Source organism: Jaculus jaculus, chromosome 3, assembly GCF_020740685.1.
Source record: "Jaculus jaculus isolate mJacJac1 chromosome 3, mJacJac1.mat.Y.cur, whole genome shotgun sequence".
NCBI lineage: Eukaryota > Metazoa > Chordata > Mammalia > Rodentia > Dipodidae > Jaculus > Jaculus jaculus.
This window is the reverse complement of record NC_059104.1, coordinates 17,415,224-17,487,312: the sequence shown is the minus strand read 5'-3', so window position 1 is coordinate 17,487,312 and position 72,089 is coordinate 17,415,224. Positions and strand designations below refer to the sequence as shown.

Below are 72,089 nucleotides of genomic sequence, written 5' to 3'. Positions count from 1 at the left end.
GAGAGAAAGAGGCAGAGAGAGAGAATGGGTGAGCCAGGGCCTCTAGCCACTGCAAACAAACTCCAGATGCATGTGCCCCCTTGTGCATCTGGCTTACCTGGGACCTGGGGAATCAAACCGGGCTCCTTTGGCACTGCAGGCAAATGCCTTAACTGCTGAGCCATCTCTCCAGCTCCATTTTGGCTCATTGTTAACGCAGCATCTTTAACTAGAGTATTGCAGATGCTGCCAACCACGCCCACCTGAAGCCGCTCTCTCTGACAAGCAGGCTCACGAGTTGCAGGTTCCACTGCAGCCTTGGAGCTGAGCAGACGACACGCGCACTTGGCGCTCCACATCATCACACCACCCAACACCACTTGCTGCCTGGAACACCTGAGCTCACACTTGGGCCGCTTGTGTGCTATGAAGTGGGATGTTTTCAGTGTACACATGAAGTTTTCTGCTCTCATCGACGCGATGGCCCAACGAGAGAAAACAGGGACTCAGAGTGTTTTCCTACCGTCCTCACTCAGCACGTAGGTGTCAAATTAGCATGTCTTTGGATGGGATTGGGTTAGAATGTTTGATTTTAAAAACTGCTCTCTGAGGGCTGGAGAGATGGCTTAGCGGTTAAACGCTTGCCTGTGAAGCCTAAGGAGCCCGGTTCGAGGCTTGCTTCCCCAGGTCCCACGTTAGCCAGATGCACAAGGGGGCGCACACGTCTGGAGTTCGTTTGCAGAGGCTGGAAGCCCTGGCGCGCCCATTCTCTCTCTCTCCCTCTATCTGTCTTTCTCTCTGTGTCTGTCGCTCTCAAATAAATAAATAAAAAAAAAATTTAAAAAAAAAAACTGCTCTCTGAGGAGCTGGGAAGATGGCTCAGTGGTTAAAGGTGCTTGATTGCAAACCTGTCAAGGTGGATTCAATTCCCCAGCACCCGCATTAGACAGACGCAAAAATGTGGACATGACCCTGAGACTGCATGGTGAATTCCAGGTCAGCCTGGGCTACAGTGAGACCCTACCTCGAAAAACCAAAAAGAAAAACCAAAAACAAAAAAGAAAATGTGAACAATGCATCTAGTGTGTGTTTGTGGTAGCAAGAGGTCCTGACTCACCCTTACCCCCACATACACAAATAAATGAAAGAAAATTTTAATTTCTGTATGAGTTGATTTGACTTTCATTAAAAAAGTATCATCAAATGAATGTTGACTTATGATTAGGAGGAAATTCACAACAACGTCTGCAATGTCCCAAACATACTTCTATCACTTTGTACTGTGTTTATACGAATTGGGGTTCTCAGCACTGATGAAGCATGAATTATAATAAATTCAAAGTATCCATGAGCTCTGAAAAATGTTGAAGATGCGCTACATCTTTAAGGACCAAATATTCAATCAAGATTTAGTGATTTATGTAAAAAAAAAATAAATAAACATTCCTGTCTATACCAGTTACTTTCTCATTGTCGGAACAAAATGCCTGACCGGCCAGTCGTGATGGCAGATGCCTTTAATCCCAGCACTCGGGAGGCAGAGGTAGGAGGATCACTGTGAGTTCAAGGCCACCCTGAGAACACAAAGTGAATTCCAAGTCAGCCTGAGCTACAGTGAGACCCTACCTCAAAAAAAAAAAAAAAAAAAAAAAAAAAGCAAGAAAAAGCCTGACTGGAAGAAATTTGTAGAAGGAAAGAGTTTGTTTTGGCTTAAAGTTCCAGAAGATAGAGACCACCATAGCAGGGAAAATATGGCCAGAGCAGAAGCGGGGAGGAAAGGAGAGAGACAGACAGAGAGAGAGAAAGACAGCAAGTGGAGGGGTACTATAAAACTCACTTCAAGGCCAGCCTCCAGTGACACACTTCCTCCAGCAAAACCCCACTGGCTAAAGGTTCCACAGTCTTCCAGAACAGCACCACCTACTGGGGATTCAAGCACATGGGCCTATGGGTTGGGGGAGGGTGGATATTGCATTCCAAACAGCACACTATCTATCTCACCCGTAGGCAAATTTACTTTTACTTTTGATGAATGGTAAAATTGTACGTATACAAAGAATTTGTTTTGAAATAAAATTCCTTATAACTTATTATGAGTAAACGTTTGGTGAACCTACGTGTTGTAGCAGTCAGCTCCGTGACGCTGGAATAAACTTCCAAACCAGACACAGTTGATGGGAGGAAGGGATTTATTTCAGCCTTACAGTTCCAGGGCAAGTTCCATCAGTGGCAGAAAAAGCTGCTCCCCTGTCACGGATCCAAGCCGACAGACACCACCAAGCAGCCAGCCCCACGACCAAGCACAAAACCCGCAGCAGGGCAGCAGAGACCCAGGCCCAGCTCAGACTTCTCTGAATACCTTTGAGCTAGAAATCGGATCGGCCCCCAAACACACCTCTTCCCGTTAGGCAGCTGGAAATCCAAGTCTTAGTAAAACAACTGAGTCTACGGGGTGAGGGTGGGGGAGCATACATTAAACTTACCACACCTATGTACCCAGGGTCACGTAAAAATTTCTGAGGCAAAAAAAGAGGTCATGAGGGGCTGGAGAGGTGGCTTGGTGCCTTAACTGCCTTAAGCCTGCAAAGCTTAAGGACCCAGTGCCTCCATAAAGCCAAATGCACAGAGTGATTCATACATCGGGAGTTTATTTGCAGTGGCTAAAGGAAGACAGTGGGTGAGCCTTCTCTCTTGCCCTACTCTCACTGTCTCTCTTTCTCTGCTTGCAAGTGAATCAATAAATAATTTTAGTAAGTATTTAAAAAAAAAAAACAGAGGTCATGAGTGGAAAATACTTTATGAAAGCTTTGCTCTAGAGAGCCCTGCCTAATATAGTTACTAATGAAAATAATCATAGCTAATACTATTCATTTAGCAAATTATTCAACCAGTATTTACTAAGTGACTTCTCTGTTCCAGACATTGTCCTGAGCACTGAAAACAAATAAATGCGTGTGTTCATAAGGTATATGCTATTGTTCTTCATTTCCCATCTTAGAGTGCCACCGGAGACAAGTATGCATGAACACTCCAGATCAGACTGGATCAGGGTGGCCTGTTGAACGATTTGCAATCATGTTTCAAAGCCCACATTGTAACAATAAGAATGTACTAATAGATTGCAAGTGCTTTAAAAGAAAAAAAAAAAACTTAGGGGTGGAAATCAGGCCAAGGAGCACCTATACTCAGGCAGTTTTGAATAGTGCAAGAAAGGCTAGGAAGAAATTCTAGCTATCTTATAGCAAGTAATTCACATACCAGTTAACAGAAGCAAAGAGAAACAAAAAGATGTGATCATATCTGGACCCCACAATTGTCATCACATGGTTGCCTGCTACTTTGGGGAAAAGGCATCTTAATTAGGGTCAGGAAAGCAACATCCATGTATTGGATTAGTAGCAGGGCTGAGGCTAAGTCTGCCCATACTCTATTCCCTTCTTTGTCTGAATGTATTAAATTCACAAAAATTATTCCTAGCATCCATCCCTTCATGCTTGTTTGCTTCAGGTGTTGAAGACCTGGTCCCTATATGGAAATGTTCAGAGGCAGGATTTGAGGGAAGTGATTGGCTCATGAGGGCTTTGTCCTCATCAATAGATTAATTCATTGGTGGTTTCATTATTTCATGGGACATTGGCAGGTAGTAAGCAGGAGAGTAAAAAGTCAGGAGGGAGTGGGTTGTTGGAGGGAATACTTTTGGGAGCCATTCATGTCTGTCTGTTGTCTGTCTCCTCTCTTCTCCTTCCCTCAACTTCTCTCCCCTCTCCTTTCCTCTTTTCTCCCTTCCTCTTCTCTCCTCCCTTCTTCTCGCCTTTCTTTCTGACAGCTGCCATGAATTGAGCAACGTGGGCCCACCATGCACTTTCCTATCTGATGCATGTCCTAAGTCAGGCCTGGAAACCATGGGGCCAATTGACCGTGGACTGAAAGCTCAGAAACCATGAGCCAAAATAAATTATTTTCTTCTTTTTTAGGTTTCTTTTTTTTTTTTTTTTTCCAATCTCAGAAACTTTGTCACATGACAGAAAGCTGACAGACAGGAAAGGTTGCTCCACTAGATGGCTCTGTTCTGTCCAGGCAATCAGTGTATTGGATGGTGCCACCCATGGAGAGGGCTTGGCCTTCTTGCTCAGTGTGCTATCCTATGTGCCAGTCAACTTGGAAAAACACCTAGACAAGTCTCTTACTAACTTCCTAGGAAGCTCTCAGTCCAATGAAGCTGACAATGAAGATTAACTACGCAGCAGGCGTGGTGGCGTATGCCTTTAATCCCAGCACTCAGGAGGCAGAGGTAGGAGGATCGCTGTGAGTTCAAGGCCACCCTGAGACTCCATAGTGAATTCCAGGACACCACTGAGCTACAGTGAGACCCTACCTCGGAAAACAAAGATTAATCATGCAAGGGATAAATACTGAGGTATGTGCACCACCTGTAGGAATGGCGAGCCAGCAGCTCTGTGGAAACACACTGTTGTCTGTCAGGGAGGCCTCACACCTTACCATGTGGCCCACAACTGTCATTGGTTTCAAGGATATAAATACATCCACTGTGAGATCTTTTTCAAGGCAACATTAGACTTCCAATGCACGATTTCTGAAAGAATATGTTCTACCACAAAAGTAAAATGTGTGAAAGACAACTGACAAAACACACAACAACCAAATTAGAAATGAAAGCCTCACATGCGCATGTGGAAAATCCTCATTTCCTGTGAGGAAGTCTAGTCAGCCCTCTTCCTCTGTAACTAACCCATGTCTGTGGTGGTTTGACTCCCATGGCCCTTATAAACTCATGGATGCTGAATTTGTGGTCCCCAGCTAGTGGCCGTTTTGGAGGTGGAGCCTTGCTGGGGGAGGTGAGTTACTGGGGACTGGCTTTGGGGTATTACAGTCAGCTCCCTCTTGCCAGGGATTAACTGAGTCTCTTCCTGCTATTTTCTGCCTACTGTGGCAGAGGTGACACAAGGTAAGTCTGATAATTCCATCCTGCCCCAAGGTAAGTCTGATAACTCCGTCCTGAAGAAAGGACAAGTATCTTCCATCTCCCACCCCATTTGCTTCAAACACACTCTCTTTCCTTCCCCCTCCCTCCCTCCCTCCCTCCCTCCCTCCCTCCCTCCCTCCCTCTCTCTCTCTCTCAAACAGGTAAAATGGGTGTCAGGATTCCAAACCTTACATCATAAACTTCAGAGCTAAGTCCAGGTATGGTGATTTGATTCAGGTGTCCTCCATAAACTTAGTATCCTGAATGCTAGGATCTCAGCTAATGGAGATTTGGGAAGTAATGCCTCCTGGAAGCAGTGTATTGTTGGATGTAGGTTTATGGGTCTTATAGCCAGTCTCCCCTTGCCAGTGTTTGGCACACTCTCCAGTTGCTATTGTCCACCTTATGTTGGCCAGAGGGTGATGTCCACCCTCTGCTCATGCTATCATTTTCCCCTGCCATCATGGAGCTTCCCCTCAAATCTGCAAGCCAAAATAACCCTCTCCTTTTTTTGTTTACCAAAAGCTGCTCTTGGTCAGATGATTTCTGCCAGCAATGGGAACCTGACTGCAACATCAGGGTTTCTGGATTTATGTATTTCCCAGAAGTTTCAGCAAAGATCCCTTCAGGTTGCTTAGCTTTCTGGTTGATATTCATGACCACAGAACACTGTGGCCAAGAATATAGAAGAGAGTCATGGGTTTAAGATAACTCCAGTCTCCAAGCTGAGGGTCTCAGGATGGAAGTGGGTAAAACTGCCTCAAGCCTTGTTAGAGGTTGCCTGTTGTAGTAGTTTGAATATGTTGCCCCCAATATATTTAATATTTTATTATCTTAGACTTTGGATCTGAAGCCACCTGGTTGGAGGTGGTGTCACTAGGTGGATCTTAGGGTCCAGCCCTAAGGTGTGGTGGCAGGTTTGTGATTCCAATCTGAAGATATGCAAAGTGTGCCTAGCTGGTGTTCCTGGAATGTGCTCTGCTCTGTGGCTTTTAGCTTTTAGCTTTTAGGCTTGTAGTTTTGATTGCTATATTTGGTCCTGTGAAAGCAGGCCAGCTTCTTTTGCCATTATGGAACTTCTCCTGGATCTGTAAGCATCAATAAATCTCTCCCTTCCCTAACTGTGCCTAGTCTGGAAGTTCATCTCAGTGACTCTGAAGCTGTCTGCTACAAAAATTGGTAGCAGAAGTGGGATGAGATAAACTTGACAATGTGGATTTTGGTCTTTTGGAATCTGTTTTGGAGGAATGGGGTGCTCGCAACCGAAAATGCCTTCTGGTGTGGTAAGACAAGTTTTATGGACTATTTTGATGAGAGTATGAGAATGCTAAGTGTAGACAGTACTGAACTTTGAGGCTTGTCTTATGAGATTTATAATGGAAAGGAAAGACTGCAGAGGACTTTGTTGGAACTGGGCTACTAACACAAGGGCTGGCTGCGTCCTTCTGCCCAGGCCCAGAGGGCTTGATCAAGGTTAAGTTTGTATTGGACTGATGTGCTTGGCTAAAGATATTGGACTAAAAGATTTAAGATTTTAAGTTGGAAAACCTCAAGCAAGTTAAAATTATAGAAACTGAAACTGGTTTTAGGTTGCTGGAGCTGCTATTTTGAGATACACTAACAATCTTAAGGAAGATGACAAAGCTGCTTTACATTAAAACAATGGAGAGGATGCCTGAGGAAAGACTATGATAGAAATACCAACTCTTTTGGGAAAGAGTTGATTGGAAAAAACAAACAAACCTGCTTTTCAATGTTATGATTTATTTCATCTCTGAATTAAGAATATGGCTGTGTCCTGAACACCTGGTATTGGTTTTGGAAGCATGAAAAATGCATGGAGTCATCATGCAGTGCGCACATGGTTCCAGGAGATTCTGCTGCGATGCAAAATGAGGCAAGGCATGATGACCCTGATAGGCTGAAAGAGCCTTTGAAAGATTGACCATGGTTTGCATGGAGACCTGAAGATGTTTTGGATATATCAAGACTATTCAGGGGCTACCATGGAGTGCACTGTTGGCCTGGGATGGAAATGTTCCCTGACTACTCTGCCCAGCTGGAGGGATGGAATCAGGAAATCTGGAGACTGCCAGTCTCTGGTTATATTGGACCTGACCTGCAGAGTTTTGGTTTTTGCTTGATGGTGGTTGAGTTTTCAATGTTCTAGTCTCTCCTTGCTGTGCCTTATACCAGTTGAAAGTGTTTACTCTGTGCCTTTTTATGTTAAAAATATTTAACTTGTTTGATTTCACAGGATTCATTATCTTATCCTGTGGGGACCTTTGAAATTAGACTGAATACAATTTAAAGTGTGTGATGGTTTTAAATGTATTGGGGTTCAGGGGCAGAATGTGTAGTTCAAATAGATGGCTCCCAATATATTGAGTGTTTTATTAGCTTGTAGTATGGGTCTGCAGCCACCTGGCTATAGGAGGTGTCACTGGGCAGATCTTAGGGTTCAGCCCAAAGGTGGGGTGGTGGGCTTGAGATTCCAATGTAAAGATATGCAAAGTGTGCCTGGAGCTCCTGCTGTGTGGCTTTTGGCTTGTGATTTTTCTCTCTGGGCCTGTGAAGGCAGGCCAGCTTCTTCGGCCATTATGGAACTTCCCCTGAATCTGTAAGCTTCAATAAATCCCTTCCTCCATAACTGCCTGGTCTGGAAGTTCATCTCAGCGAACTTGAAGCTGTCTGCTATACCTGTGGATGGGGGAACATGAATAAATGAGATTTGGAATATAATGAGGTACAGAGTTTCTTTCTAGAGGCTGTGGACATGACTCAAAATGGCAGAGCACTTGTCTAGCTTGCCCACGAGCCTGACTTCCATGCCTAGCACAAGAAGAAAACGGGATTCCCATTACGATGAGGAGAAAGTTCTAGAAATATGCACTGGTGGAGTTTGGTGTCCACCAAAATTATATGCTTCAAAACAGTTCAAATGTCAGATTTCATATCATCATCACTTCACCACACAATTAAGTAAAAAGTAAAAGAAACAACTCTCCTAACACACTGTGCAGCTGAGGCAAGGGGGGTACTCCCACCCTCCTCCCCCAAAACATACCCTGCTCCTTGAAGACTTGACAGCCCGCCAAGCCATCATCGTGGTACGGGGTCAATGGATAGGAAAAACACGTTCACACCAGACTGTCCTGGGCACTTGCAGCGAGATGGGCCAGGAAACGGAGATTATTCCTGGGAGCCCAGAAGCCCATGCTGGAGGTCCAGATAATTCATATGAAGAGACCATGATGGTCAAAATACTAAGGTTAAAAAAAAAAGTTTCTCTCCATACAATACTCTACCTCTCTCTCCCTTTGCTGCTCTGCTCCAAGTGTGTACATTCTCCTCCCTCCCCTTTATCCTTTCTCTCTCTCTCTCTCTCTCTGACTGGTGCACACATATCCTTTCTCCTATCTCTTCCTCCCTCCCTGCCTCTCTTTTCCCTCTTCCCCACTACAGTAAAGTCTTAGATCAAATAATAATAATAATAATAAGGTTCAGATGAGAAAAAAAAAATTGTACTCTCCTTAATTGGTGTCACCAAGTGGCATTTTCAGGGTTTGAAGGATGGTGGCAATTATGACGAGGTAGGTGTGCTCACTGCAGGTAGAAACAGGAGGTAGTTGAGGTGCTTAGAGAGGCTGCTTTCTCTTGTGACTATATACAGCTGGGAACTTGCCCAGCAGCCTCAGGAAACCCAGAGAGCAGCAGGGTTTTACTTTCTGACAGGGACAACAGAGTAAAAGCTATTTGATCGCATCCTCTCCTTCAGCAAGGGGAAAACCAAGTCCAAGACAGCCACCTAGCTGCCAGGTGAGTTCATGGTAATTGGATGGTGGAGTCACTGTTGCTTAAAACAGTAGATTACAATCTGTTACTTGGGATGATTTTTATTATGTCTCCTTTTGTATAGCTAGGCTGGGCTGTGACAGCTGCCCAGAAAAGGAACAAGTTTGCATGTTATTAGGTGGTGGGGAGCCCTTTGATTGTTGGAGACACCAGATAATGCTGGCAAGCGGCCCCATTCAGACTGAGCAGCGCCCCCAACTGCACAGGATCCTCTCTCTGTGTGTCTGACAGCGAACATTGCATCAGGGCAGGATCAAAGAGCGGGGGCCTATCTCAGTTAAACACACACACACACACACACACACACACACACACACACATGCACACTGAAAACGCAAAGCAGTCTCCATCTTGATAAGAAGGCATTAGTGGGGAGAGAAATACACAGAAAGACAATGATCGCGAGTCCATAAAATGCTACACACCTCAGAACTGCAAGTGCCTGGAAGAATACGCCACTGTGCAGCTCAAACACAAGGTTCTGAAGTAGCAGAAAAGGCTGAAAGTGGGGTGCTTGCTGAAGAAGGAAGAGTGACTGACCACAGGGATGGCTAGAAGCATGGGCTGTGGTTTGGATGACACGTCTGCCTTCAATACTGCTCATTCACTTGTGTAAATGGCTCTAATGACTTACTGCACACCCATGTATATCTTAGGTAAGTATCCTTCAATGATGTGAAATGCAAGATGTTTTAAATGAAAAAAAAGAAAGAAAGAAAGAAAACAGGGCACGAGGGTGCACACTGGCAGTCCCAGCACTCTGGAGGCCGAGGAAGGAGAACTGTGAGCTCAAGGCCAGCCTGGGATATGTAGCCAAGCCTTGTTCAGAAAGGAGAAGAAGGGCTGGAGAGATGGCTCAGTGGTTAAGGTGCCTGCTTGGAAAGCCTAACAACCTGTGTTCGACTCCCCAGTACCCACATAAAGCCAGTGCGCAAAGTGGCACGTGCATCTGCAGTTTTCCCATTTTCTCTCTGTCTGTCTGCCCTCTCCCTATCTCTACTTGCAAATAAGTAAATATTATAAAGAATAGAGTCAGACATGGTGGCACCTGCCTTTCATCCCAGCACATAGGAGGCTGAGGTATGAAGATCGCCATGAGTTTGAGGCTAGCCTTGTGCTATAGAGTGAGTTTCAGGTCATCCTGAGCTGGAGTGAGATAGACCCCTCCCTTAAATACACACACACACACACACACACACACACGCACGCACACACACACACGATAGCAGGGGCAGCAGGGAGTAGGAACAGAGAAGAAAAGAGCAAGAGGAGGAAGAAGAAAGTCTGGCTAGCAGTAATCAAAACAAAGCTTATTTAAAGGAGCAAATAAAAATACTGGACATGAGACTGTAGGCAAAACTGTCAACAATAAATCTGCTGCTTTGGAAATGAAGTCGTTAGCAAAATGCACCATATAATTAAGTATGAATGAGCAGCAGAGCAATGCGTAAGGAAGACTCCGTATTCCAGTAGCAAAGTGTTTTAAACCTATGTCCCTAGTGTTTTGACCTACACAAAATTTTTCAGAGTAAGCAGATACATGACCTACCCCCAGATTTCTCCCTAATCTTTCGCCCCTCTATACTACCATAAGAAGGAAAGTTTTAGAAAAGCTAGATAGAGACATATTTCCTTTGTCACCTAAGTTCTATTCTCAGGCATATATCTGAAAGTCACCACGGGCTCTTAATGAATGCTTGATTTTGTCACCGTCATGTCAATAGGTCAGATGTGAAAAATGAATTTGCCACCGCAAAGCGCATTTATAAAACTGTACATGAATGTTTGATTTAAATAGCTATAACTGGGCTGGAGAGATGGCTTAGTGGTTAAGGTGTTTGCCTGCAAAGCTAAAGGACCCAGGTTCGACCCATTCTTTCTCTCTCTCTCTCTCTCTCTCTCTTCTTCTTTCTCTGTCACACAAATAAGTAAATAAATAAATAAAAATTAAATAGCTATAACTGGTTCTGATTTGTCAGTTCAACATTTGTAAAAACTAGGCCAAGGCCAGGCATGATGGCACACAGTTTTAGTTCCACCACTTGGAGACTCTGGTAAGATTTCTGTGAGTTCAAGGCCAGCCTAGGCTACAGTAAGTCAATAAGACCCCGCTTCAAAACACACGCACATGCATGCAAACACCAGGGCTGGGGAGATTGCTCAGTGGCTAAAGGAGCTTGCTTGCAAAACCTGCCAGCCTATATTGGCTTGGGTTTGATTCCCTGGTTACCCCAGTACCCATGTAAAGCCAATTCATCCTCTCTCTCTCTCCCCTCACAAATAAATAGAAATATGTTTAGAAAAACAAAAACAAAACTATCCCAAAAATTTTTCTTCCTAATACTGGTTTTATTGTTTAATTTGTGATATGAGGCCTTGAACCCAGGGTCTAATAGCACATGCCAGACAGTGCACTATCATTGTGTATTCTCAGCTCTGGTTTTACTTATTTAAAATGTGTGTGTGTGTGTGTGTGTGTGTGTGTGTGTGTGTATTTTATTTGAGAGAGAGAGAGAGAGAGAGAGAGAGAGAGAGAGAAAGAAAGAGGTGGGGGGGTGGAGATAGGTGTGCCAGGGCCTTCAGCCACTGCAAACAGACTATGCTCCACCTTGTGCATCTGGCATACATGGGTCCTGGGGAGTTGAATTTGGGTCCTTGAGCTTTGCAAACAAGTGCCTTAACCACTAAGCCATCTCTCTAGCCCTGGCTTCACTTATTTTAAGACAAAGTCTCACTAAATGGCTTAGGCTAGTCTTGATGCTCCTAACTCTGCGTCCTGAATAGCTGGGGCTATAGATCTGCCCCAACAGTAATAGACAAGTTTTTAAAGTACTTTCCCCCATTGCTAGCTATAGTGGGGCAAATATACATACATACATATATATATATGTATATATATATATATATATAATTTAACTAAATTAAATCCTGTCTGTATTTGCCCAGAGAAGTTTTCCCATTGCCTGAAATATTCCCCAAAACCATCTTCGGTGTGTTGGCAAACATTTAATATTACAAAACAGATGAAAATGAAAATCTGAGAGTCTGCCCGGGAAACCCCTTCCTTCAGAATATATGCTTTATCTAGTGTGATTTCTGAGCTTATGGCACGGTCCCTCTGGCCGAGCATGAAGTGACGATAGTCAGAGGGAAAAGAACTCCAAGTGCCTTGGCCAACAGTGCAATTTTCTGATCCAACACAAGAGGGCAGGTTTTGCTTTGCTGTGAACCTAATTCCATCTGCTGGTCTTCAAGACCGCCGGTCATTGAGACTAATTGCAAATTCAGACGCTCCCACTGGCATTCAGAGAGTCATTGGTGTGTATCATGTTGGAAGCGAAACCTCCACTACTTTATTAAAGGCTAAGCTCAAACCTTTCTATCTGGCATTACTTCCAACACAAGGAACAAATCCATTTGTGGGGCATTGTGGAATACTTTCAGTGTATGCCTATAAACTCCCACAGGAGAGGAGACTATCTTAAAAAACGAAGAAAAAGAAGAGGGACTGGAGAGATGGCTCAGCAGTTAAAGGCACTTGCTTGCAAAACCTGATGACCTGGGTTTGATTCCCCAGTCCCCACCTAAAGCCAGACCCACAAAGTGGTGCCTGAATCTGAAGTTCATTTGCAGCAACAAGAAGCCCTAGTATTCTCTCTCTCTCCCTCTCTCTCTCTCATAAACAAATATTTTTTTGAAAGGGAATGACCACATTTAATCACATTACATCCAAGAAGTCTGATTTGCATAGCTGTGGCACGTAGCTCACACAAGCAGTCCACGGGCCCTATCGAACAGACATGGTCTCCCTGGAAATACAGAAAGCACACAAGTCATGGTTAGGGGACCTTACATGTTTGTGTTTTGTTTTGTTTTGCTTAGGAAACCTGAACGTGCTCCATTGCTCACAATTTTCCTGTGTGTTATTTTCAAGATTTCATTAAACTGCCTGCCAAAACACGATTAAATTCCCAAGGGTTATTTTCAGTTTGAGCTGCTATTCCAGCTGAAGCCAGAGTATAGTTCACCCTCCGGCAGGTTTCTCTTCAGCAGATTCAACTAATGAAGGAGGGAAAACTTAAGGGGAAAAAAAAAAGATTGTATCCCAGCAAACATGACAGTATGTGTGTGAGTGTGTGTACAGTGAAGGCAAGAGGTGGACAGCATGTGTTGCCTTGATCACTCTTCTCATCTTTTATTTTGTTAAGGCAGGGTGTCTCACTTGAGTCCAGAGCTCATGAATTCAGCTAGAGTAGTTAGCCCACCCTAGGGATGCCTCTGCCTTGTGGGAGTACAGGCAGCTGCCATGCCCACCTGACATTGACGTAATTGGTGGAGATCTGAGCTGTGAACTCTGATCATCTTGAGCTATTGAGCCATCTCCCCAACTCCCCAAGTCAGCTTTTTTTTTTTCAAGGTATGGTCTCACCCTAGCCCATGCTGACCTGGAATTCACTATGGAGTCTCAGGGTGGCCTCGAACTCACGGTGATCCTCCTACCTCTGCCTCCTGAGTGTTGGGATGAAAGGCATGTGCCACCACGCACGGCTCCCCAAGTCATCTTTAAAGAGTTTTCCAGAGAGATGTTGCGTAGAGTCCATCACCCTGCAGGAGGCACTGATTGACCTGAGTAAGTCATGTTCTCTCTAAATCCTTCCACCGAAACAAGGCTTTTAGGATATCAGATATGGAGGGCTCTAAAATGGCCCATGGGAGTGAGTGAAGGGGAGTAGCTGAGAAAATTAAACTGGCTAACGGTAAAAAAGACAATGCATCTAGAAAGAAAATATGGCTGATGTGTCCCCTGTGTTAATGGCATCAAGTGAAATTCTGCCTCCCAAAGGCGGGATGCACGCAACCCTAAAGGGTCAGCTGTGGGGAATTTCATGGTGGACGTAGCATGTCGGATCTAGTACAGGTTACAAAGATGCCAGAGGCTCTGAGTGAAAAGTTCTAACTTTAAGATTAGCTTATTCGGGCTGGAGGGATGGCTTAGCCATGAAGGCGTTTGCCTGAAAAGTCAAAGGACCCAGGTTCCATCCCCCAGGACCCATGGAAAGCCAGATGCACAAGGTAGCACCTGCTTCTGGAGTTCAATTGCAGAGGCTATAGACCCTAGCATACCCCTTCCCTCTCTCTCTCTCTCTTTCTCTCTCTCTCTCTCCCAAATAAAGAAATAAAATATATTTTTAAAAAAATGATTAGCTCATTATGCATTCAAAGATATTAGAGTATGGGGGGAGCAAGGCTGGTGAGAGGCTTCTGTGGGTAAAATGTGTGAGGACCTGAGTTTGATCCCCAGCTCCCCCACATGAAAGCCAGATGGGCTGGAGGCAGAGACGGGGGACCCGGGGGCTTGATGGCTAAGCAGTCTGATAGAAAGTGATTGAGCATGTTGGCCTGATGTTGACCCCTGGCCTCCACTTGAAAGTGCACCCGTGTGCACACACACAACTGCACACATTCGTGTGCCTCCCACATAAGAACGTGCGCATGCGCGCGCGCGCACACACACACACACACACACACACACACACACACACACATACACGCCACACATGTGTAGAGAAAGAGAGAGAGAAGAACTAGGAAGACTTCAACTTTGGGTTTTGACATGTGCTGGGGAAAGTAACTATGCTCCTGAAGGGAGAACTGGCTAGAGGGAAAAGTGGCTCTTTTATACAAGTCTCAATTAACCAGCAGCCTTTCCAGTCCTTAATTGCTGGTGTATAAAGATGCTACCATGCGACCTCTAATTCAACTCTAGATGTAAAAAGGAACACTGTGTGGTCCTTTCCTTTGTCTCTGACTTCCTTCCAGAGCCTTCTAACAGGCGGACTGACCCTTGTGGACTTGGGGAATTCTTTTGATCTTCTACCTGGAGGGATCGCCTGGAGAATCGGCTCTGTTTCGAAGTTGCCATCCCAGGCAGGAGAGGCCACTAGACAATGTGGACGTGGAAGGCGCCTGTCACGGGGCAGGGCTGTGCTCTTCTCTTCTACCCACATCCGGGATCTTTTTGTTGTAGTTGTTGTTTTGGTTTTTCAAGGCAGGGTCTCCCTCTAGTCCAGGATGACCTGGAATTCACTCTGTATTCTCAGGGTGGCCTCGAACTCACAGTGATCTTCCTACCTCTGCCTCCTGAGTGATGGGATTAAAGACATTAAGTCTCACCCAACAAAGCAAACTGTCCGTTCAAGAGCTGATCTTCAGAAGGGATGTAGTTACTACATATTTGATATGCATTTCAATACACTTAGGTTGAGTGCCCAAAATAGGGAAATTAATACATATAAGTTGAAACACAATAACACCAAAAGACAAGCAATAATCCGAAAAACATTTATTTTTATTTCATCCATAAGTTTTCTACTACTTACTAAGGTGAGGTTGAAATTATTCATGAGAAGTATTAAATTTAACAATGTTAAATCCTTGCATGCAAGACAGAGGGTAAGATCAAAGAAGTTTGGGTATAGAAGAGAAGCGAGTTTCTAAACGAAAGGGGCTGCTGGATTTCCACTGACTTCTGAATGCCAGCTTCATGCAGGCACGTCTACTGAAGTCACAATTCATGAACATGCACTTTTTTCTAATACCGAGGATATAAGCATACAAACTGGTCTGTTTATTTTCTCTAAGGTTGAATGTGTTCTCATCATTGAGAAGTATAGCTTTGCAATGCTCAGTGACATTTTCTGAGTTTATTTGCATGCTAGTCAATGTAAGTAAATATCATCTTTTTATTCTATAAGTTTATCTTATCTCCAGTGCGGTTAAAAGGCATTCTTAATCAATATATTAGAAGGTTAGAAAAATGCTAGAAAAAAATTTATTCCTCCTATATGAAGTACAAAATTAGAAAATGATTTCTTTTAGGGAAACATAATAAAACACAATATTGATAAAGATATGCATACTCCAGATAAAAGCAGCTAAGTGTATATGGTTACAGTTTGTCTCTATTGCAGCTGGATCTTTCTTTAACCAAATCTTATAAGAATTTTGTGTACTAAAATTCTGATATGCCTAAAATATAAGCTAGAAGTGTTTAGTTGCTTTATAGAATTACTCATAATAGTTCACCAATAAAAACATGATTTCCCCTGGTGCTTTTAACATGTAATTGATTAATATATAAAACTTTTCAGAAACATATCTACCATACACAATTTAATCTTCATTTTAATATTTTTTCTCTTTTGGTTAAAAAAAGAACAAGATATAAAAATACATACCCAAGGCTGGAGAGATGGCTTAGCAGTTAAGGTGCTTGCCTATGAAGCCTTAAGGGTTGGAGAGATGGCATAGCGGTTAAGCGCTTGCCTGTGAAGCCTAAGGACCCCGGTTCGAGGCTCGGTTCCCCAGGTCCCACGTTAGCCAGATGCACAAGGGGGCGCACACGTCTGGAGTTCGTTTGCAGTGGCTGGAGGCCCTGGTGCGCCCATTCTCTCTCCTCTCTATCTGCGTCTTTCTTTGTCTGTCGCTCTCAAATAAATAAATAAAATATTTTTTTTAAAAAGAACTTGTGTTCAAATCTCCAGATCCCATGTAAGCTAGACACACAGTGATGCAAGCACGCAGTGTCACACATGTGCACAAAGGGGCGCATGCATCTGGAATACGTTATCTCTCTCTCTCTCCTGCTGCTGCTGCTGCTGCTTTCTCAAATAAAGTATATATATCCAACAATCCTGGCTCAGAGAATAGCCCTCCAAAGACAGCCATATTGCTGTGGTTTCTATGAATACCGTTAATAGCAGAATTCAGATCTGTGCATGTGGCTATGAGTAAGTGAACCGAGCCAACCTTCACCCCAGGGAGGATGCTGGGTTATCTTGGTTGTGATCTCTGAGCCTACTCACAAACACACCTATAACTTTATGAAGCTTGGACGTGGATTCAGCTCCAACAGGGCATTGGCCCTTCTTGTGACATTAACAATCATGCCAAAAGATCACACTGGTTCTTTGTGAATCAGGCACCCTTTTGTTCCCCCCCACACACACACACATAGAAGGTACCTCTAGAACCTTCTTAACACACATTCTTTATATATACAACAGCAGAGAGAGGAGTCCCGCGTAAAACATCAGCCTTATAATATGCAAACGATCAGACATGAGCAGATGGAATTTACTTTTATTTTTCTTCTTATTGTTTTGAAACAAGGTCCCATGCTGTCACCTAGGCTGCCCTCAAACTCAATAGCACTTCTTCTGCCCGAGCCTCCAAAGCGTTGGGAATACAGATGTGAGCCATCATGCCCGGCTTGAAATCTTAGTAACTTTTACCTTCTTAGGAGTGAGGACCGTCATGATAAATCTAAGCATTGTAGCAATGATTGCCTCATTCTAATTTCTCCTGTGATTATTTCTTAGCAGAACACAATCATGTGATCCCACATTGTTGTGTTTTGAACAGATGGTTTGCTTTTGAATGATAAGACTTAATTGATGAGCATTCATAAGTAATTACTAGTGTAGTGCTGCATTAATTACTATAGAGCTAACTTTTAACACAAATTCAAGTGAAGTATACAGAATGAAGCTACCTAGAAAAAGAGTTCGTTCAGTATCAAGGCAACGAGACCTCAGAGTAATGGGATTCTAATGGAATGGTTTCATGTTCAAGATTATAGCATCTCCAGCCTCAGCCCAGTCAGCCTTCCATAAAAGGGTTCCATAGTTGTCAATAGGCTTAGAATTGCGGATTAGTGAGAAAGTTCTAGAATTTTATGCCTGCATCTGCTTATCACTGTAGGGTCCATGTTTATCCCGTTACTGGGTTTTTATAATGGTCCTTCTGTCAGGAACTTCAATTTTTAAATAAACTGTGTCAAGTTCAGTTCATAAGACAGAACCGAGTTGAGCCTTCATCTTTTCACCCTCCATCCTCCATGGGAAGTACATCTTGTTTTCATCATAAAGGCTAGAGAAGACAGTATGAGAAGTACAAGGCTAAAGAGCAGCAGCTCAAGTCAAGGAGGAGGAGGTCACCTATAGCACTTTTTAGCTAAAAGGGAGTCTTCTTCAAGAGTCAGACCCTGCCACAGCCTGTACGTGGTCTGAATGTGCTGTCCCCCTGCCCCCAACAAGGCTTCATTGGTTTAAATTTAATCCCCATGATGAGATATTCCTAGGGGTAAAAACCTAATTGAACTTTGGTTCTAGCCGTTAGGAAGTAATTAGGATTAGATAGGGTCATCAGGATAGAGGGCCCGCTGATTGAGTCCTCATGAATTTAGAAGAAGACCAGGGAAAGAGAGCCGACCCACGCCTGCACAGGCTTTTCCTGACTCCTGGTATGTCAGAAATCCTCCGCAGGGTTCTGTCAACAAGAAAACCATCGTTAAGATGTAGCCTCCAGTCCTCCACATGGAAGACAATGAGCAAAACTCTTCTTCTCTTTGTAAAGTTGGCCACTCTTAGGTATTTCAATGCAGCAGTGAAAAGCTGATTGATACATTCCCCCCACCTACATCCCATTACAAAGGAAGACTTGATCATGGTCTTATCTAGGTGTCAGATTACACTGAGTTGCAAATGTACATGAATCCACTCTGATTTCTCTGTTTTTCTTGTCTGGGGTGGTGTGTGTGTGTGTGTGTGTGTGTGTGTGTGTGTGTGTGTGTGTTTTAGAAAAGGAAGAGGTTAACAGGAGGAATCTTTATCAAATACCACAGATTGTCAAGTCCATCTTACTTCCACAGTACAGACAGACCCCCATCAACTTCACAAGTTCATTAAACAAACAAGCCAACCAGAAACTCTAACTAAGCACACATCCTCTGTGCTAGGGATCACCGTCACAAGAGAACACAGGCCAAAGATTTTCACCTAAAGGAAGAACAATGAAAATTAATTGAATGACTGCCCAGGTCAGAACCAAGGCTTGGTTAGCCATTCTTCTAGGGTAAGGCAAGAGTGCGCTAAGCTTCCTCCATATATCTCTTGTGGCTTAAATGTGTCTCCATTAGTGGTGCATATCCTTTGCGAAGCCTTCTGTATTGGAGGAAAGCAAGTGTCCCCAAAAGACCAACCAAGGCCACCAGTGTTCCAGTAACCACTGAGAGTGTTGTGGTCCAATGTGGAGTATCTGCAACTGAAATTAAAGCAGAAGAGAAGGTTCTACAATTAGGATTTTCATCAGCTGGATTCTCTTTGGAAAGGAAGGGATCAACACACTTGTCTTGTACATGCATTTTCTTTTTAAATAGATTCTTGGTCTCTTTGGTTTATTGAGATAGGATCTCGGTCTAGCCCAGGCTGATCTGAAATTCACTATGTTGTCTCAGAGTGGCCTCGAATTCATGGTGATCCGCCCACCTCTGCCTCCCAAGTGCTGGGACTAAAGGCATGTGTCACTACTCCCAAGAATTTTTTTTTTTTATTATCAAATATTTTATTTATTTATTTGAGAGAGAGAGAGGGAAGCAGATAGAGAAAGAATGGGTGCACCAGGGCCTGTAGCCACTGCAAATGAACTCCAGATGCATGCACCACCTTGTACATCTGGCTAATGTGGGTCCTGGGGAACTGAAGCTGGCTCTTTCGGCCTTGCAGGCAAGCACCTTAACCACTGAGCCATCTCTCCAGCCCTTGTACATGCATTTTTGTGAGTGTAGCACAGCTAGCTGTCTAGAACTTCATCTTCTCTTTTCTCACTCTTTATCACATCCCTGAAATGGTACCTCATGACTTAACTATAGCAAATTTTGTAAATTTGTTGCAATAGATGTTTATATGCAGAACAAACTCTCTAAGGAAATATAGAACTACTTTTAAACTCATTTGTAAAAATGCATGCTAAAACGGTATCTGGAAATATACAACCCTCGGTGGGAAATTGTGTTATTGCCTCTACATTTGTTTTATAGGTGATAAATATGTGTGGGCGAGTAGATTGGCTCTTTTAACAGGAGACATTCAACAGCAGAAGCAGATGTAACCATTTAAGTAGTTGCGAATAAAACCAGAATTTGTCACATGATAAATCTAATCTTACACACACACACACACACACACACACACAGAGGGAGAGCAAGAGACAGAATTGGTAGCTAGGGGCTCAGCCCCTGAAATTGAACGCCAGATGCTTGCGCCACCTAGTGGGCATGTACGACCTTGCACTTGCCTCACTTTTGTGTGTCTGGCTTACATGGGATCTTTTTAAAAATTTATTTACTTGACAGAGAGAGAGAAAGGGAGAGAATAGGCATGCCATGACCTACAGACACCACAAACAAACTCCAGACACATTCACCACCTTGTGCATCTGGCTTATGTGGGCACTGGGGAATCGAAACTGGGTCCTTAGGCTTTGGAGACAAGTGCCTTAACTGCTAAGCCATCTCTCCGGCCCCCACATATATTTTATAATACTGTTACACAAATTAATGATTTTAAAAAGTATATTTAGGGCTGGAGAGATGGCTTAGCGGTTAAGCGCTTGCCTGTGAAGCCTAAGGACCCCGGTTCAAAGCTCGGTTCCCCAGGTCCCATGTTAGCCAGATGCGCAAGGGGGCGCACGCGTCTGGAGTTCGTTTGCAGAGGCTGGAAGCCCTGGCGTGCCCATTCTCTCTCTCTCCCTCTATCTGTCTTTCTCTCTGTGTCTGTCACTCTCAAATAAATAAATAAAAATTTTAAAAAAAATAAATAAAAAGTATATTTATGTCTATTTGTCATTCCTCTTAAAAGATATCTTTCTCTGAGCTAGCTATTCTAAAATTTTAATCCCTCTGAGTCAGCTTATGGTTCAATGCCCTACCTTCATCTAAAGACCAGACTATCTTCCCCCTCAACCTCACAGAAGGTCAGTGCTCATCCTGATAAAAGAGAATTTTGATATATCTCTTCCTGATACAGTCCACCAACACCTATTACTAGTTTCATTTAGAATTTTTTAAAAAAATTATTTGAGAGAAAGAGGCAGAGAGAGAAAGAGAGAGTGAGAGAGAATGGACTCAGCAGGGCCTCCAGCCACTGCAAATGAACTCCAGATGCATGTGCCACCTTGTGCATCTGGCTTATGTGGGTCCTGGGGAATCAAACCTGGGTCCTTTGGCTTTGCAGGCAAATGCCTTAACCACTAAGCTATCTCTCCAGCTCTTTATCTAGCAATTGTTTTGCCAGTTCTTTCAAGAGATATTTCCTGTCTATATTATTCTTTAATATGGTAAAAAATATATATATATAAATTAAATTGTATCACCCTCACCATCTCTTAATATTGGTATGTGGCATTCACATTGCTGTATGACTGAAAATACCATTGTTCACAGAACTTTTTCACCCTAGGAAACTGAAATCTTGTACTCAATGTATGATGAGTCACCATTCTTTCTGCCCTGAGCCCCTGGTCACTGCTGTTTGTCTGTCTCTGTGAGCTGTACTAGTCTATATTCTTATATATGTGGAATCATGTAACATGTGCCTTGTCACCAATAGCACATGTCATTTCCCTTAATGTCTTTAAAGTTTATCCTCACTGTAGTATCAGAATAATGTTGCATTATATGTATATATTTTGTTTATATGTGCATATTTGTAAAAATATTTTATTTATTCATTTATTTATCAAAGAGAGAGAGAAAGAGGCAGATATAGACAGAGAATGGGTGCACCAGGACCTCCAGCTTCTGCAAAGGAACTCCAGACACCTGCGCCACCTTGTGCATCTGGCATATGTGGGTACTGGGGAATCGAATCTGGGTCCTTAGGCTTCACAGGCAAGCACCTTAACTGCTGAGCCATCTCTCCAGCCCTATGTGTGTATCTTTAATGGACACTTGGGTTGTTCCCATCTTCAGTTGTTATGAATAACGATGCTCTAATAATGGGTACACAGTTGTGTCTTCACAGCTCTGCCTTCAGTTCTTTTGGGTATATACCAACAAATGAGATTGTTGGGTCACATGGCAATTCTACACTTCACTTTCTGAAAAAGTTCCATAATGTTTACCACAGTGGTTGTGCAACCTCATATTCCCACCATCAATGCACAAGTGTTTCCATTTCTCTACATCCTTGTTAGCATGTCATTTTTCTGCTTTGGTTTTAGGGTAGTGACCTAAAGGGTATGAGGTGATTGTCTATGGCCATACTACCCTGAATGTGCCCAATCTCATCTGAGATGACATTCCAGGAGGGTATCTGTTGACTTTTAAGGCTCTGTGTAATCAGGCCAGGTTACAGATGAGAATGTCAGTCATAACAATCCTCTGCCCAGAACTTCCAATACCATAGGGTATATGAGAGAAAGAAATTTTCTTTATGCTCTGAAGTTTCCATAATTTTAGTCCATAAAGCAAACTTATATGAGGCAGGTTAACAAGAGGAAAGAAATACTAATTTATGGAAGCATAAGTGCATAGGAATACTACAGAGGTCAAAACTGTAAGAGCCCTTGGGTAAAGCTTAAATACTTTATAAAGGACAGGGAAGTGTGGCTTGCACCATGCCTGCCTATGGAAATGGAAGCAGGTGACAAGCATAGTCTGTATCTTTGGATATTACTATGTTTGATCCCAGAGAAAAAGAAAGATGTTTATCCACCAAGATGGCTCGGTGGCTAAATCACTTAACACACAAGCCTGAGTTAGGAACCTCAGACTCCATACAGAGGCTAGAAGTCATAGTGAGCTTCTGTAATCTCAGTACACCAAAGGTGAATAGCGGGGCAGAGACAGGACAACTTCCGGGAAATTTACAGACCATCCAGCCTGGTCAACTCAGTGGTCAACAACAAACAAGAAGAGACCCTACCCCAAAGTGGAAGGGAAGGGCTGACTCTCAAAAGTTGTCCTCGGACTGATATAGAATGGAGGTGGACAACAGGAATGAGACATTACAGCAGAGGAAGGACGACTTGGAAAGAGGAGGTTACTCGGGAAAATGGGGCTCGGAGAGGGGACAAGAGAAGCTAATGGGATGCAAATGTGCCCCTTACAGTGTGTTCATGTATTGAAGTTCTCAGTTAAAAATGTTTTTTAAAAAAAAAAAAAAAGAAAAAAGATGACCACAAAAAACTTAAGTCAGCAAGAACAGGAAGTAGCAGATACAAAGGTAGAAAGAGAAGCAGGGAAGATTCTAGAAAGAGGGGCAGGTGACTCTGGGCAGAGTCAGAGAGAAGGGAGCTCAGAGTGGTCTTGCTTACTTTGTAATCTGAGATTTAGGGACAATGGGTCTCTGTGAGGTTCTACTCGAGCTTCTTGGTACATTAAGATTGTTTTTTTCTTTTCTTTTTATTTTTTTATTTTTTTTTATTTTTAAATTTTTTATTTATTTATCTGAGAGCGACAGACACAGAGAGAAAGACAGATAGAGGGAGAGAGAGAGAATGGGCGCGCCAGGGCTTCCAGCCTCTGCAAACGAACTCCAGACGCGTGCACCCCCTTATGCATCTGGCTAATGTGGGACCTGGGGAACCGAGCCTCGAACCAGGGTCCTTAGGCTTCACAGGCAAGCGCTTAACCGCTAAGCCATCTCTCCAGCCCTGTTTTTTTCTTTTCTTTCTTGAACTTTCCTAATACTCTTTAAAGGACATGTGAAGTTATATTGAAGTCTAGACAAAAGAAAGGAAGAAAAAAAAATATGTGTCCATATCTACACTAAAAAACAAATAAAAACATGTCCTATTTAGAATCAGTTGGGAAGAGTTAACTTAAAAAAAAAAATCTGGGCTGGAGAGATGGCTTAACGGTTAAGCGCTTGCCTGTGAAGCCTAAGGACCCTGTTTCAAGACTCGATTCACCAGGACCCACATCAGCCAGATGTATAAGGAGGCACACATGTCTGGAGTTCGTTTGCAGTGGCTGGAGGCCCTGGCATGCCCTCTCCATTTCTGTCTGTCGCTCTCAAATAGATAAATAAAAAAATGAACAAAAAATATTTTTTAAAAATCTACAGTTTAAAACCATGGTCATGAAAGCAGGCACATAAACCTTCATGTAGTCTAGTTAGTTGTCAGGCTAATGTCATCCTGTGTGAACTTGAGCTTGCTGTCTTGACAGAGTGAACGCTGACTGAAAGTGATTGATCCAGCTGCAAACTAATATAAAGGTATCAACCTAACAAACAACAGTCTACATTCCAAACTATAGTGAGGCTGGAGAGATGGCTTAGTGGGTAAGATGCTTGCCTCTGAAGCTTAAGGACCCTGGCTCAATTCTCCAGGTACCACATAAGCCAAATATACATGGTGGCACATGTGTCTGGAATTTGTTTGCAGTGGCTAGAGGCCCTGGTGCACTGATTTTTTTTCTCTCTCTCTCTCCCTCTGTCTGTAATAATAAATAAAACACTTTTTTAAAAACCTATAATGATGTTCTACTAATTATGAAGGCTTTGCATTAATATTAATATTTTAAAATATTGCCTTATATCATTACCACAATTAATGGGGTTTTCTGGCCTCCTTTTGAATTTTGTGGTGAGACTCTCTCATGCTGTCTCATCATACCCAAGCCCTGTGTAAAGACAATGATCTTACTCGTCTCTAGCCCGTGTGGCTGGCTCAATTTATCAGTTTATACATTTCAATGACCACAGGGCTGCTTGCCATGTACCCGATTAAATTCAGATAGACTTGTATCTAGCTCCTCTGCGGAATAACGTCTCTTAATGACCTGCAGTTTTCTAAAGCAGTCTGCAGCCAGCCCCTTTCTGATGTCTAATTGGTAGCTTAATAGCTCATCTTGTTAAATCCAAAGATATTCTAGAAAATAGCCAATAAACTTAACTCAACCTGAATGCTTCAATTAAAGGTCTTGGTTTACAATAAAAAGAAAGAAAGTAAGTAAGCGTCTTTAGAAGTCGAATGAATCACCCATTTAGAAGCTGTGTTCCTTACCTGACAGGTCAATGGCATAACTGTAGCCAAGATGGTCTGCAGTTAAGAAGAGCTCTTCATTAGTCACCGGTGGGAAGAAGGGAACCATGTTATACAACCGATTATGCCCAATGGGGGCCAGCTCCTGAGGCCAGGCATCTGTAGGAGGATTGTTTCTTTTTAGCCACTCATCGAAGATGGCGTCGGTGAAGGAATGGAGGACCTGAAAGGCAGCATGGTATTGATGCTGGTCAGTCTGCTTTAATCAGCCAATATAACTAGAATTTCTCTATGATGGATTGGAATTCTTATTTTAAATTTATTCTTATTTATTTGAAAAAGAGAGAGAGAGAGAGAGAATGGGTGTGCCAGGGCCTCCAGCCACTGCAAACAAACTCCAGATGCATGTGCCACCTTGTACATCTGGCTTGTGTAGTCCCTGGGGAATTGAACTTGCCACTAAGCCATCTCTCCAGCCACTGGGTGGGAATTCTTGACTCTAAGATCATCTGCATTGCCAATCTAACCTTGATAACACATTCACTGGCTTTTTTGATGAAGTCTTTTGATGGTATGTGGACACATCTCTTCAAACAGAATTGTAAACACTTGTTAAGTGAACCAATGAGAGTTCATGTTGCAGAGTTCACATTGGTGTGGAAACATCTTTGGCATGTGTCTGCTAATTATTAATTTCAGGGGAAAAAGCAAGTGCGAAAAACGCATGTTCTCATCACTATTCAGATGCTCTGGTTCAGCAGGAGCGGGGAAGGGGTAGCAGTTACTATTCCTGTAGAATGAATGGCTGGGGAGATGGTTCAGTGGGTCAGAGCACTTGCTATGCAAACATGAGAGACTCAGATGGCCTGAGTTCGACCCTACATCAAGAGTGGAGCATGACCACCTGTAACCCCCGTTGCTTGGAAGGGATGGAGAATCCCCGAGCTCGATGGTCAAGAGGACTCACCGAACACAGAAGCCCCGGCTTTAGTGAGAGACCCCCACCTCCAGGAAGTAAAGCATAGGAATGGTCGAAGAGTGGGGGGTCCCTGGATCCTGGGGGCTGCGGTTCCCCGAAGGCATCCAGGCAGCTGTGGAGAGCAGGGTCTTCAGCGGCCATGAGCACAACGGGACGCACAGGGAAATGGGTTTATAAGCAGTCGAGAGCTGGAAGAAGGCCCTAAGGGGCTTGGTGGGTTCAAAGGTTGCTAGTCGATGTCTAGGGACATTTATTCCGGCGCATGGGGAAGCAGTCCTAGGGATCCACGCAGTGGCAGAAAGAGGGCCTCAGGGGGATGGGCAGCGCGAAGGTGCTGGCTGATAAGGAGTTTCCCAGGCAACTGGCCAAAGGTCACAGGGCTCTGGACGAAGCCTAAGTTCAGCTGTGCCGGGCTTGGAGAGGGAGTGACAGCCTGCAGCCCGGTGATCCTTAGCCATGCCTGGCAGCTTAGACCTGTCTCCTGAAGGCTCCAGCCTGTGCCCAGGAGTGCCCGACAGAAGAGGGTGCCTGATGCTGTCCTCTGGACTGTGCACACGTGAAGACTGAATGCACACATCTGCACACACACACACGCACACCACACACAGTAAGTGATAAACTAGTGGACTGAGAAGAAAATCACTCAAATGGGTTTTCAAATTCTGCCCATCACCCTCTTCAGTCTCCACCATTTTACAAACCTTTTCCTTGAAACTCTTGGTGTCATGCCAATGGCAGAAAGTCTGAAAATGTTCGAATCCACAGTGCCCTTATTCATTTTCTCAAGTAAGTTACAAAGTCCTTTCTGAACTCAGCAACCCTATATTTGAAAATGTCCCCCAGCAGAATGTCCATGTGAATAGGCCTGAGTCTGCAGTAGGTATAAAAGGAGAAATTCAATCCAAACTTCACACCTGGCTTCCTCCATCACTTCCTCTGTCATTCCTAGGCTGTAAGTTCGGGAGCTCAAGACCAGAATCTGCTTTTCTTGCCTCCTTTGCCCAAAGATGGACACCTCAGGGCCACAACATGAGAAGCCCAACTGTCTGGAGACGGCCATGCTGGAAGGGAGCTCAAGCCAGCTCACCCGGAGGGAAGCCTTGAGGCTTCAGGAACAGAGAACAAAGGCCAGCCAGGCCACACCTGCTTTAATAGCCACCACCAACAGAGTGTCATGGTATTGGGATCCTGAGCCAGAGCAGCCCAGTCCAGCTCCACCAGCATTTTATTTATTTATGTATTATTGGTTTTCCGAGGTGGGGTCTCACTCTGGCCCAGGCTGACCTGGAATTCACTATGTTGTCTCAGGCTGGCCTTGAACTCACGGCGATACTCCTACCTCTGCCTCCCAGGTGCTGGGATTAAAGGCGTGCGCCACCAAGCCCGGCTAGGTTTTTTTTGTTGTTGTTGTTCGTCTTTATTTTAATTCATGTTTGATCACAGATTTATCCATTAAGCACTATACATTTACAGAAGTTCCAAAGAAACTGATTTGATGGACTTGAACTTAGGGAGGACTCCAGAGGGCTGGAGTTCAAACCCAAGCTTTTATGGGTTAATGTTTACCAACCAAGCCACATCTACTGCTCCTAAGTAACAAAGGAGAGGCAGACACAATTGGTGCTGCAAATGTGCCAAAGGGCTTCAAATTCATACTCCAAGAGCTGTGTTCCATCCCTAGTATTGCACAAAATGAAATAAAGCCCAAAGGTCAAAACCCACAAAACATTACCAGCTCTAATTTAAAAGACCCCAAGTCAAGCATGTAGTTAGTTGTCACAAGTCATGTTTGGCTCCTCTTCTTTCCTTAATGAAGTTACTTGAAGTAGGAAACAAATTCACAGCAGACAAACAGCAACCAGCACACAACTCCAAAAAGTTTTTTTTTTTTTTTAACCAAAATTCATGAGACATGATGAGAGAAATCATGAGAGATGGGCTGATCATGGATGCTTCAGGCCACTAAGTATTGGGGTGATCACTTCTGTGTCAGGGAAGAACAAAACCAAGGGAAAAACAGGTCTGAACCTGGTGTGGCTGGCCCATATCTACTGACACACGCTGACTCCCGATCCCCACGAGAGCACAGCGATGAGAGGAGTGACGGTAAGGTTTGAGATGACACAGACTGAGCCCTGACCTGGTGACCAGAGAGAGAGGACTGAAGACATCAGCAGTGGTCACCAGCACGTGACAGTGGGAAGATGGAGGGGACAACAGAGCCCCCGTCAAAGTTCTGTCCATGCTGGAAATGACAGCCCCGTGCCTGTCACTGTGGCTATAACGTCAGCCCTGTTACTGTTTTCACTTGAGGTCAGGACTGACAGGAGAAGAATTAAGAAATTTGTACCCCACAAGGATATGTGGACTACTGCGGCTCTGAAATCATGACTTTGCCCGCTCATAAAAAGCTGAGCACTTAGAAGAGCCCATGACGTGTAATTATAAATAGATTAATGGGTTCCTACCTGTACTATGTCAAACGCTGGTCTAAGAACCTCAACCATGATGAAACGTTGAACCCTCAAACCATACGACAGTGCAGATGCCACTTGCATTGAGTGCGCAGGCTACTGTAAAAAGTACCACTAGACACTTACTTCTGGAGGATAGAAGATGTCAGCAGAGCCACTTCCTCCAAAGTGCTGCAATGGAGAATCTGTCCCAAGCCCCTTGCCCAGCTTCTGAGGAACCTTGCTGTTGGTTACAGATCTTGGTCCTTATCCACGCATCTTGTTTACTCTGTGTGCAGCTGTCCGTGTCAAAATCTCCCCTTTGACATGGACACCACTGTGGCTTGAATGTCTTCCCTCCACATTTCCACTGAAATTTTAATTGTCACTGTAATAGCCCTGAGGGGTGACAGAGCTCAGTGGTCAGACCCTATTGCTGAAAACGCCACAGGCTGCAAGCACGGGATAACATGTGATCTCCCGCTGGAACTGAGCAGGAAGCCAGCTCCCGGCTGGCCCATCCTCATATTGCTGGGAAGTGTTACGTGAGCTCCTGGGGGACAATGGTCACCCACAGCATGAAGGAGCAGGAGATCCCGGGAGCTACACAATCAACCAGCCAGAAAAGCTGTGCCCATCTATGCAATAGTAGCACACAGGAGCAATTGATGGCTCTCTGACTGGGTGTGAGGCTTGCTCAGTGCCCTGAGAATCAAGTCAGAATCCTATGGATAGGAAGGTCATAGACTCTAGAGAGAAGCTCCCACTGTTCTATGGATCAGAAGAGGGCACACCCATCAAAAAGTCTGAAGAGAGCCGGACGTGGTGGTGCATGCCTTTAATCCCAGCACTCGGGAGGCAGAGGTAGGAGGATCTCTTTGAGTTCGAGGCCACTCTGAGACTACATAGTGAATTCCAGGTCAGCCTGAGCTAGAGTGAGACCCTACCTTGAAAAAAATCAAAACAAACAAAAAAGTCTGAAGATACTACACTGCCTTTGGTCAATGCTACTCTCACTCTTGGTTGAAAAATCTACTTTTTTTTTTTAACAGATGTCAGTGAATACTGGGGAGAACCAAGATCTATCAATATGACAAGCAAAGGTAGCCAAATGCCTAGCATGAGAAGGGTCATCCTGATTACATATACCAGGATCCAGGAGACACTACAGAGAAAGTGGCAATTTAAATCCGAGTGCTGCTCTCACTGATAGACTAACAACCATCTCCAGAGAGACAGGGTAGACACTGAGGAGACCTAAAGCTCACCAAAGCAGAAATTCAGAGAACACAGAGAGCTCAACACTAAAGGAGACTTATAATATGACTGCCCAGGCTCAGAGATTCTGTTATAGCATCAAAAAGTGTGCCACGGCCTCACCCATATTTGATTAGGGACCTACCCGACACCAATATGGCCTTGTCTGAGCTTACTATGTCTGTAATTACCCTACATATCCTGCGGAATTAGGATTTCGATTTTTTAATTTATTTTTTTAATTGACAACTTCCATAATTGTAAACAATATCCCATGGTAATTCCCCCCCACCCCCACTTTCCCCTTTGAAACTCCACTCTCCAGCATATCCCCTCCCCCTTTCAATCAGCCTCTTGGATTTCAATATTTGATTGAGGAACAGGCATAATTTCAACCATAAGCATGTTACTACACATGGAGACTGTAAGGTCTAAATGCATTAAGTGGATGGCCCAAGAGCACACAGCTGGCATATGGTAGAGTAAAGATTTGAACCCAGGAAGTCTGGTTCTACAGTCAAGTTCTTAAACCTTATTCCTCTAGATGCTGCAATTATTGATACTACCCTCAGCTCAACTATAAAGAGACAAATCAAGTTTTTAAAAATTTTCTATTGACAACATCCATTCATACACACAATGTACACAATCATTAGCCCCTCCCACCAGTTCCCCTTTTCCTCCTCTCCCATGCTTGTCCCTTTTCTGATAGATAGATGATGGATGGATGGATGGATGGGTGGATGGATGGATGGATAGATAGATAGATAGATAGATAGATAGATAGATAGATAGATAGACAGATAGACAGATAGACAGATAGACAGATAGATAGATGGGGATGGATGGATGGATGAATAGGTAGATAGATAGATAGGTAGATAGATAGATAGATAGATAGATGAATAGATAGATAGATAGATAGATAGATAGAAAGAGGCAGAGACAGAGAGAGAATAGGCACACCAGGGCCTCCAGCCACTGCAAACGAACTCCAGATGCATGTGCTCCCTTGTGCATCTGGCTTATGTGGGTTCTGGAGAGTTGAACTGGGATCCTTTGGCTTTGCAGGCAAATGCCTTAACCACTAGGCCATCTTTCTAGCCACTAGTTTTTTTTTTCTTTTTAAATGAAGCATCCATTAAACTTTTCTGAACCTTTTTAAAATTTATTTATTTATTTTTATTTGAGACAGAGAGAAAAGGAGAGTGAGAGAGAATGGGTGCGCCAGGGCCTTTAGCCACTGTAAATGAACTCCAGACTCATGTGCCACTTTGTGCATCTGGCTTACGTGGGACCTGAAGAGTCAAACTTGGGTCCTTAGGCTTCATAGGCAAGGACCTTAATTTGTTAGGCTATCTCTCCAGCCTCCTCTTCTGGTCTTTTATTGACAAATTTTATGTATGAACATGATGAGAAATCAGTTTTAGAGCACGTTCCTAAACTTTGAAAATGAGGAGAAAGCACAGTCTGACCTAGGTGTTCCAAGTCAATTATGAACCTTTACTTACTTTCTGAGTCCAAACAAAGGTAAAACAGTGATTAGAGAAGAGGCTCTGAGGACACAAGGAGAATGCAGTCTCAGAGCAACCAAAGGCAAATGACTTCAGGGAAGATAGCAGAGCTCACCAGACGCAAAATGTGTAATTACAAAGCAGACAACATTCTAAAGCCATTCATAATCCAGAGAGATAAAAGAATAGAGGAGAATAATAAGGGCAACAATAGGCCTCAGAAGGCTGTAAAACAAACAGTAAATTCTCCAGTAGGAATGACATAGAGAATGCCTAATTTATAGAGTGTAATAAAAAGGCTGGTGTGTGCTGAGACATTGCAAAACACACCATGAAAAATGTGCCACAGGTAAGAACTTCCCGCAGGCTAGAAAGAGGAGTGGCGTCACCACAGAATAGGTATTTTTGTTAAAGTTGTGGATGTTGGTCCTCAAAAAGATGCTTTAGATTATTCTTGGTATGCCACAATTGCATATTTGAATTGAAAATGAACTTGGATTTGGCCCCTATGAAGACCAACTGCCATTTTGGGATCAGATATGAAAGCAAAAGTTAAGTGAGAGTATGTTGCCAGGTCCTTTTGCCCACTACAGAGACACAGAGCTTTATGTTGGGAATAAAAAGAATTTAGGGCTAGAGAGATGGCATAGCAGTTAAGGTGCTTGTCTGCAAAGCCAAGGGACCTAAGTTCGACTCCCTAGGACCCATGTAAGCCAGATGCACAAGGGGGTACATGCATCTGGAGTTTGTATGCAGTGGCTGGACACTCTGGTGTGCCCATTCTCTCTCTATCTCTACCTGCCTATTTCTGTATCTCTCTCTCCCTCAAATAAATAAATGATAAAAATATTTTTTAAAAAATAATAATTTAGTGTTTCAGAAATGATTTTCCAAAACTTTGCATATAGACCCATTCTACCTTGCTTTTAATAAAGTGAGGATAAGTACAAGAAAAAAGGGAGAAATCACTAAGTCTTAGCTTTGAGTATGTGAGTACATGAGATTTTACTGGAAAAAGAAAGACTTTTAATGTAACTTCTGCAGGAGAAAGCAATCGATCAGCGCACACCATACTTGTAGGCATGACAATGATGAAACACAGAATGATGCGTGCTTCCCCTCGTCAAGATCACTGGAGGGTAAGGTTACTACTGGAGGGCCTTAACAAAGGGCTGTAAATTCAGATGCTTGCCGGAGTAGGGAAATGAGAAGAGTTTCAGGGTTTCTGCGCCTGGAGAAAAGAAGCCACGATGTCTGAGTATGGCTGCAGAAAGGTGTGTGTCTTACCGAAGACCAGCAATGCTGTTGACTTTTACAACCGGAGTCTGTATGTGATCATGCCAATCACACATCATTCATAGAGAGGATCTTAAGGTGGTAACATAATACTCTTGTGGTCCTCTAAGGGTCAGAAGGACAGAGGGAATTAAGACATGATCGTTTAAAAGTCAGATGGCCAACATAAACACAGGCACATATGGAACCTCTAATTAAAAAAAAAGTTGGGGCCAGGCGTGGTGGCCCACACCTTTAATCCCAGCACTTGGAAGGCAGAGGTAGGAGGATCCCATGAGTTCGAGGCCACCCTGAGACTCCATAGTGAATTCCAGGTCAGCCTGGACTAGAGTGAGACCCTACCTCGAAAAAACAAAAAATATAAAATAAAAATAAATTTTAAAAGTTGGGATCTGGAGAGATTGCTAAATGGTTAAGGTGCTTGCCTGCAAAACCCAAAAACCTGTGTTCAATTCCACAGTACCCATGTAGAGCCAGATGCACAAAGTGGTGCATGCATCTGGAGTTTGTTTGCAGTGTCTGGAGGCCCTGGCATACCTATTCTCTCTCTCTCTCTCTCTCTCTGTATCTCTCTTTCTGCTTGCAAGTAAATAAATAAATAGGAACAAGAGAGATGGCTTAGTGGTTAAGCACTTGCCTGTGAAGCCTAAGGACCCTGGTTCAAGGCTCAATTCCCCAAGTCCCACATAAGCCAGATGCACAAGGGGGCGCATGCATCTGGAGTTCATTTACAGTGGCTGGAGGCTCTGATGTACCCATTCTCTATCTGTCTGTCTCTTTCTCTCTCTGTCTGTCCCTCTCAAATAAATGAATAAAAATAAACAAAAATAAATAAATAAATAAATAAATAAATAAATAAATAAATAAATAAAAAGTTGGACTGAAGAGATGGCTTAGTGGTTAAAGTGTTTGCCTGCAAAGCCTAAGGACCCAGGTTCAATTCCTTAGTACCCACATATGTTAGATGCACAATGTGGCACATGCGTCTGGAGTTTGTTTGCATAGCTAGGTGCCCTGGCACACTCACCCACCCCCAAATAACTAAATTTTTTAAAAATAAAATTTAAAATATGTTTTAGAAGTTAAAAGTCATGAATAAACAGTTAGGACAATCTTCCTAAGTAAATGAAGTCCCAATGGCAGTTTCTTTAAAAACAATAAAGCTTCTTATTTTATGATTTTTTTAAAAAAATTCTTGCCTTTTTCTACCAAGGATTTGAAGCAACATATAATGAAGATGTTTGTTTCACCTTTCCCTAAATATGCCACATGTAATAGGTGTGAAATAATTAAATAACACTCAGGATTTCTACTTGGCTCGCTGAGCTCTACCATGGGAAGCATATTTCCACGAGGAACAAGAAATCATTTCGTACAGAATAAGTGCATGGATGTGAAGACATAACAAGAAAACTGGTGTCCATGAGCCAGGAGGAAGGCCCTCATCATACGTGGTTAGGTTCATGCATGACTCATGGACGTCGCGGCAATGAGATGGTGATTCGAGCTGCCCGGCCATTGTTATAGCAGCCTGAATGTGGACAACAGTGTCCTCTGGGTCCAGCTCAGCAAACATGGTCCATGTTTCCCATTTCATTATAATATCCTCTCCCTATCCTTCCCCTTCATCCACCCTCTCACCGGACCCTGAACAAACAGGATAGAAGGGAATTTTGGGGCATTTTGAAGAAGTTTCATCTGCAAGACACCCTCTTGCTTAGACATTTTTTTTTTTACATGTGTGATGTGTGTGGTATGTGTGCCTGCATGGGTGCATATGTGGGTGAGCATACATGTACATGTGTGAGCATGCATGTGGTGGCCAGGGGAGAACCATGGGCTGTAATCCGCAGGTAGATGGTCTCAATTGGCTTGGAACTCACCCACTAAGCTAGAGCAACTGACGAATGAGTCCCGGGGATCAACCTGCCTGTGTCCCCCCGCACTGGGATTTTAGGCATGCACCAGCATATCCAGCTCTTACACTGGATCCAGGGCTCAAATTCAGGTCCTCATCCTTGCAAAGAAAGCACTTTACCAACTGATCTGTCTCCCCAGCCCTGATCCTTTCTAGGTTTATAATGGCAGCACTATATGTAAAATATATGTATGAATATACAAGCATACAAATGAATGCCCTGCATATAATATAATATAATTCATATAACATAACATAATATAGTATGATATAATATAATAAAAAGAATGCAAAGGAAAATGTCATAGGGACTATAATTTCAGTTGCTAACTCCTTGAAAAAGAAAGCTCATGCTATAAGGAGTAAGCTCCGAACAGACGCAAACAGAATGCTGCAACAGGATTCTGATGAATATAACTTTGAAAGCAGCAATCAGGTCAACATGCATCATAATGAGTCAACACGGGGGTTGGAGGGATGGCTTAGTGGTTAAGGCATTTGCCTGCAAAGCCAGAGGATCCAGGTTTGATTCCCCAAGGGGGCACACGCGTCTGGAGTTCATTTGCTTTGGCTGGAGGCCCTGGCATGCCCATTCTCTCTCCCCCCCTCTTTGTCTGTCAAATAAATAAGTAAAAACAAAATTTAAAAAAGAGACAACACAAGCTAAAGTCAGAGAACCATGGTGAGGCTGGAAGAGAGCACAGCCCCACAGGACATTTCTGCCACAAAATTATCCAGACTCTACAAGATGGGCACTTGAATTAATGCTGTGCCATCTTAGAGCCACACAACAAACTGTGGCTTGCTGATGTGTCCATGTTTTATTTGACCTAGCATTAAAATGGCCCCTTTAGGGCTGGAGAGATGGCTTAGAGGTTAAGGCACTTGCCCGCGAAGCCTAAGGACCCAGGTTCGAGTCTCCAGGTCCCATGTGAGCCAGATGCACATGGCGGCACATGCATCTGGAGTTCATTTGCAGTGGCTAGAGGCCCTGGTGTGCCCAATCTCACCATCTCTAACAAATAAATCAATCAGAAAGTGACCCCTTGAAGTGATATGTAACACTTGCCTAGTTAGCATCCCCCAGTCTGAACCCACAGACATTTCTGCCACCCCAGGGCCCTTCCTTCCAAGCAGGTCGTCAGCCATTCTGTCAGACGCTTCAGCTGTTCTAAAACTCACCAAGATGTTATGGCACCGAGGAGAGAGTGACTGCACGTCTGTTACATTAAACGTGCCTATTAAGTAAGTAAATACCGCATTTAAGAAGCATAGATACAATAAAACCATGAGCCCCATCTTTTCAAAAGCCATGAAAAATTATTCAGGCGTGCCCTCTGCCAACGAGGGCTCATTCTGATTAGCATGATGTAACAGAACGAAATTACCCCTGCTCTAATGAAAGCAATTGTGATGGGATCAAGTTAAGAAGCGTTTAAACTGACAAAAGGGAAAATCGTTAGAAGAATGAACATGGGAAAAATCTGGGAGAAGGAATCTTGTTTTTATAGTCCCTGCCCAGACCCTTTCTTGTTGATGAGCATATTTTCATAGCTTCTCTGAACTTTATCTTCCCCATATTGAAAACAAGGAGAGGAGCTCACCATACACAGCTGGGTGAAGTTGGAACAATTATGTTCACCTCAACACTTGAAATAGAGGCTGTCACAGAATAAATGCTTGATAATGCCACAGCCTCCTAATAAGAAAATGACAGTTACAGAAAGGGTGCTGGGGACCGAGCCCGGGGCCTCACAAATGCTTGTCACATGCTCCCCGGCCAGTACAAAACTTCACTGAGAAGACAGAGAGATGGCTCAATGGTTAAGGCGCTCGCCTATCAAGCTTAAGGACCCAGGTTCGATTCCCCAGGACCCATGTAAACCAGATACACAAGGTGGCACATGTGTCTAGAGTTCATTTGCAGTGGCTAGAGGCCCTGGTGCACCCATTCTCTCTCCTTCTCTCTCTCTCTCTCTCTCTCTCTCTCTCCCATCTACCTCACTCTCTCTCAAATGAATAAATAAGTTATCTTTAAGAAAATTCACTGGGCATGAAAGTGTCAGGTTGTATGTGGTGTTAATAATCATACTAACTTCCCAAAAAACTAAATTATACACTTTATATACCCATATTATTATGCTTTCCGTAAATAATATATAAACAGGGATGTCCTTTGTTACTCATTTACACAGAGAACAAATAGCTTTCATTAAGTCTGACTCTATTGGATATTTCAGGTTTATTTTCTTTTTTCTTTTATTCAGAAGTCAGGAACACACACATCACAAGTGAACGCAAGCGCGCTTTTAAAATGCATTGAAAAGATGCTAAGCTTTCGCTCTTAGAGGAGGAATGCAAATTAAAGTCATCAAAGAACCTTCTCACCAGAATGGCAGGATAAGATGGAGACAAAACACACACACACACACACACACACACACACACACACACACGTACACACACACACGTACACATCATGACAAGACAAGGGCGCTGTGGGCCTGCCACACGGGTCTTAGGAGGGACTGTACTTCAGCCTTTCAGAGGCATTTCTGCAAGAGTCTGCAAATGTCAAATGCAGTCACGCACCCTGCAGCCTGGGCCTCTATACAGCCTGCTTACCTGCCATGTTCTAGGCTTTTTGCAGCATGATTTGGGAGAAAAAGATTAGAAACTGCTAGAGGCTGGAGAGACGGCTTCGTGTTTAAGGTACTTGCCCATGAAGCTTAAGGACCCAGGATCCACGTAAGCCAGATGCACAAGGTGGTGCAAGTGTTTGGAGTTCATTTACAGTGGCTGGCGTGCCCATTCTCTTGCTCTCTTTCTATCTGCCTCTCTATTTCTCAGATAAATTAAAAAAATTAATTAAAAAAAAAGGTTAGACACTGCTAAATGTTGGTTATGGTTCAAATTTGTAAATATCTGTTATGGTTTAAATGTGTAAATATGTTTTATCCCCACTATAGTTGATGTTGACATTTAATTCCCTACATGAAGGTACTGGTAAGCCATGGGAGAGTCGCTGCTAGGGAAGTTTGGTATGAGCTACACTGGGCTACATCAGTCTTTCATCTTCCTCTCTTACACACACACTCTCTTCTGTTTGCACCTGAGTTGGCTCTACATGAGGTCTCGTAAGAGGGCAATTTTGTCAGGATCATGCTCTTAGACCAGAACAAGAACTAAATAAATCTCTTTCCTGTATTACATACCCAGCTTCAGGCATTCTCTTATTGCCACACCCACACAAAATGGACTAAAACAATGTCCATCAATGAAAGACTAGTTAAATATTTCAGGATCGCCAGGCATGGTGGTGCATACCTTTAATCCCAGAACTCAGGAAGCAGAGGTAGGAGGATCACCATGAGTTTGAGGCCACCCTGAGACTACATAGTGAATTCCAGGTCAGCCTGAGCTAGAGTGAGACCCTACCTCAAAAAAACTAAAACAATAACAATAAAAATAAATGTCAGGATAAATTCATATAATACAGGACCATAGAGACAGGAAACAACGAAAAAGAAAAAATGTTTATGAACTAATATAGAGTAATTTTTAAAAAAAGGAAGAAAAGGAGGGAGAGACAGAGGGAGGGAGGGAGGGAAGGAAGGAAGGAAGGAAGGAAGGAAGGAAGGAAGGAAGGAAGGAAGGAAGGAAGGGAGGGAGGGAGGGAGGAAAACTGGCTATAGCATTTGTCATTTGGATAAATATGTAAACCTATTTGCTTCTATATTTACAAAATGTATTTGGAGAACAAGATGACAGTGGGATAGCAAACTATGAAAGATGGCAGTCATACAGGGCCTTCATGCTGAACATTATGAGTCTTTTACGTGGATTGTTTATTGTGAAGTCCTAAGATTTAAAATTTTGGAGGAGGGTTGGTGGTATAGTTCAGTGACAGAGCACATGCTTAGCAAATCTGAAGCCCTGGGTTCAAGCCCAGCACCAAATAAAATGTAAAATTTAAGGAACTAAGCAACAGCCCTACAGTTAAGTGAACTAAGTGAAAGTGGGTCAATTATATAATATGTGCATTATACTTGTAAGTGTATACAACTTGAGGACATCAGCAAAAATAAACATAAAATTGAAATGGAATTATGGGCATTTTATAGATTTTTTAAAAAAATATTTTTATTTGTTTGGAGGCAAAGAGATAGGAGAGAGGGAGAGGGAGAGAGAGAATGGGCATGCTGGGGCCTCCAGCCAGTGCTAACAAGCTCCAGATGCATGCACATTGTGCATCTGGCTTTACATGGGTACTGGGGAATTGAACTCAGGCAGCTGGGATTTGCAGGCAAGTACGTTAGCCACTGAGCCATCTCTCCAGCTCCCATTTTATAGCTTTTTCACCAACTGTCAGTAACTATAAACTATATAAAAAACCCCATCCAACTCATTAAAAATAAAAATTTGACATAAAACAATATTACTCTAAATCCTAAAAAGCATTAACCTCATGATAATTTTTGTTATCTAAAGAAAAATAAACTGGTACCATTTTAAGTCCTTTGAGTCTTGGAGAGGAAAATGCAATGTTCTATACTTCTTTCCAAAATGTTCAACTAAATTCATACCAGTTCAGAAGCATTCCATATTTGTTATCAGGACCTTTTAGTTTTCCAATTTTTTTTGGAGGCAAGCCCAATAGACTGACCTTCTTTTTTAATGATACACAGAGTGAATTGGCACACCATGGTCTTCTAGCCACTGCAATTGAACTCCAGACCGATGTCCCACCTTGTGCGTGTGCGACCTTGCACATTTGTGTCATTCTGTGTGTCTGACTTACGTGGGATCCGGAGGGTCAAGCATGGGTCCTTAGCCTTAACTGCTAAGTCATCTCTCCAGTCCTGGTTTTCCAACTGTTATCACAGTCTAGACTAGCAGTGTCAAAAGGGATCTCACAGAGCTAACTCAGTGTAGCCTGTTCATTTGTAGAAGTTTATTTTCTCCTGCTTTATATTCCAAAAAGTAATGGGTCTAGCTTGTGCACTGATCATTGCTAAGAAATATGAATCTGAAAGGATGGCTCAGTGGCTAAGAGAGCTTCCTGCACAAGCACCCATGTGGAAAAAGAAAAAAAGCCCATTATGGTCATGTACTCTGGTAATTTCAGCCCTAAAAGTGAGGGGGGAGCATGGACAGAGACAGAAGAATTACTATAATTGTTTGCTGGTCAGCTAGTCTGACCAAAAACAGTGAGCTCCAAGCTTTGCCTCAAGGAAATAAAGCAGAAGATACAGTTAGCTTCTGGGATAAGGCACCCAAGCTGATATGGGGAAAGGGTGTAGAGGGGCTGATGGACAACAGAGGAAGCATCTCAATGGCAGGAGAAAGCAGGGCATGAACAGAGAGTGGACATCGCTTCTGCCACAGTGGGTGGACAACAGCAGCAAGAAAGTGAGCCAAGCTCTGGCAAAGGGGAGCTGGCTGTAACAAGCACCCCAAAAGCCTGCCTCTGGTAACACACCTCCTCAAGCAAGGCTCCACTTCCCAAATTAGCCCCGGCTGGGTCCAAGCACTCAAGGCACATGGGTTTATGCGGGGCGTCTCATTCAAACCCTCACAATTCCCGCCATCCTTTCCCAGGCTCCCCTCCTGCTTGTCCGTCCACACCCATCTGCGTACTCACATGTGTATGCACAATACACACATGCATGCATGTGTGTACACAAACCACACATATGCCTTAGGAAAGAGAAACTGAAAGAACTCACCGTTTGTACTTTCTAAAAGAATAACACTAAAATGACAATGAGATACTACCCCAATCCAGCCAGAGTCCTGTTACCAAAAAGACAAAGTAGGAGGGCCCATGAGGATGTGGACACTGGAGAACCTTTATAGACTGTTGGCATACAATTAGTAAAGCCATCCTAGAAAACAGTATGGAGACTCATCCAAAAAAAAAAAAAAAATTACAACACCGTATGATACAATAATCCCACTACTGGATGTCGATCTAAAGGAGATCTAAATTGTCAAGAGGGAAAAGTTTGCCAAATACCTGTAACTCTCATTTTCTCATAGAATAAGTGTCCATCACAGGAATTGTTTTTTTTTTAATATTTTATATTTATTTATTTATTTGACAGAGAGAAAGAGGGAGAGAGAGAGAGAATGGGTGTGTCAGGGCTCCAACCACAGCAAACGAACTCCAGACTTGTGTGCCCCCTTATGCATCTGGCTTATGTGGGTCCTTTGGCTTTGAAGGCAAACACCTTAACTGATAAACCATCCCTCCAGCCCAGGAGGATCGATTTTTAAAACATGGCACACATATACAATGAAAGACTATTCTGTTATTTGGTTTATTTATTTGTTTGTTTGTTTATTTATTTATTTATGAGAGAGAAAAAGGCAGAGAGAGACAGAGAGAGACAGGGGGAGACAGAATGGGTGTATCAGGGCCTCCACCACTGCAAATGAACTTTAGACGCATGCACCACCTCGTGCGTCTGGCTTATGTGGGTCCTGGGGAATTAACTGGGGAATTAAACCGGGGTCCTTTGGCTTTGCAGGCAAGTGCCTTAGCTGCTAAGCCATCTTCTCCATCCCTATTCTGTTATTAAAAAGGATAGTCAGTTGCCTCTGGGAGCACATGGAGGAACCCGAGGGCGTTATGCTAGCTAGAATAAGTCAGGCACACAGAGGCAGACACTGCGTGACCTCATTTAAATAGAATTCAAGAACATCTGCAGGAACTGGGGAGAGTATTGCTCATTTTTCACACAGTTATTTCTCAGGAGTTAACTACCTTTGCAATCTATTGGCTTCCTCCCCTTCTATTTTCTTTCTTGGATTATATCTGAAGTTAATACAGAAGGCAGCAAGGCTTGGCATGCCTGTGGCCTAATCTTATTTTCCATGACAAATATGTGCATTTGCTTCACCTATCTTAAACATTATTGGAATTTCAGCTTTTCCTGCACTTTAACGTCCTGCTTACCTTTTATTGTGATCATACCCCATTTTGTATTTCTCTTGCTTAAAGAGATTTCACAAAAATATTTTTAATAAAAAGCTGCATGCAGTATATTTGCATAAATTGCCTCATGAATTTGAAATCCTAGAAGCTGTAACATTATGAAACTATGATGGTTTAGCTTAAATCTCAATATGCAAAAAAAAAAAAAATCATTTACAGCTAAATTGGCTTCAACATAAAATGCTTTGTAAATAGCCTGAAGTTAAGTGTGGGCTCTGAAACTAATGCCAAGACATTATTCCTTCTATGCTTCCAAAGAAAACGGTTACTTTTTTGTTTGTATGTGTGTATATGATACCACTGACACAGAAAAAAAAATGAAATTTTAAATATGGAAGATCTTAAAAGTAATAAAGATTTCACTCGGGAGATGGCTGAGCGGATAAAGGTGCTTGTTTGCAAAGCCTGGCAGTCCAGGTTTGATTCCTCAGCACCCACAAACGCCAGATGTCCAAAGCAGTGTGCGTGCCTTGAGTTCATTGGCCACAGCACGCGGCCATGGCGTGCCATCCTCATGTTTGTGCCCTCTCTCCCTCTCTTCCTCCCTGATCTCTGTCTCCTTTCTCCTTCCTTTTCTCCCTCTCTCTGTAGCAGATAAGGAGAAGCATTTTTTAAAAAGTAATGAAAATGAAGATGGCTGCACATCCAGCATCTTTGAAGTATCTGTAAGTTACAGGCTCTTTATCCGTAAAGCAGCGTGGACTCTCACCTAGAGCACGGGAAAATATGACTGAAGGAAATTGACTTAGTGAGACCCTGTCTCAAAAACGAAACAGTTCTCTCTCTCTCCCTCTACCTGTCTTTCTCTCTGTGTCTGTTGCTCCCAAATAAATAAATAAATAATTTAAAAAAAAATAATAAGGGCTGGAGAGATGGCGTAGCGGTTAAGCGCTTGCCTGTGAAGCCTAAGGACCCCGGTTCGAGGCTCGGTTCCCCAGGTCCCACGTTAGCCAGATGCACAAGGGGGCGCACGTGTCTGGAGTTCGTTTGCAGAGGCTGGAAGCCCTGGCGCGCCCATTCTCTCTCTCTCCCTCTATCTGTCTTTCTCTCTGTGTCTGTCGCTCTCAAATAAATAAATAAATAATTTAAAAAAAAAAAAAACAGCAAGAAGAGCCAGAGAAAAGGCTTCATAACCCTGCTACAGAACACTTAACCCTTACAGCAGGTGCTGGCAGACTAAATTCTGACCATACTGTGTTAAATGAAATAAGAAAAGCACAGACAAATGCTGCATGGGCCCGCCGCCTGCTTTTCTAAGTAACGTTTCTATTGGAATGCCACGCTTATTGGCTTGTATGCTGGCTTTAGCTGTTTTCATGCTAGTGTGAGCGTTGAGTAACTATCAGGGAGAAAGAGAAAGTCCAGGATATTTGCTATCTGGTCACTGACAGATAACTGTGGCCAGTCCCTGTGCACTTAGTGAGCTTCCTCCAAAGAAGGAGACAATCATCGCACAGAGGGGCAAGTTACTAGCATCACTTGATTTCCTTCAGGAGGAGAGGAAGGTTTGGAATCTCATCCTCAACTCGTCAGAGGATCTCATGGGTCGAAGCATATTATTTCAAAGTACTGTATTAAAGGTATGGTGCCATTTTCCTTATTCACATATTGTATGTACAAATTATATATAGTAGAATGTACATGCTATAATTAAAACCTTCACAGACATTTAGTATAGATGAACCATACAGAAGGTAGACATTGGATATCTAGGCACAAGCTGATGGATGGAATGATAGCCAGAGATGAGCTGAAACATGGCCAGAGGCCTTGAATGAGGCAGGCACTGTAGAGATGGCAAAGGTGCCCTCACAAATGGGTCCCCACCTGGCTAGAGCTTGGGCCCAATTTTCCGCATTCCTGGCGTGCCTATCATGGATTGGTATTACATAAATCTAAGAAGGGAAATAATTTTTAGAGGGAAGAGCCATTCCCTACCACCTCCTTCCATCTCAGGATTCCCTGACACTCAGCTTGGCCACATTTCAGTTGACCTACTTAGAAAACTACTTAGACCTGAGAGACACCATCCATCACACCACCAGGCAAGCTAAAATTCACTGGAAACGACACCTTGACACTCATCTCTTTTTTTTTTTTTTTTTGTACCCCAAGTCCAGTTTAAAAACAAAACAAAACAAAACAATAAATCACCTTCAAAATTCCTCTGACTTTGAGCTTGTCAGTGAGTTGCCTCAAGGCACAACTGTCTGCCACGGAGCACAAGATAAAGAACCTTAATTGAGATTTGGAAATCCAAGCCCAGCACATAGCTCTCTAATTCTCTCCCAGCGACAACCACAATAGACACGATCACTTTAAAGATAACATTTGAACTTTCTAGAGCATCATTGTGCTATCCTGTCTGGTGAGAGTAACTCTAATAAGCCTGCCACAAGATCCAATCATGTGGTTGAATGACATTCCCAAGATGGCATAAGATAGGACTAGGTGAAAACCATTTCACTTTGAATCCTTCTTTCTATGCTGCCATCATTAAAGGGGTCCAGTAAAATAAGTCTGCGACAAAGTGATGAACTGAACTGAATAGTCCTCTCACGACCCCAGTGAACTCTTCACCCTCGACGCATCCCTACATTTGGAGATGTGACTTTTAATTAGGTAGTGAGGTTCACTGGGATCTGAAGAGTGAGGCCCTGGTATGATAAGATTAGAGTCCTTCGAAGAAGCGACCCTGGAACCTTATTCCCTCTCTCTCCATCACGGAAGTCACAGTGAAGGGCCCAGAAAGAGATCCTTTATCAGGTGCTCCAACAGCAGCCATCTACATCTTGGACTTCTGGCCCTCCAGGACAGTGGGTATAAATACCTGATGTTTAAGCTGTCCACTCTGTGAGTTTTAATTTATTTTGTGAGGCAAGTTCAATAAACTGGCCTGTTTGTTTTTTTTTTTTTTTAATGCAAGAGAGAGAGAGAGAGAATTGGCACACCAGGGCCTGCAGCCACTGCAGTCGAACTCCAGGCGCACGTGCCACCTTGTGCGCATGTGTGACCTTGTGCTCTTGCATCACCTTGTGCGTCTGGCTCACGTGGGATCTGAAGAGTAGAACATGGTTCCTTAGGCTTCACAGGCAAGTGCCTTAACCACGAAGCCATCGCTCCAACCCAGTCTGTGAAATTTTATTACAAGACCCTGAGAAAATAAAGAAGCACTGAGGTGCGAAATATTCTGGAAGAACAAAAGAGGGTAATTGGGAACCAGGCGTGGTGGTGCACACCTTTAATCCCAGCACTCGGGAGGCAGAGGTAGGTGGATTGCTATGAGTTTGAGGCCACCCTGAGAGTACAGAGTGAATTCCAGGTCAGCCTGAGCTAGAGTGAGACCCTACCTCGAAAAACCAAAAAAAAAAAAGGGCACCTACTGTAAGGGTTAAGTGTTCTGTAGCAGGGTTATGATGCCTTTTCTCTGGCTCTTTTTGCTATTTTGCTTTTGAGACAGGGTCTCCCTATGTCATCAGCTTCCTGCAATATCCCTTCAGTCATATTCTCCCCCTGGCCTACGTGACAGTCCATGTTACTTTATGGATAAAGAACCTGTAACTTGCAGATACTTCTAAACTCAAAATGCTTTCAAAGGAAAAGAGGGCAAAAGGTCACATTTCTTTTCATAATGGCTCCCAACCAATCTGGACACTGTCAACTGAAGTAAACCCTTTCCTCCCTTGTGCTGTTTCTGGCTGGATGATTTGTCCCAGCAATGAGAAGGTAACTGTGATGGGACTTCATAGGCTGTTTACTCTAGTGTGGATTAAAATCAATTCATCAGAGCCGGGTGTAGTGGCGCATGGCTTTAATGGCAGCTCTTGGGAGGCTGAGGTAGGAGGATCGCCGTGAGTTCGAGGCCACCCTGAGACTAGAGTGAATTCCAGATCAGCCTGAGCTAGAGTGAGACCCTACCTCAAATAAAAAAGAAAATAAATTTCACACCGGGTGTGGTGGCACACATCTTTAATACCTGCACTTAGGAGGCAGAAGTAGGAGGATCGCCGTGAGTCTGAGGCTGCCCTGAGACTACATAGTGAATTCCAGGTCAGCCTGGACCAGAGTGAAACCCTACCTCAAAAAAAAAAACAAAAATAAAAATCAGCCAGGCGCGGTGGCGCACACCTTTCCCAGCACTCAGGAGGCAGAGGTAGGAGGATCGCCACAAGTTCAATGCCACCCTGAGACTATATAAGTGAATTCCAGGTCAGCCTGGGCTAGAATGAAACCCTGCCTCAGAAAAAAAAAAATCATCTATGAATATATCACATTGTTCACACAGACAATGAAACACCAACTCCAACATATGATCGAGACAGCTTCTCATCTGTTCTGAGTCTCTGAACGTACCACAAAGACGGGATCGTTGGCAGCTGAATGTGGCAAGGCATTTGTCCCGTTCAGGAAGGAGTGAACCAAATTGTGAAGGCTTGTAACTCGAGAGTCCAGTGTCCCGTCTGCTTTGTCAAAGCCTTCCAGGGCATTCCTGACAGAAACCAGCACGTCAGTTACAGCAGGTAAAGACTGACACAGTCTCTGTGTTCCCATCTAGCTCTCCTAACCTGAGATGGATGGGGAGGCGAGAGGCTCTTCACACCCAGCTGACAAGAGCGAGCTCCAACCTTAATGACAATCTTCTACCAGGGGAGGGACTTTTCAATTAATGCTACTTTTGCAGCTCCTTGCTTAAATTGTACCTTTTTTGTGTGTAGTTTATGATAATTGTTTTACCTTCATACCTGTTTCTTATGCCCTTGAAGGACAGAGTCTGTATTTTCTTCATATGTTTATTGTCAGGGATCTGTATTCTGCCCAGAACATCGTCTGTGATCAGTAACTTTTTTTAAATACACCTACTACATATTAACATATAATCTTGCCGGGCGTGGTGGCGCACGCCTTTAATCCTAGCACTCGGGAGGCAGAGGTAGGAGGATCGCTGTGAGTTTGAGGCCCCCCTGAGACGACATAGTTAATTCCAGGTCATCCTGGACCAGAGTGAGACCCTACCTCAAAAAAATTTATATATATATGTATATATATATATGATCCTATATCCATATGTCTCAATAAATATGCCTTTGGCTTCACTGTCAGATATTTGGTATTCTAAACACACCCTGGCCATCCACTTATCCTTCTCTCTTCCCCCTGCCCACTTTCAGGAAATTCAGTTATCTTCACCCTAACACACTGAGGCCTTAAAGTAAGACTACCCTACAATCATGGGAGAAAATGCATATTTTTGTGACCCTACTCCTGGAGTTTCTGGCTCAATAACTGTAGACTGCATCCCAACAATGTGCACTCTAACCAGCTCACAAAGCATGCCCGTGAGGGTGCTCTGAGAACCACATTTCAAGGTCTACTCTCCCAACTCAAACCCACAGGGAAAGTCCTGTGGCTAAACACCATTTTGATCACAATGAAAAACCAGTGCAGGTTTCTTTTTATACCAGTCTTAAATGTCACCCTTGATCTACTTTGACACTACTCTCAGGCCTATGTCCACTTCCAGCACAAGCCCAAAGCCTGGCTACATTTATGCTAAGTCCTGTTCTCTGTCCCTTACCCTGCACAAGGTAGATAATTTATCAGGAGATGAGAGAAAGACTATCTACTGTAGGAAGGTCATGACTCTATCTACTATCCCCTTCTGGAAATCCTATCCTTTTGTTAAAATAATATTTCTATACATGTTTCCATAATTCTTAAAGTCTTTGGGGATAGGATAAAACTAATAGTTTGTCTTCATATTTTAAATATTAAATTGCCATTGTTAACACAATAATTTGAGTTGAAGATTGCCTGCACATTCCTCTGAGAGCTCAGACTCTAAATATTTAAGTCTGTGGCTGATGGATTTCCAATGTCAACATTCAAGAAACTAAAGAAAAATAAATAAATAAAAGGGGCACGGACACTTTTAAAGTACAATGCTTAATGAAGAGTCCTTGTTTGAAAAAAAAATGTCTGCATGCATACAGAAATTAGAATAGCTTTGAGCAGCTAAGTTAGAAGCTAATGACACAACACTATTTGCAATTGTGGGCAACTGAAGACTTCCTAACATCTATTCCTCATTATGGCCTCTTTTGAAGCCTCCCTCCATTACTTAGCTTTGTAGACAGCTCCTGACACCTGGATTTTTCACTGGCCCATTACAGTCACAAGCATAGGCGTGCAAAGGTGTGGGAGCTCAGAGTGCCAACCTGAAGCTGAAGGTAGAGTTCTGGAAGAAAGGAGGATTGTCAAACTTCTGGAGGGACAGGCAGTCTTGCACATTTTTTAAAGTTGGCAATTTCTCACTTTCTCTTCCCACTCGGTTCCGTCTCAGCAGACCTTCATAGGTTCCGTTACACAGGGTGACTCGGCGGTTGTAGTCATCCAAGCTAAGATTTACAAGATTAAAAACAGTGTAACTGTTAACTCATGGACAGTATCATGAATTTGGACCAAGCAAACCAGTGAGGGTCAGAGTCATATTAAAATTTTATTAGTTACTTTATAGGGGTCAACGATATATAGTAAAATACTACCCTTGAAGATACTCAACAGTGAATGCTGCAAGCCTTAATTTGGCCAGCCAGGCCAAATGAGCCAACAGGTGCAATAGTGGCATGTCTGTCATGGTGGAAACCAACTGCCCACTAGTTGGACTGGAGGCCTGCTCTATGGGAGGAAATACATCCCTGATACTTAAAACTTAACGTCTGTAGCTATCTGGCTAAATGTATATACTATGCTTATAAAACTGCCCAGTAAACACTTCTCTTAATGTTCATACCCATATATTAATGCTACTCTCACTTTTGGTAGAGAATCTTCTCTTTTCATATGGCAGTGACCTTGGGATGAGCCAAAGGTATCATGGTGCTGGAAAGAAATGACCGGAGTGCTCAGTACTGTAATATCTCTATCACACCTTCCAAGGCTTAGGGTCTAATGAGTAAGAGGTGGCAGAAAGAATGTAAAAGCCAGAGGAAGGGTAGGACTCCTTACAATGTGCTTCCCCCCAGACACAAAATGGCCTGGATATCCATGACCTCACAGTGCCTGACACTACTTACACAAGACCATCATAAGAGGAGGAAAAGATCATAACATCAAAATAAAAGAGAGACTGATTGAGACGGGCAGGGGATATGAGGGAGAGTGGGGTTTCAAAGGGGAAAGTGGGGGGGTGGAGGGAAGGCATTACCATGGGATATTTTTTATAATTATGGAAGTTGTTAATAAAAAATTTGAAAAAATAAAATAAGATAAATAAACAAATACTACCCATGAATGTAATCATGAATCAAGGCCTTTCAATAATGTGGTTGTATCACATATGAATATAGGCATAATTGTAAATGTGATCACAATTACCATGTGACTGAAAGACAGTGACAGGGTTTACAAAGCAATGTGGTGACTCCTACCATTGCATTTGGATCTGGAGCAACTGAAGAGACAGAGAGGCGGCCTCTACGACACTGAGCAGTCAGGTTAGGTGGGATTTTTGTGTAGAGGTAGGAAAAAATTTTGATAAACTGAAGACAAACAGGGAAAGGCACAGAATAAAGCAGATGGAACTATACAGAGGAAATGCATTCATCAAAAAATGTTTTAATACTTACGGTGATGAAGGCATTAATTGCTTTGACTTGATTATTATGCTTTGGAGACATCTAGCAAATGATCAGAGTGCGTGTATAATTTATAGAATTGAGATAATAATTTCAAAAAATGAAAAACAAACACCATATTGGAAAGTGCTTGAAGTCAGCAGATCAATAGTTAGGTGGTAAGTGTGGGCCTGAAAACCTCCCGTGTCCAAGGCCGGTGGTAGCCTGCAATCTCACATCAGAGCAGCAGTTCATGGACAGAGAGAGATTTTTGAAAACATCACTACAGAGTTATAAAGACTGAGGGTGGGGGGTAGTAAAGAGTATCTGAGAACACAGAAGGCACAGACATGAGGTTGGGAGAGGCCAAGAGCCAAACACTAGCCAACAGGGCTGGAGAGATGACTTAGTGGTTAAGCGCTTGCCTGTGAAGCCTAAGGACCCCGGTTCGAGGCTCGGTTCCCCAGGTCCCATGTTAGCCAGATGCACAAGGGGGCGCACGCGTCTGGAGTTCGTTTGCAGTGGCTGGAAGCCCTGGCGCACCCATTCTCTCTCTCTCCCTCTATCTGTCTTTCTCTCTATGTCTGTTGCTCTCAAATAAATAAAATAAAAAATGAACAAAAAAAAATTTTAAAAAAAAAAAACACTAGCCAACAAAAGGTCTCTAAAGGCGTCATTTCCTAAAGTGTGTTCTGGTGAGATGATCTGCGAAATATGAGTCAGGGTCAGATAGGCTTAGGATCTTCTTGAAGAGTAATATGTCCATCTATGGAGGCTAGGAGACATTCCAAAATTTAAACACACACATTTTGGAGCTCATCATTTTTAAACTTACACAGTCACAGAAATGTCTTTTCACAGTTCATTTACTAATATCCCTGGGCTGATGGAAAATACTGCTCCTCGGGACTGAGTGAAGTTATACAAGCAGAATACAGGGCATCTCGCTGATGCCCCGACCCGAGGGCTACAGCACATGCGTAGAACATAGAAGAGTGGCTCCTGGGGTAGGCCCACGCCCCTCAGAACACACATTTGCCCATGTGTGATGTTGGCACAGAGCTGGGAAGTGAGACAACCTGACGATCGAATGGCTCAGATAGGGAGGGGCACAGCAGTGGTGTTAAAAGCGCAGGGACTTGAGAAAGAAGAAAAGGGAAGGTTTGTTGTTGTCCTCTCTTACTCACAGTTTTTGTTTTCCATGGTTAGTTACCTAGCATCAACTCTAATCTGAAAATATTGCTACAGTGCACTAAAGGATTAATCTATTTTGAGAGAGAGAGAGAGAGACCACCTTCACATAGATTTTATCACAGTATATTGTTACAATTATTCTAGTTTATAATGAGTTACCATTGTTGGTCTCTTCCAGTGCCTAAATTATGAATTAAACTTTATCACAACTATGTCTGCATAGGAAGAAAAAAAACAGGGTGTATAGAATTTGGTATTTTTTTTTGAGGTTCCGACATCCCCTAAGAGTCTGCATATGTCCTTCAAAGGTCAGGTGAGATTATTACATGGATCCTAAAACGGAAACATGTTTAAGGACACTTTGAAAACAGAATTCTTCTAAGACTATGGGCCACTTACCTGTTCATAAAATCTTCATCTCCTGCACGAGGCCTATGCTCTTGTCCCTTCAGCTCCCCAGCGTCCGGCAGTCCAGCTGCACCAACCCACTTCTGCAGACCTTTCTACCTTCATACGAGATGCTCTTCTCACACCTAGGACACGCCTGGCACCCTCTTTTCCCTCTTTTTACACCTCCTTCAGAACCATCATCCCCACCCACATGGGGACTTGTCCTGACTCTTCTTGGCTTCACATACCCACCTGTTGCACTTCTCAAAGTGCGTGACAAATTCATCTACCGCATACCAGCCTCTGTCAATACAAAATGACATTCACAGGGGAGGCTGCGGTTTGTTCATACAGTGCGTACGAGGTATCTACCCCATCGCCCAGCCTATGATTGATGGCCAGCAAATACTGACTGAGTGCAGGAACCATTCCTGATTTTAAAATAATTGATCTCAAAATGATGACCACAGGGACTTTTTCATGCTCCTGTAAGTAACCCCTCATGCATGGCTTAGTCTGGTTAAGCCAAACAAACTCATTGCTTTGCCAAACTGCAAAAAAAAAAAAAAAAAAAAAAAAAAAAAAAAAAGATGGCCACTCACATCCAATTCATGTATGTGATTTTGATAATTGCTTTGAGAAATATGTCAACAGGACTCCATGTGCATTAGAAATGGAAGCACAGGGCTGGAGAGATGGCTTAGCAGTTAAGCGCTTGCCTGTGAAGCCTAAGGACCCCGGTTCGAGGCTCGGTTCCCCAGGTCCCACGTTAGCCAGATGCACAAGGGGGCGCACGCGTCTGGAGTTCGTTTGCAGAGGCTGGAAGCCCTGGCGCACCCATTCTCTCTCTCTCCCTCTATCTGTCTTTCTCTCTGTGTCTGTCGCTCTCAAATAAATAAATAAATAAATAAATAAATAAATAAATAAATAAATAAAAATTAAAAAAAAAAAAAAGAAATGGAAGCACAATGCCGACTGCTCAGACCTAAAGGAAAACAGACATGGAATCCCCTCCCCCCGCCCGCAGTATGGAGGCCATTACCTTACCTGTCGCACACAATCTCCCAGCTAGAGAACCTCGAGTTCTGACTGATTAGAGTCGGGTCATCTTGTCTTGCTGCCCCAAGCAGCTGGTCTGTGCACACATCGCACTCATTCTTGCCAGTGGCAAAGTTCCAGTAGGGCAAAGCAAAGGACTCGTTGCCAGTGAGTCGCTAAAAGCAAAGGGCAGGTCTAGTCACGCCATTTAAGCAACAGATGCAACAAGAACGCATGTGACGCCAAACTGGCATGTTTCTTGACCAAATTTATAGCAAAACTCAGAAAGCCAGTAAGATAGATAAAAAAATACAAGATATAAATATATTCATGTATCTATATATAGATATATGCAAATCTTACACATATATTTGTGCATATGCATGAATACTCACTGCACAATATTTCTCCTCCTTAATAAAAAATGAAATACTTTCAAAGCCGGGCATGGTGGCGCACGCCTTCAATCCCAGCACTTGGGAGGCAGAGGTAGGAGGATCGCCATGAGTTCAAGGCCACCCTGAGACTACATAGTGAATTCCAGGTCAGTCTGGGCTAGAGTGAGACCCAACCTCGAAACCCCCCAAAAGAGAATGAAATACTTCCATTTTCATCAATATAGATGAACCTAGAGGACGAAGTAAATAAACCAGATAAAGAAAGAAAACTATTGCATGATCTCAGTTCTGTGTGAAATCTGAAAAAAAGAGAAAAATCAAATACATAGAAACTGGAGAAAGGGAAGGAAGATGGATAAGTCTAGAGATATGATATGAGGATTAAAATTCATAATATTGTGTTTTGGGTAATTTTCCAAGAGCTTTGGTTTTTAAATACTCAACACACAGAAAAGAAAGTTAACTATATGAGTGTCTTTTTACACTAATTTATTGACATTTATCTTCGTAAGTACATCAAAATATCATGTTGTATAGTACTTTTTAAATATATGCAAGTTTAAAAAACTAAAAGTATCAAATGAATAGTTTTTAAAGTGTTTTATTTAGTTTTATTTCTTTATTTGAGAGAGTAAGAAAAAGGGAGAGAGACAGAGAGAGAATGGGTCTGCCAGGGCCTCCAGCCACTACAAACTCCATACACATGTGCCACTTTGTGAATCTGGATTATGTGGGTACTGGGGAATTGAATCTGCGTCCCTTGGCTCTGCAAACAAGTACCTTAACCACTAAGCCATCTGTCCAGCCCCAAATGTATAGTTTTGACCAACCTGCAAATCTCTTTCCAACCACAACAAATGGTACCGGTGCCAGGTGACAAAGGCAGGCCCTTGGTGTGAGAAGTCAATGGCCTTATAGGGTCGTCCTGGGCCTGAAATAAAATAGAAAACATTAGAGATCACAGACTAGCAGATGTAGAGTGTTAGACCTTACCTGAGGGCTGGAGAGATGGCTTAGCGGTTAAGCGCTTGCCTGTGAAGCCTAAGGACCCCGGTTCGAGGCTTGGTTCCCCAGGTCCCACGTTAGCCAGATGCACAAGGGGACGCACGCGTCTGGAGTTCGTTTGCAGAGGCTGGAAGCCCTGGCGCGCCCATTCTCTCGCCCATTCTCTCTCTCTCCCTCTATCTGTCTTTCTCTCTGTGTCTGTCGCTCTCAAATAAATAAATAATTAAAAAAAAAAAAAAAAACCTTACCTGAGATAGGTCTGTACCACCAAGAGTTTCATGATGTCTTAATTAAAAAAAAAAAAAGGTTGTGCTGGAGGGATGGCTTAGCGGTTAAGGTGCTTGCAGGCAAAGCCAAAGGACCCAGGTTCAATTCCCCAGGACCCACGTTATCCAGATGCACACAAGGGGGCGCATGCATCTGGAGTACAGTGGCCGGAAGCCCTGTTGCACCCATTCTCTCTCTCTCTCTCTCTCTCCCTCCCTCATTCTCTGTCAAATAAATAAATAAATAAAAATATTTTTTTAAAAAAAGCTATTTCTCTTTTCAAAAGCAACAATAGCAAATAAAGACAAAAAGAATTTCACAAACATCTGGCACTTTAAAGGAGTCCCATTACTCCCAAGTCTCAAAAGTCTGATGTCTAGCAAGGCCGAGAAACTCAAGTCCCTTTCAGTATGAAGAGCGCTGCTTCAGCTCTAATTTTTGACTTTGTTGTTGCTTTCAAGGTAGCATCTCCCTCTAGCCCTAACTAACCTGGAATTCACTCTGTAGCTCAAGGGTGGCCTTAAACAGTGATCCTCCTACCTCTGCCTCCCCAGTGCTGGGATTAAAGGCACGTGCCACCACACCTTGAATATTTTTATTTATTTATTTATTTATTTGAGAGAGAGGAAGAGGCAGAGAGAGTGAGATAGACAGAATAGGTGCTCCAGGGCTTCCAGCCACTGCAAATGAACTCCAGATGCATGTACCACCTTGTGTATCTGGCTTGCATGGGTCCTGGGGAATCGAACCAAGGTCCTTTGGCTTTGCAGGCAAGCTCCTTAACTGCTAAGCCATCTCTCTAGCCCCTGCATATTTAATTTTTAAACAACAGTGCATTAAGACGAAATGCTTAAATCATTACAACCTAAACGGAATATATTTTAAATCATTTTCTAACCTGCTCTTTTTAAATACATAATTGTATAAAGGAGAGATTACTTAATCATATAACAACCTCAGCCACATTTAGTCTGAATGCATGCAGCTTTTATGCAACCAAGAGGGCCTTTTCCCAGCTTCTGGCTCACCCATCAATCAGTCAGAACTGCTAGCTGACAAGCATGGTCGCTGAGACCAGAAGTGAGAAAAATACATTCAAACCAATTTGGCCAGCCACAGGAACTGCCAATTTTAGCAAAGCATTTTGGGCAATTTAACGCCTTCCTTACTGCCTCCTCCATCCTCCTCCTCCTCCCATTCATGACAGCTTTTGATGGCTATGCATAAACTTTAGCTAACTTTCGTTCTCTTTCCGGGTACCTGTAGTAACTTCAGAGAGCTGAACAGACACAAATATAAATTTAATTCCTCGATATGACCAGAAACCATATGTTCCTTTCTTCTCGCGAGGTGACCCTCTCACAAAGCAGAAATTCCTCTGCGTAAAGACAGGAAAACTACAAAGGTTCATAGCCGGAAGAGCCTCCTTATCTATTGATACAGAAAGCCAGATGCTCACCTGTGAGGCAGGTTTTAAGAAAACACTCATACTGAAAGCAGAATTTCTGTCCCTGCTGTTGGCCACACAGCCATGTTTTCCTCTGGAAAGAAGTTCCAAGTTTCTACACAAAATGATGAGGGGTCATCGAAGGATGGGAACCAGTGATAAACACCAGAGGGCAGAATGCCAGGGAGACTCATTACTCAGTGCCTTCAAACACCCTGAACCCCCATGAGGAAACTCAAGAATAAGGACAGCCGGAGGCTAGCCAAGTGCGTGGAGTTGCTATGAGAAGAATCTACAAGGGACTCCAAGTCTCCTAGAGGCACCCACTCCGCTAAGCCTTAGCAAAGGATGTGGCTGAGCGGGCTTGATCAATGAGGTTCATACCAGGTAGCCTCTTAGGCAAGTCCTACGTAGACCCAGGAGCTGAGGGAGGATCCTCAAGATTACTCAAGCACCATTTTTTCTAATTGACAACTTTCATAATTATAGACAATAAATCATGATAATTCCCTCCTCTCCCCCACTTTCCCCTTCACAAATCCACACTCCATCATATCCCTTCCCCTTCTCAAATAGTTTCTCTTTTATTTATTTTTTCTTTATTTCTTTCTTTTTATTTTTTTTTTTGTTTTTGGCTTTTTTCAAGGTAGGGTCTCACTCTAGCTCAGGCTGACCTGGAATTCACTATGTAGCCTCAGGGTGGCCTCGAACTCACAATGATCCTCCTACCTCTGCCTCCTGAGTGCTGGGATTAAAGGCGTGCGCCACCACACCGGGCTCTTTCTTTCTTTTTTTATTACGAACATACTTGTGTGGAAACATCGTATGTTGGTGAAATCTTTGCCCTCCTCCCTCTCCCCATTCTGCTTGGGGTGCTCCTCAGGGGGGTTGCTTGTATTCCCATGGGGTGGTGGGTTTTGCTCATTGCATCACTTTCTTAAGCATCCAGCTTAGAGATGGTCCAAGTGGCTAAGCAAGAGGGACCCTACATTGCTACAAATCAGCTTGTACTTGACCTCATCACCCTGTTGCAGGAGCTCTGGCACCCCTGGGGACCCCTCGCTGGGCCTGAGGACCGTAAGTGAACTTCCAGCTGAATGTCCAAAGACATGTTATAGTTTAAAGAGACACACACTGTCCATGACAATGCTCTTTTTTTCCCTCCAGAATTCATAATTTTACTTAGAATCGAGTCACCTGGGAATGTGCACTATAAGACAACGTCTATGAACAATGGAGAAAAACCGAAAGCCAAAATTAGCCCTGAAAGGTGTTTGCTTGGTGCTCCGGTGAATTCTATAACATGGACAACTAACTCAACCTTACCCAGAAACTTGAGTTTCAAAGATGTGAGTTATGATGTTTTAAACACATAAAGCAGCTGGTATTCTTTGAACAATCTAAATCACAGAAAGTTAAATGATCTTAGATGACACCCTTCATTCCACACAGAGAAGCTCCGAGAGCCTGGGAACGTGTTTAGTTAATTCTTTAATTTGAAGAAGAGGTCAGAGAGGGCTTCCCTGGCCAAAGTTACTTGTTCTTTTTGAATCAAAAGGAATTTGCCTCCACATTACCAACTCTTGCCTTTGAGGATTAACAACTTCACAGAGAGCAGTGTCGACTTTGAACCAAGAACATAAACCGAAGTGTCTGCAGCCAACGAACAGGAAGAAACGGCCCCATTTTAACTTCAGGCAGTATTTGGTAATTCTGCAAATGTCATAAACCTCACCCTGCCTCAAGTTTGCTCTCTTATTAATTAACTTATGTCAAATGACTTCCCACCCCACCCCCCATTCCAAGCCTGTAATAACACAAAGGTAAGTCAATGTGTGTGTTGGGGTGGGGGTAACCCACCTAGTAACGTATCTCTGACAGAATAATAATGAAGCCACACGAAAAAGTCATAGATGCTACAGTTGGCGATCTGTGGCTGTGTTCCATTGGGTCCGAGGAGGCCCAGCCAGTGCTGTGTGGTGATCACATAGTCGGGGTGGATGCTCTTCTTTGCAAGGTCTAAGGCGTCCAAGAACTGCTCCCTCTCCTGAGCAGTCAGCGAATGGATATTCCTCCGGATAGCAGGTGTCTTCCTTCGATCACAGCTGAGGCCAGTCCAGCCGAATTTGCAGCCCCCACAATTATAGCCAGCAAAGTTGCCTAGTTAACAAAAATATAAAGGGGGGGGGATGAATTGGAATTTTTCAAAGAATGGAAGACAACAGGAAGCTGTGTACAAGGGATGAAAGAAGGTTAGACTCCTGACACCCTGAGGGAAGACCATACAAAGACACGGTGAGAAGAAAATGAAAGAAACTTCTGGAGAACTCGGTTTTGCAGCAGACGCCTCCTGCTTGGGCTTCCAGTGTCCACAGCTGTACGGAAGTAAATTTTAATTGATAATGCATAAGAAGAAGAGAAAAAGAAGGAAGGAGGAAAGAAAGAAAAAAGGAGAAAGGAAGTTGGGAAGGAAAGAAGGAAGGAAGGGGGCAAGAAGAGAGAAATGAGGAGGAGGGAGGGAGAAAGGGGAGAAAAGACACAGTGAAGAAAGGGAGGGATGGCTGGAGAGGTGGCTTAGCAGTTCCGGCACTTCCCTGCGAAGCCTAAGAACCTAGGATTGACTCTCCTGGACCCACATAAGCCAGATGCACGTGATGGCAGGTCTGGTGTGTCCACTCTCTTTCTCATCAATCAATAACTGAATGAAAATAAGATATTTTGTAAAAAAAGAAAGGGAGGAAATGAGGAAGGGAAGATGTAGGAAGCAAAAAAAGGAGGGAGGGAGGGAAGGAGAGAGAAAGGAAGGAAGGAAAGAAGGAAGGAAGGAAGGAGTGAATCAGAGGAAGAAATTAATAAATGAAGAAAGGAGGGGTGAAGAGGGAAGGAGAAGGGAAGAAAGGAAAGAGGAAGGAAGAAGGAAGGAGGAAGTAAAGATGGAAGGAGGAAGGAAGGAATAGGAAGGAAGGAGAGAGGGAGGAATGAAAGGAAGGAGGAAGGAAGGGAAGAGAGAGAGGAAGGCAGGGGAAAGGAAATGAAGGGAAAAAAGGAGGAAGGGAAGCAGGAAGAAAGGAAAAAGGAAGGAGGGGGGAAGAAAGGAAGGTCTTTCCCCTCACTTTCCACTCAAAATACATCCAAGTATACAGAATACTAGAAAGTTCTGTAGAAACATTCCCAGAAGAAACAAGATATGAAATGCATTAATGCTGTTACAGTGATCCGTATCCCTCGCAAAATGCATACACCCGAGTCCTACTCCCCAGGACCGCAGCATGTGACCGGTTCTGGAGATCAGGTTTCTAAAGTAGTAGGTAATTAAAGCAAAATATGGTCATTGGAGCAGGCCTTAATCCAGTATGACTGGTGTCCTCAGAAGAAGAGGAGACAGGGGAATGGAGAGATGGCTTAGTGGTTAAGGCGCTTGCCTGCAAAGCCTAAGGATCCAGGTTTGATTCCTCAGGACCCATGGAAGCCAGATGCACAAGGTGGCACATGTGTCTGGAGTTTATTTGCAGTGGCTGAAGGCCCTGGTTCACCCATTCTCTCTCGCTCTATCTGCCTCTCTCTTCCTCTCACAAATTAATCAATAAAAAAAAAAAAAAAAAAAAAAAAACGACAAGACACACATACGGAGAAGACCTAACACAATCATGTGTAAGCCAACAGCAGAGGCTTAGGAGAAACTGACTTTGCTGACACCATGTTCTCAGACATCCATATGCGGGGCTAGAAGTGTATGTTCTCTGAGACACATGGTCTACAGCATCTAGCTACGACAGCCTTGCAGAACAATACACGTCCTCTCCCTCCCTTAACCGATCACAGGGTGGCCCCTGCTGATGTCCTCTCCACGTCCCAATGCACACCAGCGATCTGAGCCCTTCTGTCTGTGTCCACGGCTGCTGGCCCAGACTGGTCCGCTGACTTGGAGACGAGAAGGAAAGGTGGAATTAAAATTAATAAACACACAAGCTGACTTCTGGGAACTTGGGGGACATCTACCATCAAAACGGCTGTTTTATTTCACAAAGGAGACAGCATTAAGATGAAAATCAATGGCAGCTGACAGGTCATAAGAGTGAATTAGCGCCCTGATGTCAGGAAGTATAAATCCTGCAGGGCCTGCTGTGAGCAGAGAGAAGCCCCTGTTTTCCCAACCGCCCCCCCCCCCCCAGGGACAAGGGGCTGTACTGCCCAGAGAGGATTAACCTCTAAAGTTTAAATTTCTTTTGCCTGCCTGGGCCACCTTCCACTCGCTCAGCCCGCTAGGATTTGCTTTGGGCATAACCTTGCTGCATTCCTTAAGACACTGATGCATTCCAGAGTCAAGGTTTAGGTGCTCATCAGGCAAGAAGATAATACTGCTTATCTCCCAGAGACAACAATGCTTATCTACAGAAGATTAAAGGGGCAGCGTAAAGAGTCTAATGTGGGTGACCAGGGCTCTTTCTCATCCTTTCTCTCCTCCTCATGCCCCCAGGGTTACTTTCTGCTCTGTTCTGCCTCGTGCCTCGGTTGTGTGACACTGTCCTCTCAGAAAAAAAAAAGCTATTGCCACCTTTACAGAAGCCTCTGGGACCTCTCAGGAGGGATTTATACAGCTTGGTGGCTTTTTTGATGCTCCCACATCCAAGGAAGGGAGGGTGAGGGGCTATTAGACGCTCACGCGAGGTCTCAGGTTATCATCATGTGCACCAGTTCTATGCGATGATACATGAGGTCTAGTGGTCTCCAGGGGAGACCCAGGACATAGAGGGTGGCAGGCAGATCAAGGAATGGGAGCTCCATCTGGGCAGCTCTGGAGAGGCTGTTGCCCATGCTGGGATGAGGCAAGGGTTACTCTGCAGGGAGCCACACCCCTGTAAGGAAGCCCAAGAAAGTCACTGGTTCAGCAGGTCATCGTCTTTAGTCTGTCATGGGTGTCCTGCCCCAGGAGAACAAGGGCTTACCCACTTCTGCCAGAAAAAAAAAAAAAAGAGTTCTCACAACAACCTGAAATCTCTTTCCAAACCTTCCCAAATTCCTCTTTACCTGGAACCTCACCCCTCCTCTCCTTAGGGTCTTGTGTGCACATGAGATGCTGGGGATTGAACCCAGGGCCTCATGCATGCCAGGCTGGTGCTCTGCCACTGGGCCACATCCCCAACCTTTGGGCAGTCATTCTGGACTTTACAGGTAAGGATTAGATGAGCCCAAGCCATGCTCCATGGATGCATGCATTTCTCCTTCAGTTCACATTTACCATAGCAACTGTTGAACATCTCTACACCTGTCTCTCCTCCAAAGGGCTAAAAGGGAGTGAACTACTGCTGGGGCCAATGCACATAATGACTGCTGGCCAAGTGAATGAAGAAGACGTCAAGCAGAAAAGCAGCAAAGTGTTAAGCATACGTTCTCTCCTCAGCCTTGCACATCAGCAGGAAAAGCAGTCTCTGTCAATAATCTGGATCAACCACAAGTACCAAATTCGAGGGGAGTAAAAACGACTGTGACCTTAGAAGGCAGAAAGAGAGAGAAAGAGAGAGAGAAAGCAAAAGGGATCCAAGCACTTAGATCTCTGAAAGAAATGAGAATTTGGGCTGGAGAGATGGCATAAGCAGTTAAGGTACTTTCCTGCAAAGCCTGTCGATTCCCCAGGACCCACATAAGCCAGATGCACAAAGTGGTGCATGCTTCTGCAGTGTGTCTGCAGTGGCTAGAACCCTTGCATGCCCATTCTGTCTGTCTCTCATAAATAAATAAATACTTTTTTAAAGAAATGTGAATGCCCCAGTAGTAGCAAAACAGAAGGACTATCATTTGTACTCTAAATAAAATGTGCATGCTTACCTTCCTGTTAACACAATGGATTTCTGATGGCTAAAGAAAATTCCATTAAAAATACAACAGGGAGGAAGAAATAAACATAATAATTGGGTTTAGGGGTTCTATGCTCTTTCATAATATACAAAGCAGCTCACCAGCTCTTCCATTCTTACACTGAAGCAGTTATCAATATTTTCCTGTTTCATCCTCATATGATAACATCAAGGGAAAGATGTGAAAAGAAAAACTCTTTTCAAACATGAAATCATGTTTTAAAATAGCTTAAGTTAAATGAGATTTGTATTGATTGGTGGAATGAAGCCATTTAAATATGTTTTGTTGTGTTTAGCAAGTATTTCCAGGGCACCCACTGAGAATCACAGGTACTCTTCAGGAAACCTTGGGCTTCACAGAACTTGGAAGACATTTTGCCTCAGACTATCTGGCTAAAATATTACAGTATCTATCTTCACGTGTGCGTATGCATAGTGTGTGTGTGTGTGTGTGTGTGTGTGTGTGTGTGTATGGTGCATGCACATCTGTGTACAAATGTGCATGCCCCTTGCTACATGGGAGGTCACAGGAGAACACTGGGTCATCACTTGTTTCCTTGAGATGGCCCTAGCGAATCTCGCAACCCTGCTTGACGCAGGACTGGGGTTACAGATGTGCCCGGCCATGCCCGGCTCTTTACATGCGTGCTAGGGAATCAAACGCAGGCAGTCTCAGGCCCTTGTGCTTGCACACAGAAGATGCTCTTCCCCTCTGAGCCATCTATGCAGCCCATAATATCTGTTTTTAAAACAACATTGATTAGAACATCACCAAGGGGCTGAGGGTATGGCTCGCTGCTAGAGGGCTTCCCTAGAATTTATAGAACTATGGGCTGGATTCCCATTACAACCAAAGGTGGAGAAAGAGAAAGAAAGAAAGAAAGAAAGAAAGAAAGAAAGAAAGAAAGAAAGAAAGAAAGAAAGGAAGGAAGGAAGGAAGGAAGGAAGGAAGGAAGGAAGGAAGGAAGGAAAGGGAAGGGAAGGGAAGGGAAGGGAAGGGGAAGGAAGGAAGGAAAGAAGGAAGGAAGGAAAGAAGGAAGGAAGGAAGGAAAGAAGGAAGGAAGGAAGAAAGGAAGGAAGGAGGGAAGGAAGGAAGAAAGGGAAATGAAATGAAGGGTGTGTACACAATGAAATGCCAGTTCAAGTCTAAGTGTGGGAAAAGTGAAAACAGGAATGAACTAAGTTCAGTGGGATGGTAAAAGACAGGACAATTATAAAGGGTAGAGAAAGGAAGGGAGGGGGATACTTAATAGGTTGATATTGTATATATGTAATTACAATGATTGTAATGGGGAAGTAATATGATGGAGAATGGAATTTCAAATGGGAAAGTGTGGGGGTGGGGAGGGAGGGAATTACCATGGGATATATTTTATAATCATGGAAAATGTTAATATAAATAAAAAAAATTAAAAAATTAAAAAAAAAAGACAGGACAATTAATGCTGACTCAGAAGACCAAAAATGCTCCACAGCTACGTTGAACGCAGACCTGTAATGCAACCAGAGGCCCCGCAAGGCGATGTATAACTGCTAATCAGAAAGCGTTTATCTACTTGAACCCACTTAGGATACAGAATTTCACTCAATTGAAAAATTCCTTTCCTAACACATGCAACAAGTCCCCTTCATTTTTTTTTTTTTTTGTGCTTTTAAACGTGGCCTAATGATTTTTTCAAAGTGCTGAAGACAAACAAACAAACAAAAAAAAGGATACTTATGTCCTTAATTTAGGTTTCCTGGTAGTAGGCATTTTAGAAAGGACTGTGTTCTACTGGGAAATGGAGAGAGGGTGAAACAAAGACCATACCAATAGGTCTCCGTTGACTATATACTTGAGCAGAAGTGAAATTTAAAGAGCCCAAGGGCTGGAGAGATGGCTTAGAGGTTCAGGAGCTTGCCTGAGAAACCTAAGGTCTCATGTTTGATTCTCAAGGTCCCATGTAAGCCAGGCGCACCGCAAAGTAAGTGCACACAGCTGCATATGTGCACAAGGGGGCGCATGAGTCTGGAGTTCAATTGCAGTGGCTGGAGGCCCTGGTGTGCAAATCCTCTCATGCCGGGCGTGGTGGCGCACGCCTTTAATCCCAGCACTCAGGAGGCAGAGGTAGGAGGATCGCCGTGAGTTCGAGGCCACCCTGAGACTCCACAGTGAATTCCAGGTCAGCCTGGGCTAGAGTGAGACCCTACCTCGAAAAATAAAAAAAATAAAAAATCCTCTCTTACTCTCACTGTCTCTTTCTCTCTCTCACTCTTGCATAAGAAAAAAGGCAGTCCATTGGGCTTGCCTGAAGGAAAAAGAAAAAGAAAAAAAAGGGTCCAAGTCCTCTACTGACTTAGGCCAGGGATGAAGGGAGGGAGAATATCTAAACCCCGCACGTTCCTACACGCACTGCGACAGCTCAAACTCAGAAAGCTATTAGACTAACTAAGCTTAACGACCACCGATTAGTGAATTTACAAGGAACTCTAAGTAGCCTATTCCTTTTAATTAGAGATTCTATTATTTTAATAACAATACTTTATCCTTACACAGGTCCTTTCATCTGAGGAGCTCAAGAAGATTTTACAAGTGTGGTTTCATCATTATTCCCATTTCAGAGATTGAAAAATAGAGGCACTTAGTCACTTGTACAAACAAGAAGTTCTCAGCCAGCTGCTCAAAAACAATTTCGTGGGTGCTTCCAAAGCCCAGGGGCACAGCTGCAGCCAGCAGGTCCTCATAAATGCTAACTGTGAGCCCGAGAAACAGGCCGACACCAAGGTCTCCTCAGTTCAGGTCTTTCCAAAATTTAAGTCCGGCACTTTTGTTTGTTTCAGCTTATTCTGATAGATAATAAGGGCATAGAATTTAAGGGATTTTTTTTTTAAAAAGAATTTACTTTTTTTTTTTTTTTAAGAGAACAACTGAGAGAAAGAGGCAGACAGAGTGTGGATGAGTGTGGCTGCCCCAAAACCTCCTGCCACGGCCAACAAACTCCAGATACATGCACTCCTTTGTGCACCTGGCTTTATGTAGGAACTGGGGAAGTGAACCCAGGCCTTCAGGCTTTGCATGCAATCACCTTTCACCACTGAGCCATCTCTTCAACCCAGGAATTTATTTTTCAGCCTTAGCATTTATATGTGTTTGTAACTTCCTCCAGCGAATCAAGTGTCAAGGTCACCAGTAGTCTGATGGCCATAAACTAATTTGTACCTCCTCCTTAGGAACCTGCCAGCTGACCCAAGAGAGCAGCAGGTGCTCCACTCGCTGAAAAATCAGGAGGCTACCAAAGAGGAGCACCTTTGGGTGGCTCAAGGTCAGGCTTCAATTCAAGGCTCTCTGAAATTATGGACAGAGCACACCCTAGGAAGGCAAGACTCACTTTTTGGGGGACGGAATGAAAGAGGATATACCTTGCTTTGGGTCGCTTAACATACCACGGGATGGTGACTATTTCATATACCAAGCAACTTTCCATCTCAAGTCTGTAGGGCTTTGAGATTTCAAGACTCAAGATAAAAGGCCACCTAGCCACTAGGAGTGGAGCCGTCCAAAGTTAGTGTATCATTCAGCCTTTTAAAAAGAAGGTGAAGAAGGAAGAGGAGGAGGAGAAAGGAGCTTGGAGATGAAGCACAGTGATAGCACCTGTCCAGTGTGTGCAAGGCTCTGGGTTTAATATTTTTAATAAGTGGAAGAAGGACGAGGAGAAGAAACAGCAGATGGAGGAGAACAAGCATCCTCGCCTACTATTTGTAATGCATGCAAGGACTCCAAAGACACGGTGCTAAGCGAAATAAGCCAGTCACAGGAGAAATACGTGACTCCTCGTAAATGAGAATGAATGCGAAGTGGTCAAAGGGAGATGTGGAGCCATCTCCTTTGGGAGAGGGTTCTGGGGTTCATTGTGAAAGTCGATGGCTGTAACTCCATGTTTCTGTTCAGTGAATGTGGAGTTACAGTGACACGGGATGAGGTAGTTTCAGAAACAAGATCTGCTCGACACCATGGTTAACAATAAGGCAGTGCACTGTGAACACAATGACCGTGTTAAGCACAAACAGAAAATGAGGCACAAGGAGACGTATAGAACTGAAGTGTATATGTTCATTGCCTTGATCATGTGAAAGGCACGTGAAGATATACGTATATCGAAACTTACAAAATTGTATATGTTAACATAAGCACTATTTTGGTATGCCAAGTTAAATCCATAGACACATCAAATCTTCAGTAACACACACACACAAACACACACACACACACACACACACACACACACACACGTGCACGCGGTATGGAATGAGAGACGACAGTCCTGAGTGAGGAACAGATAACAAGTCACAGAGAGCAGGTGAACCACGCAGGCTGAGGTCAAGCCCTCGGGGACAGTCGTGACTGGAGGTGGAGATCATAGGTCCTAAGGAAGCCTTTCTTCTGGGGACTAGCCTATATACGTGGGCGATGTGCTTACACTTTTCACAGACCTTATTTTGGACCCATCGCCTTTTGGGAGAGGGTTCTGGGGTTCATTGTGAAAGTCGATGGCTGTAACTCCGCGTTTCTGTCACTTCTGCAGGATTATCCAAAACATTCCTTCAGGGAAGAGAAAGAGCAAGCAATTCCTCCTATTCTGGGGTCTCATGTGCTTCCCACTCTCACCTTTGCAAAACAAATGTGCCTTCCAGGCCAAAAGTTGAAAAAAAGGGAGGAGTTAAGGAGAGCTAGCAATTATGTCTGATTTGCTATAAAATATGATGTCCCTGATTCTGTCAAACAGAGATGATGCCTAACTGTTGAAAGACATGGCATTTTGCCATCCATGGACATCATCGTGACAGAAGTATTTGAGAATTTAGGACACAGAGCTTACCCTGCTAGTGTGGTTTCTGATCATGTAGATATAAAACCTGGTGCCCCTCCTGAGAGTGAAAGCCCAGGAGAATGCAATGTCTACAGAAGCAAATGTTCTCATATTTAGAAAAGCTGATAATATAAATCCAATATGCTATTAAATTGATAGCAAGGCAAAACTAGAAACTAAAAAAAAAAAAAAAAATTGCCTTTAAATCATAGAATTAAAGATAAAATTGGGCCAGGTATAGTAGCACATTAATCCTGGCACTCAGCAGGCAGAGTAGGAGGATCACCATGAGTTCGAAGCCAGCCAGGAACTACATAGTGAATTTCAGGCCAACCTCTGCAAGAGTGAGACCCCGCCTCAAAAAAACTATAGACTTAAATAAAATTATGAGTGCTGAGGGTGTGGCTCAGGGCTAGAGCGCTTGCCTAGCAGGCACAAGGCCCAGAGTTTAATCCTCCATATAACAAAATAAATAAATAAATGATAGTAAGATTGATTATAAAGGCATCACTTCTAGAATTTAACAAAACAATCAGGTCTGGGAAGACGGCTTGTTAGTTAAAGAACGTGTCAAGCATGAGGACCTGAGTCTAAGGACGTCACATGTCTGTAGGCCAAGTAAAAATTGGGTGTGGCCATGCTCATCTGGAATCCCACCTCTGGGGAGGCAGGGACAGGAGAATCCCTGGGGCAGGCTGGCTAGCTAGTCTAGTGAGAGACTGTTTAAAAACAATAAAAACAAAACTTGAGAGTGACTAAGGAAGACACATAAAAACATGTGCAACCACACAAAGGTACACACAAACACATATGCACAAGTGCACAGCACACAGATGCACACAATTATGTTGTTGTTGTTGTTTTGAGGTAAGGTCTCCCTGTAGTCCAGGCTGACCTGGACCTTACACTGTAGACCCAGGCTAGCCTCAAACTCACAGCAATTCTCCTACCTCTGCCTCCTGAGTGCGGGATTAAAGGTGTGCGCCACCACACACTTGGAAGCACACAATTTCTAAAAAAATCAAATCTAATCTTACTCCTACATTAACATTTCAGGTTCTTTGTTGCCTTTTCTTAGTAATACCATTCCAGACCCTGACCCGGCTCAAATTATCTGTATTCTCTGATGTTTTAGCAACGTCTGAGAATAGTAGCCCGAAATATTTGAGAGGAAGGTTGTATACCACTGCCAACCAAAGGATGGTGGACAAGGGCTTTGCTTGAAGCCGCAGCTTGCGTTTTGCAATTGTCAAATGTCCTGCCAACCTTTGAAAGTTTGTCGCATCTGCTGGGAACCAGCAGATGCAGGACTGAAGAGGAAATAAGAAGCCCAGAACAGCAGAAGGAAAGAAAGAAAGAAAGAAAGAAAGAGAGAGAGAGAGAGAGAAAGAGAGAGAAAGAAAGAAAGAAAGAAAGAAAGAAAGAAAGAAAGAAAGAAAGAAAGAAAGAGAGAGAGAAAAAAGAAGGAGGAAGGAAGGGAGAGAGAGAAAGAGAGAGAGAGGGAGATAGAGAAAGAAAGGAGGGAGGGAGGAAGGAAGGAAGGAAGGAAGGAAAGAAGGAATGGAGGAAGGAAGGAAAGAAGGAAGGAAGGAAGGAAGAAAGGAAGGAAGGAAGGAAAGGAGAAAGAAGAAAGAAATGCAGAGACTTCTAAGAAACAGGTAGAAAGAGAGGAGAGAGGGAGAGGCTACGGTCTTAATGAAGGTCACAGAGCAGACTTGCTAATGCCCCATTGACCACTGAAAAGATGCCGTTGCTGAGTGACACCAGCCCTTCTTTCTGCCTCACTGAGGAAGCTGCCTTTGCTGTCTCCCCAGCTTTGGCAAAGCCATAGGCCAGTCCTGGCTTGAATGAGGACAATTGATCCCCCTGATGGTCTGTTTAAATCATGAGAACAGCTCGGGCCAGGACCACAGGGCACCTGCCTTCCACCCCTAGCTCCCAGTGCCAAGCCTCACCCAGCTCCTCAGCAAGTGTGAACCCATTGCAGGCGAGGCCCTGCTCCACCGTGTAAGAACTTGCTCGACTTTCAAAGCTGGCTCTCCATCTCCAGCTCTTTAGCCTCCCCTCCCAACAAGCAAGCCAGAGGCATGCTGGCACGTGTTTATAAAGCTAGGTTTGGCCCACCTAATATGGATTTCATATTCAGAACTCCAGATTCTTCCGGAGGGTGTGAAGAATGTCACCAGGATGTCAGCCCGACTGCTAGATTTGCTACCACAAGCAGAGATTTCTCTCCCTTCCGACCGGATGGGATGCTCTCCAAGCTGGGACCCTGACCAAGCTCAAATTCACAGGGTGGGCCAGATGTGCCCGCGGGCCTCACCTGTGCACCTGCACGTCCGATTGAAGAACTTCCTTGGCCACTGCTCGCGGTCATCCTGGTTTCGCAGGATGTAAGGGCCACTCCAGGGTCTGGTGTCTGCTTTGACCTCCATGCACTGGCCCCGGCCCTCTTGAGAGCCACAGATGTTGGCAGGATCAGTGCCCAAAGGCGGGCAGCACTCCTTGTTCAAAATGCTGCTCAAGGTCATGCAGACCCGGGGAAACTGGGCCCTGGCTCTAGGCAGGATGCCACAGCCCAGAGAGCAGAGCAGAAGAGCCCACTGCGTGCACCTCATGGCTGTGCAACTGGGAAAACTTCTGGAGCTTTCCACTCCACGTTGCGGTCTGGCCTTTCTCTTCATCGTCCACTCCTGAATTCCTGGACACTGGCTTGCTCAATTTTCTGTCTTTCTCTCTTTCTTCCTTTCTTTTGTTCTTTTTCCTTACGAGTTCTATTCCTCTCTTTTAAAAAAAAAAAAAAAGTGCCTACCCAAATCACAGAAGCTGCGTGTATGCCCGGTGTACGTGTTCATGCACACGCTAGTTCATGTGACTCAAAACAACTAACACAAATTTAATTTCATTTGAACAGCCTCTAACAGGCAGATTTAATGAGGATAGCACTCCTGGCCAGCCTTCTCCCCTCCGTTAAACCGGGCTTTGTCTAATTGAGTTAATTTGCAGAGCTCTCCAGCCATGCGGCTTATTATGCTGGCATTTCGGAGCCTCCTCCTCCTCTCCTTAGCCCTTGACTTTAATTGCCTTGAACTCAGTTCAAAAGCCAAGCTCCGTGCGGCCTTTATTCTGCCTGGCTTGCTGAGCCACGAGGCCCCCGGTGAGGTTCGGGGAAGGGCTGGGAGAAGGCGTCATTAGGAGGATTATAACTGGAGAAAGGCTGGTCGTTAGCACATGACCCAGAGTGCACAATGGAGCTGATAAAGTTTCTGGCTTGGTGTCAGGAGGGCAAAAGCAGCCGCTTTGTGGGCCTCATGTGCTCCAGTGAAGCTTGTGACCTCAGACTTCCCAGAGCGTCAATAGACGCACTGAGCGTTCAAGTCGCTGACCATCTCTCCCTCATGACTGCTCAGTGACATGGGAAAGAGACTACGGCAGGCGGTCACACAGCTTTCAAAATAAAGCAACATTGATCTAGGACTGCTGGACAAGGGACTGCTTTGTTCTATAACCAGGAATTCTCTTCCTTCCAAATAATAACTTACTCTTCTAGTGAGGCACACATGCGCTCGCACAAATAAATAGCTTTAAAAATTTTTTTTTATTTTTTTAAGTTTGGCATTATGAAGTTTCGCTCTCAAAAGCAATGTCTGTGTGTGCTTCCAGGGACAGCAAGGGGAGTGTATAGATGAACCATGCTGGGCACTTGTCCGGGCATCTGTTTGTTCCTTCATCGGTATAAACAGGGCTGTCTTTTTAGTGCCACGGGGTCTGTACAGAATGCTCACATGAGACTGCTCCAGCCAATTTCAAAGACTATCTTATCCATGGACATAATGATATCTATTATTGACTTTCAAAGGATTTCTTAAGATTAAAAAAAAAAAAAAGTCCACAGATACGTCTGCCCATGTACTTTACAATATCGTGACGAATTCAAAGGTGTTCTCACAACTGGGTCTGTAACCCCAGTTTCATAACATGACATCCTCACAGGGTGTGGCCAGGACTTCAGTATCTTCATCAAGACCTTTGCTTAAATCTACTATGCAGGCAGAGTTGTGAACCATGATGTAAGAACACAGCATTGTTCCAGAAGAAAGAGATCAGCCAAGAGACTGGCTATGTTGTTTTCCTAGGCTGCTGTAACAAATTTCCGCAAAGCAGGCGGGCTGAAACAGCGTTTCTTTATTTTCTCACAATTCTGACGGCCTGAAGTTTGAACTCCAGGCATCGGCAAGGCTGCTTCATGTTATCCTCCCACGACAATCCTTATCCCTTCCAGCCCCACATGACTGCAGGTAGACCTGGCTTGACCGTGTTACCCGCTGGCCTCTGCCAGGATTCTAGGGTATTTCCCTATGCATCCCATGTCTCTCTACCTTTTTAAAAAATATTTTATTCTCACTTATTATATGAGAGAGAGAAAGAGGAAGATACAAAGAGAGAGAGAGAGAGAGCATTCCAGGACCTATTGCCATTGCAAACAAAACTCCAGTCATGTCTGGTGTGGTGGCGCACACCTTTAATCCCAGCACTTGGGAGACAGAGATAGGAAGATCGCCATGAGTTCGAGGCCACCCTAAGATTACATAGTGAATTCCAGGTCAGCCTGAGCTAGAGTGAGACCCTACCTTGAAAAACCAAAAAAAAAAAAAAAAAAAACCTCCAGTCACATGCACAACCTTGTGCAGGTAGCTTACGTGGGTTCTGGGGAGTCAAACCTAGGTCCTTAGGCTTTGCAGACAAGCACCTTAACCATGAAGCCATATCTTATAAGGACATTTGTCATAGGGTTTAGGGCACCACTTGGAAAATCCAGGATGATCTCAGTTTAGGATCTTTTCTTTCAGTTACTTTGGCCACACGTTTACAGGTTCCAGGACACTGATACACCTTTGAGGGATTCACCATTCATGGGACACTGATACACCTTTTGAGGGGTTCACCATTCAATCCCTGACACCACAGACAGAATCAAACTTGGATCCGCTCACTCCCGCTGAGTTTTAAGGCATGTTTTGGACCTCATCCATTCCACCTATGTATGTCTATTGACTGCCAATGCAGGCCACCATTGCGACACGTGGAGGTTTTAGCCTGTGTTTTGTGAAGTTCTGCAAATGTCAGAATCAAATTTCTTAGATACAGAAAGTGATGGAATCAGCAATTCCCATGAGAATGTTCCCAAGTCTAGATCTTTTTTGTTTGTTTGTTGTTTTTTGTTTGTTTGCTTAATTTTTCAAGGTAGTGTCTCGCTCTAGCCCAGGCTGACATGGAATTCACTCTGTAGTCTCAGGGTGGTCTTGAACTCGCGGTGATCCTCCTACCTGTGCCTCCGGAGTGCTGAGATTGAAGGCATGCGCCACCACGCCCGGCTCACAAGTGGAGGTCTTGACATCTCTTTCATGACAGCATAACTCACCCGAGGCTGTGTAAATAAGCTGTCATCACCCACCCAAATCACTTTCCTGGCTCTGATTTCAACTGTGCACAAGCCTCAGACTCCTATTGAACTCCCTTCTTGACCAGACCCCTGGAAGATCCATTTGCCTCAAGGTGTTCACAGAAGAGGCTTCACCCTCCCTCCTGCTTGTTTGGGACTGAGTGCCCCTACTGTCCTTGAACCTCTGGCTCGTCTCTCTCCTTCCCCATAAGTATTTTCTAGTGTACTTAAGAGGAAAACCAGAGGTCTTTCCACAAGTGTGAGGAAGTGTGAGCCGCGGATCAGGGACCGTGTGCTCCTGGCTCACATCAAGGTAAACACGGCAGGGCAGAAGGTGAGAGTCTGTACGTAGGCATTCCGGGCAGCTTGGCATTCCGGGCAGCTTGGCATTCCCACATGTTCAAGCCTCCATGACCACCCATGCATCTACCACAGGCACATCCAGTAAATAAGGAATAAGGAAAATCTTCTGGAGTTGTCTATTTTTTTTTTTTTTTAATTTGAGAGAGAGATACAGAAATAGGCAGGTAGAGAGAGAAAGAGAGAACGGGAATGCCAGGGCCTCCAGCCACTGCAAATGAACTCCAGATGCATATGCCTCCTTGTGCATCTGGCTTACGTGGGTCCTGGGGAATTGAACCTGAGTCTTTTGGCTTTGCAGGAAAGCACCATAACTACTAAGCCATCTCTCCAGCCCTGGAGTTGCCTTTCTAAAAATATTTTATTTATTTATCTGAGGAAGGGAGAGAGAGTCAGAGAGAGAGAGAGACAGAGAAAGTGGACATGCCAGGGCCTTTAGCCACTGCAAATGAGCTCCAGATGCACGCACCACCTTGAGCATCAGACTTACATGGGTTCTGAGGAATCCAACCTGGGTCCTTAGACTTCACAGGCAAGTGCCTTAACTGCTAAGCCATCTTTCCAGGCCAGTTTTCTTTCTTTTTTTTTTTTTAATTTTGTTTGTTCATTTATTTGAGAGCAACAGACAGAGAGAGAAAGACGAGGGTGGGGATAGAGAGAGAGAGAGAGAATAGGCGCGCCAGGGCCTCCAGCCACTGCAAACGAACTCCAGACGCGTGTGCCCCCTTGTGCATCTGGCTAACGTGGGTCCTGGGGAATCGAGCCTGGAACCAGGGTCCTTAGGCTTCACAGGCAAGCTCTTATCCACTAAGCCATCTCTCCAGCCCCCAGTTTTCTTTTTTAAAAATCATATTTATTTGTTCATCTGAGGGGGGAAAAGAGAAGCTGACAGAGTGAAGGAGTGAGAATGGGCATACCAGGGCCTCCTGCCACTGCAAACAAGCTCCAGATGCGTGCGCCCCCTTGTGCATTTGGCTTTACACAGGCACTTGGGAACTGAACCTGAACCTTCAGGCTTTACAAGCAAGCACCTTTAACCACCGAGCCATCTCTCCAGCCCCAGAGTGTTCTCTTCTATCTCTGCTCTTAACACCATCTGGCTCATGAAGACTCAATGCACGCTGACAGAAGTGATTAGTTTGTACATACGTGTTGCAAAGTGGGGA

General features: G+C 43.8%; 1 protein-coding gene across 1 annotated transcript; it reads right to left on the bottom strand.

Moving 5' to 3' along the window:
• Positions 1 to 17,321: 17,321 nt before the first annotated feature.
• Dct (dopachrome tautomerase) lies at positions 17,322 to 67,838 on the bottom strand. The gene is made up of 8 exons (XM_004651046.2): positions 67,444 to 67,838; positions 56,279 to 56,578; positions 52,530 to 52,630; positions 51,311 to 51,477; positions 47,282 to 47,461; positions 45,420 to 45,555; positions 24,671 to 24,872; positions 17,322 to 18,922 (listed from the first exon to the last, which is right to left on the bottom strand). Exons 1-8 carry the CDS (start codon positions 67,802 to 67,804, stop codon positions 18,750 to 18,752), a joined length of 1,620 nt encoding a protein of 539 aa, XP_004651103.2. The 5' UTR covers positions 67,805 to 67,838; the 3' UTR covers positions 17,322 to 18,749.
• Positions 67,839 to 72,089: the final 4,251 nt, after the last annotated feature.

Coding starts and splice junctions, on each gene's coding strand:
- Dct (XM_004651046.2), bottom strand. CDS start 67,804: ATGAAGAGAAAGGCCAGACCGCAACGTGGAGTGGAAAGCTCCAGAAGT. Junction 51,478..52,529: donor GGTTGGAAAGAGATTTGCAG/GTTGGTCAAAAC, acceptor CTTTGCTTTTAG/CGACTCACTGGCAACGAGTC. Junction 24,873..45,419: donor CCAACGATCCCGTCTTTGTG/GTACGTTCAGAG, acceptor GCTGCCTTTCAG/GTCCTCCATTCCTTCACCGA.